Source organism: Perognathus longimembris, chromosome 17, assembly GCF_023159225.1.
Source record: "Perognathus longimembris pacificus isolate PPM17 chromosome 17, ASM2315922v1, whole genome shotgun sequence".
Classification (NCBI taxonomy): domain Eukaryota; kingdom Metazoa; phylum Chordata; class Mammalia; order Rodentia; family Heteromyidae; genus Perognathus; species Perognathus longimembris.
In genome coordinates, this window is record NC_063177.1 from 156,077 (window position 1) to 228,165 (window position 72,089).

A 72,089-nucleotide genomic window follows, 5' to 3' on the forward strand; every position below is an offset into this window, starting at 1 on the left:
ACCCATGGCTTCATGTATACAAGGCAAGCACTCTACCACTAGGCCATATTCCCAGCCCTTCTTCCTTTCTTTTCAAGGCTAGTCCTCTGTCTCTTTGAGCCACAGTGCCTCTTCCAGGTTTTTGTTTTTGTGTGTTGTTTTTTTTTTGTAGTTCATTGGAGATGAGACTCTTTAACAGACATTCTTGTCTTCACTGGCATTCAACCATGATCCTCAAAGGTCAGCCTTCTGAGTAGCTAGGATGACAGACAGGCATGAGCCACCAGCACCCTGCACATTGGGACACTTCTAAAATGTAGATCTTATGCTTAAATACCTCTTCTCCACTGCCTTATGAAGGAGCCCAAATTGACCCCAGCTTCTTTTTAATTTTCCCAATGCTTATGGCATTCAGCAGCAGGAATTCCTGGTTTCTAGAGAGTTGTTCTCTTCCTGCTTTCCTGTCTCTGTCTCTTCTTCCTGGAATCTTCCCCATTCGTGTCTGCCTGTCAAATAGCTACCCATTCTTAGTGACCTACTCAGATGTGAAGTTGAAATGATAAGTCTTTGCTTTCCTTGGCCAGCCCCACCCCGCCCTGGCGGTTTCCTGTTGTTTCTGCTTGGGGCACAGGAAGGCTCAGGCCAGGCAGGACAGGGGACGGATGGGGGACCAGGTGGGGCAGAGCAGACAGGCGGGGTGGAGGCAGTGGAGTCAAAACAAGGTAAAATGATACACGGGTATGCAATGTGCAAGCTGGGGGTGCTGGGTGCTGAGTGCTAGATACTAGGTAGCTGGGTGCTGGGTACTGGGTGCTGGGTGGCTAGGGGCTGGTTACTGGGTGTCTGGGTGCTAGGTACTGGGTGCTGGGTGGTTGGGTGCTGGGTAACTGGGTGCTTGGTATCTGGGTGTTGAGTAGTTGGATGCTGTGGTCTGAGTAGTTGGGTGCTGGGTACTGGTTAGATGGGTGCTGGGTGCTAGGTACTAGGTGCCTGGGGTCTGAGTAGCAGGGTGCTGGGAACTGGGTGCTCAGTAGCTGGGTACTGGGTGCTGGCTAGCTGGGTGGCTGGGTTCTTGGTAATGGATACTGTGCTGGGTAGCTGGGTACTGGGTGCTGGGTGTCTGGGTGCTGAGTAGCTGGGTGCTGGGGGCTGGTTGGCTGGGTGCTGGGTACTGGGTGATGGGTGCTGAGTGGTTGTGTCCTGGTGCTGGGTGCTGTGTGTCTGGGTACTAGGTGCTGGATTAGGTGCTTGGTAGCTGGGTAGCTGGGTGGCTGGGTGCTGAGTAGCTGGGTACTGGACGCTGATTGGCTAGGTACTAGGTACTGGGTGCTGGGTGGTTGGCGGCTGGGTCCTGGGTACTGGGTTGAGTAGCTGGGTGGCTCGGTGCTGACTAGCTGGATGCTGAGGTCCAAATAACTGGATACTGGGTGCTGTGTAGCTGAGTGCTGGGTTGCTTGGTACTTGGTGCTGGGTACCTGGGTGGTGAATAGCTGGGTGCTGGGTACTGGGTGCTGGGTGGCTAGGTACTGAGTCGCTGGGTGCTGGGTACTGGTTGGGTGCTTAGTAGTTGCATGATGGGTAATGGGTGCTAGGTGTTGAGTAGCTGCATGCTGAAGACTGGGTTCTGGGTGCTGAGTAGCTGGGTGCTGGGTGGCTGGGTGCTGGGTACTGGGTAGCTGGGTACTGGCTGGCTGGGATGCTGGGTACTGGGTGCTGGGTGGCTGGGTGCTGAGTAGCTGGGGACTGGATGCTGATTGGCTGGGTGTTGGTACTGGGTGCTGGGTGGTTAGGTGCTGGGTGGCTGGGTACTTGGTGGCTGGGTAGCTGGGTGAGTGGCTGGTTGCTGGGTGGCTGGGTGCTGGGTACTGGTTCGCTGGGTGCTGAGGGCACTGAGGGTTGAGCACCTGGGTGCTCAGTACTGGGTGCTGAGTAGGTGAGTGCTGGTTGGGTACTGGGGGTTGGGGTGCTCAGTACCTGGTTGCTGAAGGCTGAGAACCTGGGTGGCTGGGTAATGGGTGCTGGGTGGCTGGGTGCTGAGTAGCTGGGTGCTGGCTGCTGAGTAGATGGGTACTGGGTGCTGAGTAGCTGGGTGCCAGGTGGCTGGGTGCCGGGCCAGGATTCGAGCCCCAGTCCCCCTCCTCCCCGCCCTCCCCTAGGCCCCTTGCCTGTCCGTGTGTCCGTCTGTCCGTCTCTCTCTCTCAGTTGTCCCTGTGTCCACCCGTCTGTCTGTCTCCGTTTCCCTGCCCATCCGTCCGTCCATCTGTCTGTCCCCAGGCCTGGGACCCTGTGCGCCTGTCGCTTTGTGCGTCCATCCATCTGTCTACGTTCATTGGTCCTTGTCTGTCCGTCCAACCGTCTGTCTCCTTGTCTGTCTGTCCGTCCGTCTGCCAATCTGTCTGTCCGTCTGTCTCTCCCTGTACGTCTGTCTGTCCATCTGTCTGTCTGTCCATCTGTCTGTCCGTCTGTCTGTCTCCGTCTGTCAGTCTATCCGTCTGTCTGTCTGACTCTGTCTCCCTGTTCATCCATCTGTCCGTCTGTCCATCTGTCTCTGTGTCTGTCTCACTGCCTGTCCGTCTGTCTGTCTGTCTCCCTCTCTGTCTGTCTGTCTGTCTGTCCGTCTGTCTGTCCATCTGTCTCTCTCCCTGTCTCCCTATTTGTCCAGCTTTCCTCCCTGTTCGTCCGTCTGTGTGTCTGTCTTTCCGTCTGTCTGTCTGTTCGTCCATCTGTCTGTCCATCTATCCGTCTGTCAGTCTCCCTGTCCATCCGTCCATCTATGTCTGTTTGTCTGTCTGTCCATTTGTCCGTCTCCCTGTCTGTCTTTCCATCTGTCCGTCCATCCGTCTGTCTCCCTGTCTGTCTGTCTCCCTGTCTGTCCATCTCCCTGTCCATCTGTCTGTGTCTCTCTAGCTGCCTGACTGTCCAACACCCGGTCTAACCATCCGTCTGTCTCTCTGTCTGTCTGTCTGTGTCAGTGCCTGTTCCTGTCTGTCTGTCTCCCTCCCTGTCTCTGTGTCCACCTGTCTGTCCGTTTCTCCCTTCCCCTGTGGGCAGCCGGAGCGACAGACAGTGAGCCAGGCTCTGTGGCCCCAGAGAGCTACCAAGCACCCAGCACCCCTCACGGAGGCACGGGAGGAGGACGGAGCGCCTAGCACCCACACAGGAGGACTGAGCCCCCAGCACCTCGTGTGGAGGAATGGGAGGAGAACTGAGCGCCCAGCGCCTCCTGTGGATTCACGGGAGGAGGACTGAGCACCCAGGCCCTCGTGTGGGACACAGGACTAACTGCCCAGCACCCACATGAGAAGACTGAGCACCCAGCACTTTGTGTGGAGGCACGGGAGGACTGAGCACCCAGCACCTCGTATGCAGACACCGGGGGAGGACTGAGCACCCAGCACTAACACAGGAGGACTGAGCACCCAGCACCTTGTGTGGAGACGCCGGGGAGGACTGAGCACCCAGCATCTTGTGTGGAGATGCCGGGGGAGGACTGAGCACCCAGCACCAACACAGGATGACTGAGCACCCATCACCCACAAAGAATGACTGAGCACCCAGCACCTTGTGTGGAGGCATGGGAGGAGGACTGAGCACCCAGCACCCATGCAGGAGGACTGAGTACCCAGCACCCTGGGTACATGCATGCGTGGGGGGGGCTGGGGTGACCCTGGCGGGCGCCATGATCAGGGCCCAGGCTGCAGGCTCAGCTCCACCACGGGCCATGGCTCCGCCTCCTCCTCCTCTTCCTCCTCCTCCTCCTCCTCCTCCTCCTCCTCCTCCTCCTCCTCCTCCTTCTCCCCCTCCTCCTCCCAGCGGAGGACAGGGGGAGGCGCACGGCTGTCCAGCTGTCCGTGTGTCGGTCCGTCCATCTCTTTGTCTGTCCGTCTGTCTCCCCGTGTCTCTGTCCGTCCATCCATTTGTCCATCTGTCCGTCTGTCTCCAGGTCTGTCTGCCCGTCTGCTCATCTGTCCATCTGTCCGTCCATCCGTCCATCTGTCTGTCTCCCTGTTTCTCCGTCTGTCTGTCTGACCATCTGCTCAGTCTCTTTGTCCGTCTGTCTCCAGGTCCATCTGTCCGTGACTGTCTGTCTCCCTGTGTGTCTCACTGTCTGCTCATCTGTCTGTCCGTCTCCCTCTCTTGTCTGTCTGTCTCCATGATGTCCATCTATCCATCCGTCCATCTGTGTCTGTTTGTCATCTGTCTGTCTCCAGTTCTGTCTGTCTGTCTCCCTGTCCGCCTGTCTGTCTGAACTGCTCATCTGTTTCCCTGTCTGTCCGTCCATCCATCTGTCTGCTGTGTGTCTGTCTGTCCGTCTCCCTGTCTGTCTGTGTCCATGTCTGTCTGTCCATCTGTCTGCCTGTCTCTTGTCCATGCCTGTTTGTCTGTCTCCAGGTCTGTCCATCTGTCTCCCAGTCTGTCTGTCTGTCTGTTCATCTGTCCGTCCATCTCCCTGTCTCCCTGTCCGTTTGTCCGTCCGTCCATCTGTCTTCATGTCTGTCCGAGTCTCGGTTCCCATTGCCGTCTGTCTGTCACCCCCCAATCCCACAGCCCCCGTGTCCCTCTGTCCCTCCCGTCTGTTCGTCCATCCTCACCTGGTCGGTGCCACCAGTCACCTTGTCGCTGAAGCAGGGAACGCGGGCTCTCAGGAGCCTGCGGGGCAGACGGACGGACGGGTGGATGTGGGCTCGAATCCCAGCCTCCCGCATGGCCCACAATGCATTGCGTTCCCCCCCACCCTGGAGGCCCCGGGTTCGGATCCCCGCTCACGTCCTACAGCCCCAGCCTAGGCCCAGCGACCCCAGTGCTGCCGAAGCAGCAGGTGCAGCATGGCTGGCCCGGCGGGGACCCTTGAAACCTCCGACCGTGTGGGTGAGCACACACGCGGGGAGGAAGGGATGGGAGGGGGAGTGGTCACATGAAGTGGGGAGGGAGGGCCACGTGACCCTCAGCTCCCTGCCCCACCCCTCCCCACACGACTCCACCCGCAAAGGCTCCCCCCCATCTGAGGCCTCTGAGGACACTTGAAATCGCCACCTATCCACCCACAGGCCCAGAATGGTCTTGGGGACACTTGAAACCACCCCCGCCACCCAGATCCCCATTCCCCCAGGGACACTTGAAACTGACGTGGGGACACTCGAAACTGCCCTACATCCACCCACAGGCCCCAGGTCGTCGTGGGGACACTGGAAACCACCCTCCATCAAAGCACACGCCCAGGGTTGTCTTTGGGACACTTGAAACCACCCCCTAAAGAACTGCCCCCACCATGGGACACTTGAAACCGACCCTCACCCAGGCCCCCTCCCCTTGGGGACACTTGAAACCGCCCTCCATCCACCCACAGGCCCAGAGTTGCCTTGGGGACGCTTAAAACCGCCCCTACAGAACCACTCCACCCCGGGGACACTTGATACCGTCCTCCATCCACTCACAGGCCCAAGGTGGTCCTGGTTACACTTGAAACCACTCCCCCCAAGAGGCCCTCCCCATTGGGATACTAGAAACCACCCTCAGGACACTTGAAACCGCCCTGGGGACACTTGAAACCACCCCCCACAGACCCCTCCCCACCCTAGAGACACTTGAAACGAACTGCCCCAGACCCCTTCCCCCTGGGGACACTTGAAACCGCCCTCCATCCACCCACAGGCCCAAAATGGTCCTGGGGATACTTGAAACCACCCCCCCACCCAGAACCTCTACTCCTGGGGACACTTGAAACCTCCCTGGGGACAGTTGAAACCGCCCTCTGCTCCCCAAAATCCACCGTATTGCTCCAGGAGCCCTAGGTCAGGGTGCGGGCATACCCGGCCCGGATGCACAGGGCCCGGCGAGGTCCGGGTTCGAGGCCTGGCAGGGCGTAGGAGTTGCCTGAGCCTCCCGAGACCTCAATGTGGGCGGAGACTCGCAATGGGGCAGGGTAAACTGAGGCACGGGGCTGTTCCAGGCGGGATCTCGAGGTCCAGGCCCCTGGGCACAGCGGGAGTGGGGAGAGGAGCACTCACCTGGGAGTCCTGGGAGACCAGCTGGGCGCCATGCTAAAAGAACAGAGCAGAGGCCTCAGTCAGCACTGACTGCGGGGCAGGGTGCTGGACCGTGTACTTCTGGGTGCTGTGCTTAGTACTCCCAGGTGCTGTGTGGAGTACTCCCCAGTGCTGGGCTGAGTACTCCCATTTCACACTAATCCTGAAACCCACCTCTCCCAACCAATAATGGACTGAGTAGTCCAGGGTGCTACAACCAGTACTCCCTGGTGCTGGACTGAGTACTCCCATCCCTCCCCAGTGCTGGACTGAGTACTCCCAACCCACACCAATCCAGAACCCCACCCCCTCCCGACCCATGCTGGACTGAGTACTCCCCGCCAGTGCTGGACTGAGTACTCCCGGGTGCTGCACTGAGTACTCCTATCCCTCCCTGGTGCTGGACTGAGTACTCCCATCCCACACCAATCCGGAACCCCACCCCCTCCCGACCCATGCTGGACTAAATACTGCCCGCCAGGTCTGGACTGAGTACTCCCCGCCAGTGCTGGACCGAGTACTCCCGGGTGTTGCACTGAGTACTCCCATGCACAGGGCCAGCTGGTACAGGAAGTCGTGTTTGCTCCACTGCCTCCAGGTCCTGTGTGGCGCCCACCATACCTGGCAGCCCTGGGGGCCGCAGGCAATGCTCACGTTTTGCAGGGGGTCAAAGTGTTCTGATAACTGCCACAGATGAATGGAGGGACACCGGGTGGGGTGGGGGGGCTCGAAACCGCCCTCGGTGGTGCCAGGGATACTTGAAACTGCCCTTGTGGGTCTTGGGGGACACTCAAAACTGCCCTGGATGCTCGTGGGGACAGTGGAAACCGCCCTCCATCCACCAAGGTGCTTGTGAGGACACTTGAAACCGCCCTCAGTGGTCTCGGGGACACTTAAAACCACCATGGATGTTCCTGGGAAAACTTGAAGCTGCTTTTGGGGGTCATGGAGAACCCTCGACCACCCTGGGTGGTCTTGGGGATACTTCAACCTGCCCTCCATGCAGCAAAGTGCTCGTGGGGATACTTAAAACCACTCTCGGTGATTTCGAGGACACAAATCCGCCCTCAGTGGTCTTGGGGACACTTTGAAGTGCCCTCGGTGGTCTGTGGGATACTTGAAACCACCCTGGGTGGTCCGGGGGTACTGGAAACCACCCTCACCAATTTCACGGGCATAGAGCCAGGCGTCCAGGAAGTGGACGGGGCCAGCAGGGCTCGAGCCGGTGACCAGAGCGTAGGTCTGGGCCCAGAGGCCCGCAAGATCGGGGAGGATGCAGCCCACCTGGAGGCCGGAGTGGCGCATGTCGGCCAGCACTCATGGTACAGGCCAGTCCTAGGGAGTGGTGGGGCATTAGAAACTCACAATGGCTGAAGGGGGGTCGTTAGAAACCGACAGTGGGCTGGAGGGGGCGTTAGAAAATGACAATGGCCTGGAGAGGGTGGGTCAGAAACTGACAGTAGCAGAAGGGGGGCGTTAGAAAACGACAATGGCCAACAGAGGTGGCATTAGAAACTGACAATGCCAAAGAGGGGTGTTAGAAACTGACAATGGTGGGGTGAGCGGGGGACATTAGAAACCGACAATGGCCTGGAGGAAGGCATTAGAAACCGACAATGGTGCGGGGGGGGCATTGAAACCGGCAGGGGTGGCCCCACCTGGAGTCCCGGATCCTGAAGGAATACTGTGTCCCCCGCAGTGCCTGCGGCCCCAGTGGCCACGAGCAGTTCAGGGCCCGGGCCTCGAAGACATAACACACAAGGCCTGGGGAAACGACATGGCGGGGGGGGAGGGGGGAGGGCCTGGGGGGAGGGTTACCCCTGACCCTTCAACCCCACGACCCCCGACCCTTCAACCCCATGACCGCTGACCAGTTCATCCCCATGACTCCTAAACTTTCAACCCAATGACCCCTGAACCTTCAACCCATGACCTGTGACCCCTCACCCTTGATCCACACCCCACACCGGAAACTCAGAGCCTCACCTGGGTTGGTGAACCCCAGGCCTTGGGTCAGGGGCCTCCCGGCCACAGTGAGTGTAACCTCGAACTTGACTCCCTGGTACCACAGGAGACCCCAGAAGTCGCAGCTACATTGTCCGACGGGGACCTTGGAGAGCGGGGGGGTGGTGCCTCGACATAAACCGGAACACCTGGGAGCCCCATTCATCCATCTGTGCCTCAACTTACCTCCCGGAACCCCAGGGAATGTGGGCCAGCCCACCCCTGCCTCAGTTTACCCCACAGCCCCCACCATTGGCCTCCCAGGGTGGGGGGGCTGGTGTCTCCGTCGTGCCTCGATTTCCCCAACTGTCCGGCAGTGTGACCGACTCCTTGTCGGGGTTCACAACGATGCACCGGGCCTCTGTGGTGGTGCCCACACAGCACCAGCTTAGCCTGTGGTTCCTGGAGTCGAAGGTCAGGCCCAGGTCAGGTGCGGGGTCAGGGGTCACAGGTCCCAAGGTTGGGGATGGGGTCTCGGGGGTCAGGAGGGCGCAGGGAAGCTTCCAGAAGATGGCGTGGGAGTCTCTGGGTGGGTTGGGGGGGTCACGAGGAACAAAGGTGAGAAGTCAGGATCACCCATACAAGGGTACTGAGTTCGAATCCTCCCTTGGGCTGATGGAGGAACCAGAAAGGAGGTGAGTTTACCCAGATGAACTTCAGCCATGAGGACGAGGAGGAGGGGGAGGAGGAGAAGGAGGAAGAGGAGGGGGAGGAAGATGGAGGCTGCAGACCAGGGTAGGATTGGGGCAGGAGGCCTGGAACCGGAGAGCACTGTGGAGAGAACAATGGGGATGGGTGGGTGGGTGGGTGGATGATTGGGTGGATGGGTGGAAGAGTGGGTGGATTGATCAGTGGGGGGGTGGATGGGTGGGTGGATTGATGGGTGGGTGGGGGTGGGTGGGTGGATGGGTGGATGGGTGGGTGGATAGGTGGTTTGGTGGGTGGATGGTTGGATGGATGGGTGGGTGGGTGGGTGAATGAGTGGGTGGATTGAAGTTGGGTGGGTAGATGGGTGGGTAGATGGTTGGGTGGGTGGATGGTTGGGTGGGTGGGTGGATGGGTGGGTGGGTGGATAATTGGGTGGGTGGGTGGATGGGTGGGTGTTGGGTGGGTGGGGGATGGGTCCTTGATCTCATCCCTCTCTTCTTCCCCCTCCCTCCCCTCCCGGGTGGCCCCTGGGGCTTTCACACTCACTGCAGGCCATTGGCACATCGGGTCGGGTGTGGGGAGGCCGGGGTGCCCGTCTCGGTTCCGGGGGATTGGGCTGTCAGGTGTGGACCCCCGGGTGGGTGTCCTGGGGAGCTTGGGGCGGCTGGGCCCTGACGTTTCTGGGCTCCGGGCGGGGAGTGGATGCCGCTTCCCCTTTCTCGCTTCTCCTGGGGGTTTCCTGGCTCCTGGGCGTCTCATTCTCCTTTCTCGGTGATGGGGAAACCAAGGCGGCGCCCTGGTGAGGTCAGGCCTTGGGGCCTCGGGGGTGCGGGCGCCATGCACAGACAGACAGACAGACAGACCTGAGTCCTCCTAGGGTGGTGGTGCTGGGTGCTGAGTCCTCCTGGGTGGTGGTATTGTGTGCTGAGTCCTCCTTGGGTGGTAGTGCTGGGTGCTGAATCCTCCTTGGGTGGTGCTGGGTGCGTCTCCCAGACAGAGAGACACAGTCCAGTCAGAGGAATGGAGGGGCGGACAGAGGGACGGACATGCGGATTGGGAGACAGAAAAGGAGGGACGGGCGGACACACAGACGGAGAGAGTCGCAGACACACAGACAGACGGACAGACAGATGAGAGAGTGACAGACAGACAGGCAAACATAGAGACAGACAGGGAGACAGACAGACACACAAGAGATGGACAGACAGATGGACAGGGAGACAGACACATAGACAGACAGATGGATGGACGGATGCAGGGGGCCCTGCACCCCGGGCGCTCTCCTGACCAGCGGGAGAGGCAAGGAGGCCCACCCAGGGTGAACCCAGAATAGGTAACAAGCGGCAAGTCGCCCACTTGGAGCCCAACCCAACCTTTCTGCCACAGTTAGACGGTCAGTCGACTTGGGCAGAGTTCAAGACCGCTCTCTGTTTATTGGCGCGAACCCCATCTTAAGTATGGGCAATGGCAGCAGGAAGAGGAGGGGTGTAACGTACCTAGTCAGGGGCTACGATTGGCGGTCGGAGCTGTCCGTCAAGGGTGGAAGGCCATGGGACCTCCCTAAGGGGCGGCCTGAGTCTACCTCACAACCAGCAGGACCGCCTCCAGGTTACCGCCTAGAGCTGCCTTCCAGTTCCGGACGCCGAAGTCAGGCAGGGTTAGCCAGGATCCCTCTCCCGGGAGGTGGTGCAACAGTCACACACCTCCATAGCGTGCACAGCCGGGGCCAGGCGGTGCGCCCCACATCTCCCCCTTTTCTGTTTAATAAGCTGGTGGATGCCCTACTCCAGAAAGTGCCTGTCTTAGGTCGTCCCCCCTGAGGGATCTTACCTGTCATTGGCTGGCCATCCTAGCTCTTCGGGCCACCATGACTATGAGGCTTGCCAGCCCCAGCAAAGGAACAAGGGGGGAGGGGAGGGGTCTGTGCTCAAGAGGAGGCCCTGATATTTCTGCCTCACGCCTGTGCACTCTGGTAGGCTGCACATCCTGGAAGGGGCCATGACCAATTTCAGAGGGTTCCCAAATGGCTAAAAGCAGCATAATGCTGCCAGACCACCGTTGACTGGACAGCTCTGGCTCATTGCTTAAGAACTAGGGGAAGCATATTTGCCCTAGCATGGTCAGGTGTAAATACAGAGGCTATATAAGCACAGAGGCAAATGCAAACACAGGTCATGGGGGTCTCTCCCACGAGGGGGGAAGCGGAGCCACCCATCTGGCTCAGTCCAGGGAAGGTTGGAGATTAGTCCATCCCCTCGCTGCTTGAGTTGGGCAGGCAGCGCCATTCCCCATCTCTGATGGTGAGGTCGAAGCAGTTCCAGGCCCTGGTAGTTCTAGAGGTCCACGGCAGCCAAGGTGCTAGTGATCCATTCCAGTTCTTGGGCAGAGCTGTAGGCGATATTGCAACAGAGAAATATTGCACCACGAAAGACACTGAGGTAGAGTGCAAGAAACAAGCAGCAGGCAGGGCCGGGCACTGGAAGGAACACAGAGGCTGGCTCTCGCCGCTGTCGTCCACCACTGACACACGCAGACAGGCCTCCCGTGGTTCCAGGGAGGGGCAGGAAGAGATCCATCTCGGTCTTTTTCTTTATTCCTGGGGAGAACAAACATTCACGGCTGTAATAAGGGATTTGGTGGAAAAAAGTATGGGGGGAGTCCACTGTAACCCCAAAAATGAGGTCACCCATCTTGACGTGCCATAATGGCAGTCCAGCTTCCCCATGAAGCCCTCTAAGGCACTAGACACCTGGTTATGGTTTCTTCAAACCCACTTAAAAACTGACAGCTGATAGGGAACAATTAGCACATCAGGATCCTGCCCATAATGTCTCAAGGAAGTATACTTGCCCTTAATTACCAGGTCAGCTAGCTGGTCTAGCTGGGAGTAAACCCTGGGAGCCTCTCCTACCGATGCATGTGCCCATTGGAGAGCCCCGCCCACCTGAGTAATGGCAGCTGAGGAAAGCTCTGAGCCGGGGATGATCCAGAGACAAAGGGGGCATTCGGGCCTATAACGAGCCAACTGTGCCATATTTAAGGCCTTGTGAATTTTTTGATTTTTTTTTTTTTTGGCCAGTCCTGGGGCTTGGACTCAGGGCCTGAGCACTGTCCCTGGCTTCTTCCCGCTCAAGGCTAGCACTCCGCCACTTGAGCCACAGCGCCGCTTCTGGCCGTTTCCTGTATATGTGGTGCTGGGGAATCCAACCTAGGGCCTCGTGTATCCGAGGCAGGCATTCTTGCCACTAGGCTATATCCCCAGCCCCGAATTTTTTGAAATACCACTTGAAGTGATGGAGTTATTGTAACAATATCAGTGGGGGCTTTATCCTTTAAGGAGTCAAAGAGCAGAAGCAAATCTTCTGTAGGCAAGTAAAGCCAAGACCTTATCCAATTAACCTCACCCAAAAGCTTTTGCAACTCTGTCAAGGTATAGGATGACTGAAAGGATATTGAAGCTTCAGGGGGAAAACCGAGTCTAGTCTAAGGTATGCCCCCAAAATCTTAAAGGGAGGTAAGGTCTGAAACTTGTCTTTAGATATGTGCAATCCTCCCTTCTGTAGAAACATCTGAAGCTTCCTATAGGCGGCGTCCAAAAGTCGGGCTTCCGCTGCCCCAATTATATCATCCATATAAACATATAAGGTAATATCTGACTGGCTCTGAAGTGGTTGTAGGACCTGTGACACATAATGTTGGCAGAAGGCTGGGCTGTTTGCCATGCCCTGAGGTAGTACCACCCACTCATATATTTGGTCTGGCCCCTGGTAGTTAACCAAGGGGATGGAGAAGGCAAACTTCTCACAGTCCTGAGCATCAAGGGGAATGAAAAAGAAACAGTGATTGATGTCTATTACAATAAGTGTCAGATCCTGAGGAATGGAGGGGATCCACGGCAGGGCTGCCTGTGGGAAACATCTGTTCATTAATTTTTCTCAGGTCCTGTAACATTCTCCATTTGCCTGTAGCCTTTTGTATAACAAATACTGGGCTGTTCCATGGACTTAACGAAGGTCTGATATGTCCTAAGGTCAACTGCTCTAATAATATTTCTCTTAATTTTTCTAGTTTGTCTAGGGAGAGTGGCCACTGTTCCACCCACAGCGGGGGGCCCGGGAGCCATCGGATGGCAGGGATGGTGGGAACAGTGGCCGTTAGGATTGGGGGTAACATGGTTAGGTAGATGTCAGAAAAATTCCCTTAGTATGTGGGTGGTAGCCATACTTCAATAACCATCTTGGTCTACTTTCATTACTTAAGAAACTGCATTAAAACATTAAACAGCAAACTATGAAAAGCATAATACAATTCTGTAAGGAAAGTCTGTGGTCATAGTTTGAAGTGGAGTGGCTACCTAGTAAGAAGAAAAGCCTAGTTCAAACCCTAGAATTGCCAAAGAAACAAAAAGGGTTGGGTGTTGGTGGTTCATACCTTTAAACCTAGGTACTCAGAAAACTAAGATCTGAGAATCACAGTTCAAAGCTGGCTTATATAGAAAATTCCATGAGACTTTCTAATTAACCAGCTGCAAAATGCTAGACTGAATGTATAGTTCAAGTAATAGAATGCCAGCCATGCACAAAAAAAGCCAAGGGAGAGCTTGATGCCCTGAGTGTAAGCCCTGGAACTGGAACAAAATTTTTTTTAAAAATAGCAAAAAATTCTCTGCAAGGAAAATTTAAACTGTATCTTACTCAGATAGTCTGCAACAAGAGTTTTTCTTTGTGTTCATTAGTAAAAAAAAAAAAGAATTGTATCGTCTGTTGGGTTTCTGTTCTAATTTTATCTTTAATGGTTAAGAACATGATGAGCCAGGTGCTGGTGGCTCAGGTCTGTAATCCTAAGTACTCAACAGACTGAGCAGTTTGAAGCCAGCCTGGCAGGAAAGTCTGGGAGCCGTTATTTCCACTGAATTACAGGGGGATAAAATACCATACATGAAGCTGTGGCTCGAATGGTACAGTGCTAGCTTTGAGCACAAAAGCTAAGGGACAGTGCCTAGGACAAGAGTTCCAATCCCAGGACTGGCAAAAATAAAAGAATAAAATAATTGGAGATTTGGCAACCCTTGGGACATTTCGTTGATCTAGTAACTTTTCTATTTGATGGGTTTTCTTGTGAAGAACCTTTATAGACCTGGCATTTATTGTGCATTTCGTCACTTCTTGCAGTTAAGTCACCTTCCTTAGCGTTTCTGCATGCTAAAATAGATGTGAGGTCAGGCAGGCCCCTGACCTGTCACACACATGGTTTTCTGCTTTAAATAATTCATATGCCACAGTTTTTCAAACAACTGTACTTTGGCAGTAAAGAGAGCATTAGAAACTCTAACTTTATATTGTCAATTATCACCCATGAAAATGAGTTAAAATCAATTTTCATAATGATCTATTAAAAATGAATGACGTATTTAATGGAAAGCTCTGTGAAATTTACACTAGTTAAAGATTTGAGTTATAAAATTACAGGCCCATAAAAGTTTTGATACTTGAGAATGTGTCATTTTCTTTCATTAACAGTAGGATTCGTCCAGCCGTCCAGCTCTGTTATTCAAAGCAAAAACCATTTTGGCAGCAGAAAACCATCTGAAAATTATCAACCAGCAGTTATAGACACTCCTGGACCAGAATGGGACAGCCAGTGACTGAAATGTGCCTAGAGCAAGGGCTCATGGTATTGCCTGCTACCTGCTGAAACTCAGCTGCTTTATAAATCATGTATAGTCTAATCATTAGATTTCATGCTTTATTTTCATGCAAGCTAAGTAACAACAGTTCAAATATCTACACATTGTAGGAGCTGTAGTCATCTTTAGTAATAAACTTTAATATTGTTAATATCAAATCTTTATTTTTTGTTCTTACTTGGTACCGTCATGGGACTTGATCTCAAGGTTTGGGTACTGTTTCTCTCACTCAAGGCTAATGCTCTACCTCTTGAGCCACATCTCTACTTCGTGTGTGTGTGTGTGTGTGTGTGTGTGTGTGTGTGTGTAAGTAGGTAGGATTACAGTTGCCATGGGTGCCCAGCTGACACCTAATTTTAACTATCCCCACATGAGTTTTAACATACAAACCTGTAAAATAAAACTATGTAAATGTAGACTTCTGTTAGTTAAATAGGAGATTTCTGCAGAATTTAAGTACACTGAAGCTCATTTTAACATAAACTGGTTTAAGCAAGAAACACTGAAAAACAAAGTAATAAGGCTTTATTGATATCATCAGATTTACTAATAAGCTAATGTAATTTTTTTTTCAGTTCTAGGGATTGAACCCATGGCCTTGTAAATGCTCAGTAATTTCTGTACCATTGAGCTCAAACCCCAGCCCTAATTGATCGTGTTATTACAAAGCACATATTTCAGGTAAATGGCAGTCTCATTATGGAAGTAGTATGTGTAGTGTGCTAGTCTTGTAACACTTCCAAACTGAATTCATTAGGAATTTTGTCCCTTATACCATTGTGACTGAGAAGACCATTCTCCGCAGTGTCAGCCATTTCAGCATCCTCAGCTGCTTGTAACAAGCAAATATCATCGCTGCCACTGCCCCAGTCAGCACCCAAAGATGCACCTGGTGATGGCTTGTAGGGTGGCGCTTCATGAGGCCTCACACCATCTGCTATCATCTCTTCTTCCTTTATTTCAGTGAGGAAGGGGGAGGGAGCCAGCAGGATAGGAAGGTAAAGGGTAGTCAGTGAGTTTACCATACACACCAAAACAGTTTACACGGAACTGAATATTCTGGATGAATACTGTCTGCAAAGCAGGCAGCATGAAATTCCACATTTGAATCTGTTATTGGCAGGAAAATAATTCGTTTTTTTGGTGGGGGGTAAAATCAACTCTCTTTTCCATTTCACTCATTCATTCACTTTTACAGTGCTGGAAATGAAACCCCAGAGGCCTGTGGATGCTAGGTACAAGAACTTCCTTGGGTAATCTCTCTCCAGCCTAGACCCCGCTTAAGGATGTACAGTATGGGTATTACACAGTGAAGGGGACCCAGAAAGGTGCCAAAGAGGTGTGGTCCCAGGAAGGCATCACTACATGGGCTACAGCAAACATAGACTGAGGTTTTGAAAAGGAGACTGTCCAGCTAAGACATCTGCTAGCTTGACCATAGGTTTAATTCTCTAACTTACAAAGTAGTTATAATAACATGTGCACCACCCTATCCAGCTCTCCACTGAGACAGTCTTGCAAACTTTTCCACCCAGACTGGCCTCAAACAACAATCTTCCCAATCTTCACTTCCTAAGTAGGTATGATTACAGGTATGATTGACAAGTACTGAGCAGTTCTGTTACTTCTAAGCATTTTTCAACCTAAACGTTTAGTAAGAATCTGGCTACCAGTTACAGGAGACATTTTAAAAATCAGACTGAATAGACACCAGATTGAGTTTTCTATAATATAACCTTAAACTTGGTCATCTTGTAGCTGTTATCTTATTGTAAGTATAACATGTTAAAAAAAAAACTCAAAAAACTGATGGGAGGGTATAAAATTAAGTCTGAAAATAGGATAACATAGAACATTACTAAACTCTTACACAATGTCAGTGAAATCATACAAAACTAGACACAGATAGGTCATAATAGAAATATAGGTGGTAAACCCACAGAGTGTTCATAAATAAAGAAATGCAAAGTAAAACAAGTGAAATGTCACTTGACTTTTTGTTTAGTAGAGATGAAAAGATCATTTCCCATCATTTCTACAGAAAGCAATTCAGTTAATAGGTACTGCTAAAGTATTTGTCATACTTTAGGGGAAAATATCAAGCAAATAGCATATGCATTATGACTTTAACAGTACATAAACATACATATAAAGTATGGATGATATATGCTAAAAATTTGATATTTTGGCCAAATTATGAGAGAGCAAGATTTGTTCAATTTTCCTCATGTTTTTTCTGTTGCTATTCTTTGTCTTGCAAAGAATGTTAATAAGTTGAGTAAACAAAACACTTTAAGGGCTGAGAATATGCACTAGTGGTAAAGTACTCTCCTCATATAAATGAAGCCCTGGGTTCCATTCCTCAGCACCACATATATAGAAAAAGCCAGAAGTGGCGCTGTGGCTCAAGTGAAGCTAGGGACAGTACTTAAGCCCTGAGTCCAAGCCCCAGGACTGGCAAATATATATATATTTCCAATATGACATGCTTACACTCTTTAAAAGAAAAGTTAACTGTTGAGTAATACCTGCCAGAACTTACGTTACATGTTCCCTTTGACACAGTTCTACTTTTAAACATGCATCCTTCAGAAGTAGTTGTTCAGAAAGATAAAGATGGGTGTTTTACTTTACTTTGTAAAGCAAAAAGGGAGAAACGTCCTAAATTTGGGGACCAGTTCCATTGATGATGCAATTTCTCATGCCATAGTGAAAAAGAACAAACTGCACATTGTCAGACATGAGCTGAACAGGAGCATCACTCCCGTAAGTTAAAACAGTCACTGCTCTGTTTAGATGCTACCTGGTCAAGTGTGATAGTGCAAGCCTGAAGTCTCAGCATTGGGGAGGCTGATGCCAGCCTGAACTTCATAGCCAGATGTTATTTACACTAGACACAGCTGGATCTTGCTCATGGCTCATGTATGCTACTGTGCCAGAAATGAATTTGGAGACAGAAAGACAAAAGTGTTATTAATGTTCATGCCTGATAAAATCCAGTTCTCTCTTTTCTATAAGGAATGTGTCCAGGACTTAAAGATGGAGGAAAACTCAAGAGTAAAAAGATCACAGTAGATACACAGCAACCAAAATAAGCTGGTTGCTAAAAAATGTCACAACGTGGATAAATGGCTAGGAATATGGCCTAGTGCTCTCCTTATATATGTGAAGCCCTGGGTTTGATTCCTCAACACCACATATATAGAAAAAGCCAGAAGTGGTGCTTTGGCTCAAGTGGTAGAATGCTGGCCTTGGGCAAAAAGAAGCTGAGGACAGTGCTGAGGCCCTGAGTTCAAGCCCCAGGACTGGCAACAAAAACAAAACAAATAAAACAACATGGATAAAATGAAGAGGATCCCCACAGGAGATACAGCAGTTCTCACCACATCCACCAAACCCAATCTGAAAAGAGGGGAGGAAAAAGTTGGCAGCATTGTAAGGACAGCAAATTCACCCACAAACACAGTCTTCCGTCTGAATCAAGGCTTTAAAAAAGTATGCTTGAGAATTTATAGATGAAGGGTACTCCAGAAAAGTTCAGTAATGATGCAGAAAACAGGACTAATACTAAAGCAACTAGCAGATTGGATCGACTTGCATACATGAAGCAGCATTCTGTGATCAGAAGCCACTAAAATTGACTCCATGCAGGCTATGTGAATCTTACCAAATTTAAAAGTATCTGCATCTAGGCAAACACATTCTCTGACCACAGGACACATTTTGAAAATAAATGTAAAGAAACCCATCATTTAGAAATTAATACCATTTCTAAATAACCAATGCCTCATTTAAAAGTAATGGATATTTGGACCTGAATAAAAATGAAAATAACTACATACTAAGTTCTGTGAAATACAGCTAAAGTGACCTTTTGGGTTTTGTTTGGTTTTGACAGTCCTGGATTTTGAATTTAGGGCTTTGTGCTAGTTGGGTAAATCCTCTACCACTTCACACATCCCTCCAGTCCTTTCATTTTGTTTTTTCTGATAGGATCTTGTATTTCACTGGCCTAGGCTTATAGCAACAATCCTCTTTGCGGGGTCTTCGGAGCTGCTGGGATTGAGTACAGGTGTGAGGAGCTTTGTGAAACTGGCCTGGAACCTCATTTGTCCTGTCTCTATCACCCAAGTACTTGCTATTATGGGTGTGAGCCACCATGCTAAACCCTTAAATAAGTTCTTGAGAGGGAAGTTTGTAGTTTTAAAAGCTTATATTGCAAGCCTGGTACAGTGGTTCATGGCTGTAATCCTAGGTACTCCAGAAGCTCAGATTTCTATTTTATCCTTATTCTACCATATCCTCCTACTATTTAAAATTCTTTTTCTTTCTTTATTTGTACTTTAAGGGGAATTCTAAAACAAGACCTGGCATATAAAGCAAGCATCCAACAGACAATGGTTCACAGCAATACTATGCAAGCATCACCATGCCCTCCTACATGATGTTAACTGAGGAGTTTCTTTCTTACCCAAATCTGCTCAATTTTAATTCTCTGCAGAGAAAAGGAGGGGCAGTCCTTTCCTCCCTATTGCTATCTTTATGAAGGGTAAACAGCTTCTATGTTCTAGGAGCAATGTAAGAACAATATCAAATCACATATTATAAAACAGCCAAGTAAAATACACATAAATTTAATTCAACTTGTTAGAAAAACAAAGGAGGGCTGGAATATGGCCTAGTGGCAAGAGAACTTGCCTTGTATACATGAAGCCCTGGGTTCAGTTCCCCAGTACCACATATATGGAAAACGGCCAGAAGTGGCGCTGTGGCTCAAGTGGCAAAGTGCTAGCCTTGAGCAAAAGGAAGCCAGGGACAGTGCTCAGACCCTGAGTCCAAGGCCCATGATTGGCAAAAAAATAAATAAATAAATAAATAAATAAATAAATAAATAAAAAGAAAAACAAAGGAAATTTTGTATTCTCAACTTTATTTAAAAGTTATAAATATTGCATCAGTTTCTGACCTGTAATCCTAGCTACTTAGGAGACTGAGATCTGAGGATCACAGTTTAAAGCCAGTCTAGGCAGGAAAGCCAGTGAGACTCTTTATTTCCAATTAACCAGCAAAAATACAGAAATGAAGCTGTGGTAAAAGTGGTAGAGTACTAGCCTTGAGCAAAAGAAATTCAAGGACAGCACCCAGGCCCTGAGTTCAAGCCCCAGTATAACACACACAAATTTACAAATATTTAAAATATAATATTAGCTAAATACATACAACTCATCAATAAACATGATAGTACTCCATTGTACCTACATGATATTATTTCTCCTGTGGGCTCTCCCAATGTTTTCACACCAGTAATACTTGCAAATATCATAAACCAGTAATTCTTCAGGGAAAAAGTAGTTCCAACACCGAATTCCTAAAATGCAAAGATGTTTCTAAATGGACTATTACTCTACTGGTAACAGTGAATATAGAATAGATTAGTAGCTTTACCCCCTTTAACATCACTTCTATTCACCAAAGAGAGAACAAACCGATCAACTTCAGGGTAAGGTGAACACTGAAAACCTTCAAGTGTTTCCACAACACAGAGAATTGTTTATAAATGAAAACACGTAAAAGCTAAGAAGTTAAGTTTTTATTAAATTGTTATTTAGTATAGTTGGGAGTTTTTTAAGCCATTCAGCTTTTTCATTTCTTTTTTTTTTCTTGAAACTTGCTTTGCCATCAATTTTAGGTTCTTGATAACTTACAAGCAAGCAGGTAAAATTCAGTCCTCAATCAGATGTTTAAAAATCAGATGAAAAGCCTTTGAGCAACTGTTCTTCACCCTGTCAGAGAAAACAGCTGGTTCTGTCTGAAGCCTGGCTCTTGTCTCAAGCTGCTCTGGCTTTCAACCTCAGCCTTGGGATTCTCTCGTTGAAAATAAATTCCCTTCCCAGAACATCAACAGAAGATCAGGTCACTATTAGTCTTGAGGAGTCAGGATAAAAACAAAAAAGACCTCTCTGTGATCTTGTCTGAACACAGACAAAACAGAACATTTCCAAACCACAGAAAATAGCCAGTCACCACTTCCCATCCTGGCTAACATGACTGTTACTGCTTTACTAATTATGGTGTTAGTGTCCCTCTAGTCTACCTTCCTCCCACATAAGATTCACTAAGATCATCAACTACAGAGTTTCAGAACAAACCCATACTTCCTGTATATTCCTCTTTAACCTAATTCAGGCTCAAAGCCTCTAAGTCATTTCTAATACACTCTTTATAAGATACTCAGTGCTCTCCATCACACCAAACCTAATCCACTCAGTTTACCCATTATTGCTGTGTCCCTTGTTGTCATTAGCTAGAGGGCATTCACATTTTCATTTGATTTTGTAAGAATCTACTGTATAATCTACAATAATCCATTTATAACATTATTTAACTTTTTTAGACAGTAAAATTTGCTTTTCTTATAAGTCTGTCTCTCTTATAAAAAGCCACACAAACAAACATATACATACTGGTGAAATTCTGAGAATGTGGAAATCTTAATATTCCAAAGCATTTTCTAGAAATAATCTTAAGCAACCAGAAAAAAATTATGTAAGAATATGTCAGCCAAGATGAATGGAGAAAAGAATGGTGAGTGAATATAGTCATATATTCAATGTAAATGTAAGAAAATGGAACCAGGTAACTTGAGAGGATGGGTGGAGTTGGTAGATGAGATAGTGGAAGGGAAGACATAAACTGACATGTTAAATTGAATCCCTTTGTATGACCTCTTAAAGATAATAATATTAAAAAAGAAAATGCTAGCCACATTTTAGTAAGTCTGTGATCCCTATGTGTTGTTGGCTGTGCTACAGATCTATCTGCTGGTCTCATACAGGCTGGGCAAGTACTCTGCCACTGATTTATAACCCCAGCCCCATATAATTTTAAATTCTAGTTTTGTCTTAATACCATATGGATGTCATCCACATTTTATAGGCTTTACTGATCTAAATTAATAATTCTGGCTCCAGAATATTTTCACAGTACAGAACTAATTTTGTGTTGTATATATGTTTGCATTCAATTTTTCATTATTACAGTGACATACCAAAATATATGAATAAAAATGTTTACTGGAAAATTATGTAAGAAATCTTAGTTTTTACGTACAGTAATGAGTAAATTACAACGAAGCCTTCCAGGATCTGAAAACATTAAACAAATGAGCTCTCTGTACATTAGAATTCAGGAAAAGGTCAGTGGACTACATAGGAAGTTACTGGAGTGGTTACGTCTCTGACTAGAATGAAAGGTGAAAGAATGTGCAGTTTTAGATACAATTTTATATAAACAATGTGAATTACTTTTGTCTTTTTTAATTGTTATCAAAAAGGTGATGTACAGGGCTGGGGATATATCCTAGTGGCAAGAGTGCCTGCCTCAGATACACAAGGCCCTAGGTTCGATTCCCCAGCACCACATATACAGAAAACGGCCAGAAGCGGCGCTGTGGCTCAAGTGGCAGAGTGCTAGCCTTGAGCGGGAAGAAGCCAGGGACAGTGCTCAGGCCCTGAGTCCAAGGCCCAGGACTGGCAAAAAAAAAAAAAAAAAGGTGATGTACAGAGGGGTTACAGTTATATGGCAGGTAATGAGTACATTCTTTTTGGACAGTGCCACCTGTGCTTCCTCACTCTGTACAACTTTTAAAGATCATTTTCAACATAGTGTCTAGAGAGTAACTGCTGCATCTACTTTTTTAAGTTTTAAAAATCATAAAATGAAAATTAATGAATGAATAATTTAATAAACATCATTTTTTTCTTACAGTTCCCATTTTGGGTAGAAACCTAGAAGCAGTTTTAAATGATCATCATATCGGGGTATTTGAAGTTTAGAGTTTAAATGCAAAACAGATCCTTAAAGTTTACTAGGAATTTTTTTTCTTAAATTTACCTGAAGTGCTGGTACTATTAAAATATCCACTTCTCTTTTCTTTGTTCTGGGATGTATCACATGTAAGAATTCTCAAAGTATCTGAGAATCTGAAGAAAGTATGTAAAAGACACAAAGTAACATTAGAATTTAAATGGTGAATAGAGAAGAAACTGAATTCCTTGTAGTTCCATTATTATACTTAGTCAACCACAAAAGGATTTACCCTACTGTATTTAAAAAAACACAGAAAAAAGAGTATGACATTTCAAATAGAGAAAATAAACTTTTTACAATAAGGTTGATGATTGTTTCCAATACTTTCCTCACCTACAAAAGGAATTGAAGGACTGTAGAATGGCTGAAACAATGGGAAATATAATTCTAGTTCTCAAAGCATAGAGCCTTTGAAATGTCTATTGTAATAACTGTACAAATATGGTTCATAGGGAGACATGAAGAAGAGGAAGAAAAGAACCAGGGAAAAGTGATTACAGTTAACTGAATATCTGGCATTTACTTGGATACAAAAAACACAAGTGAAGATATTTTTACTCAGTAGAAGACTCCTCCACTGCTGGAAAATTAATCTTGAAACTTCATCAGGAGCCACAGACCCCTCATACAACTACCGACTACTGCCTGGACTGCAGGCGCTGCAGCACCAGCATCTAACATTTCTGGACAGATACCATGTTCTGGCCACTTCTGTAAATGCTTGATGTGAACATTTTAACTTAATACCCTGAACAGCTCTGTAGGATAAGTGTCATTATTTTCCCATTAGAAAAAAGGAAACTAAATAGATGTGGTGATGCACACCTGTAATTCCACCATGCAGGAGGATTCGAAGTTCAAGAACAACCTGACCTACACTGTAAGACTCTTTCTCAAAAAAATATTTATACATATATATCAAAACAATAACAAAAAGAGATGAAAACAAAGCTTTAACCTTGCATTTGAGTTATTTTATTAAAGGAACACAAAAACTAGAGATACATAAAAAAGGTCTACTCGCCTACGACATTCGCACATCAATGTATTATAATGTTTATCTTTAAGATTGATTTTTATGGTATTCTTTTCCTTGAATATTTCAGGAAGACAAAGGGAAAAATTATAATAGCAAGTTAAAGACAACTTAGTCTGTTTTGAGCTGACAAAACTGCAATCCAAGAAAAAAGAGATAAATGAAGACTTTCATACTTTTTAAATCTGACTAAAACATAGGAATTGAGATGTGCAACAACAGATCTGATAATTAAGTATGTCTATAATACAAAAGTATAAGGCATTGAAAGTTTTATTTATTGTTAAATGCTGGAAAATGATTAGCTTGGCAAATATTCATGATATAAGAATTAACATATAACAACCATATGAACTAAACCATGAAAAAAAAGTTTTGGTTTGGAGGGGCAGTGCTAGGGATTGAATACAGTATTATTTTCTTTTTTTTTATAGAAGTGGTAATGATTTTAGAAACCCTGGAAAGTATATAAGTTAAAAATAGCACCTGGGCTGGGAATGTGGCTTAGTGGTAGAGTGCTTGCCTAGTATGCATGAAGCCCAGGTTTCAAATCCTCAGCACCACATAAACAGAAAAAGGTCTTTAATCCTTTTGGAATTGATTTTGGTGCAGGGTGATATATAAGAATCTAGTTTTAGTTTGTTGCATGTGTTGAACCAGCTTTGCCAGCACAATTTTTTTTTTTTTTTTTTTTTTTTTTTTTTTTTTTGCCATTCCGGGGCCTTGGACTCAGGGCCTCAGTGCTGTCCCTGGCTTCTTTTTGCTCAAGGATAGCACTCTGCCACTTGAGCCACAGCACCACTTCTGGCCATTTTATATATATATGTGTGTGTGTGTGTGTGTGTGTGTGTGTGTCTGTCTGTCTGTCTGTGTCTGTGTGTGTGTCTGTGTCTGTGTCTGTGTGTCTCTGTGTGTGTGTGTGGTGCTGGGGAATCGAAACCAAGGCTTCATGTATATGAGGTAAGCACTTTTGCCACTAGGCCATATTCCCAGCCCATGTGAGCACCATTTGTTAAAGAGGCTATCTTTCTTCCAAACTATTGTTTTAGCTCCTTTATCAAAGATTAAGTAGGCATAGTTCTGTGGGTTCATTTCTGAGTCTTCAATTCTGTTCCATTGGTCTTCAGGTCTATTCGGGTGCCAATACCAAGCTGTTTTAATTACTATAGCTTTATAACACAGCTTGAAGTTGGGTATTGTAATTCCTCCAGCACTGCTCTTTCTGCTTTGGATTGTTTTTGCTATTCTAAGTCTTTCATTGTTCCAAATGAATTTCTGGATTGCTTCCTCTATTTCATTAAACAATGGTGTTGGGATATTAATGGGTATTGCATTGAATTTGTAGATAGCCTTTGGCAATATTGCAATTTTGATTATATTATTCCTTCCAATCCAGGAACATGGGAGGTTTTTTCATTTCCTTAGTTCAGACTTAATTTCGTTTTTCAAGCTTTTAAAATTCTCATCAAAGAGGTATTTCACTTCTTTGGTTAAGATTATTCCTACGTATTTTATGTTTTGGGGGGCTATTGCAAAAGGAGTTGCTTTCCTGATTTCCGCCTCGGTCTTCGGGTCATAAAGACCTCAAAATCAAAACAGACACCCTGAAAACACTAAAGGAAGGAGTAGGAGAAACACTTGGGTTCCTTGGCACAGGACAGAACTTCCTTACAAAGACCCAGAAAGGCTACAAATCAAAGAAAGGTTGGACAAATGGGACTGCATCAAACTGCAGAGTTTCTGCATGGCAAAGGACATAGCTCGCAAGATAAACAGAAAGCGCACAGACTGGGAGATGATCTTTACTGGCCATTCAATGGACAAAGGCCTCATACCTAAAATATATGCAGAACTAAAAAACTTAACTTCCTCCAAAACAAAACCGCAAAGAACCAATATCCCCCTCATCAAGTGGGCTAAAGACTTACAAAGAGACTTCTCTGATGAGGAAATGAGAATGGCCAAGAGACATGTGAAAAAGTGCTCTACATCACTGGCCATAAAAGAAATGCAAATCAAAACAACATTGAGATTCCATCTCACCCCAGTAAGAATATCCCATATCAAGAAAACTGACAATAACAATTGTTGGAGGGGATGTGGCCAAAAGGGAACCCTACTTCATTGTTGGTGGGAATGTAAACTGGTTCAGCCACTCTGGAAAGCAGTATGGAGATTCCTCACAAGGCTAAATATAGAACTCCCCTATGACCCAGCAGCCCCACTTTTGGGTATCTATCCAAAAGACCAGAAACAAAATCACCGTAAAGCCACCAGCACAACAATGTTCCTCACAGTGCAATTTGTCATAGCTAGAATCTGGAACCAACCCAGATGCCCCTCAGTAGACAAATGGATCAGGAAAATGTGGTACATATACACAATGGAATTTTATGCCTCTATCAGAAACAATGACATTGCCCCATTTGTAAGGAAATGGAAGGACTTGGAAAAAATTATACTAAGTGAAGTGAGCCAGACTCAAAGAAACATGGACTCTATGGTCTTCCTTATTGGGAATAATTAGTACAGGTTTAGGCAAGTCACAGCAGAGGATCATAAGAGCCCAATAGCTATACCCTTATGAACACATAAGATGATGCTAAGTGAAATGAACTCTGTGTTATGGAAACGATTGTTATATCACAGATGTAACTACTTTCAACATCCCATGTACCTTCTATTATTGATGATGTTCTTGTATCACCTTCCTGTGGTTGTACCTACACTATCTCTGTAATCTTATCTGATTATATTGGAAACCATGTATACTGGTATTCGAAGCAGGAAATTCAAAGGGAATACCAAAATTGAGAGACACAGGGTAAAAAAAGACAAACAACTACAAAAGCAATACTTGCAAAACTCTTTGGTGCAAGTGAACTGAACACCTCATGGGAGGAAAGGGAAAGGGGGAGGACGGGGGGACGAGGGATGAGGTAACAAACAGTACAAGAAATGTATTCAATGCCTAACGTATGAAACTGTAACCTCTTTGTACATCATTTTGATAATAAAAATTCGAAAAGAAATGAATAAAAATTCATAGAATAAACAGAAAAAGACAGAAGTGACGCTGTAATTCAAGTGGTAGAGTGTTAGCCTTCAGTAAAATGAGCTGAGACAATGCCCAGGCCCCAATTCAAACCCCAGCACTGGCCAACAGCATAAATAAAATAATTCTTAGTATCATTTTTCAGTTAATGAAAAGATGACTTATGTATTTCACATTTTAGTTATACACAACACCATTTACTCTAACAAATATTCATGAATGTGTTATGATTTAATTCTGGTATACATAACGGACATTGCTGACCATGGAAGAGAGGAAATACTGCTTTTCTTCAGAATGTTTTTTGGCTGTTTAGGAAAAAATCTGTTGTCTTCAGCAACCTCAAAACCACACCCTTGCCTATTTTTGATGATTTACACAGTTGAAAGTTTCCGTTTCTTGTTTGTATACTCTCCTACACCAAAAATTGATTTAACAAATGAATACTTGCTTACTGTGGCTGCTTTTTTATATAGTTTCCATGAGAAACAATTAAAATAAATGGAGATAACATGGAAGAACGCCATATCTAGAAATAGAAAATTGGATGATTTTAGGAAAACTCCAATAGAAAACAAATAGGAAATCCAAACAAGGCTGAGGTTGGAAGCCAGATCAGCTCTGACAAGACCTAGGCTTAGCTGGCAGAACCAAGTGGCTCCTGGCTGTGAGAGCTGTTTTTCTCTGTGAGGGTAAAGAAACAGAGTTGTTGTACTCTGAGGAGGAGGTCACTGCCTGGGAAGGGCACAGAGGAGACTTGTCTGCAGTAGAATAGTAACAGTGACAATTCTGTAGTAATTCATTCACAAATTACATCTTTTTCTATACTGTTGTACTTCAATAATTGTTCTTTAATGGGTTGGAGGCATGGCTGAGGTCACAGAGCACCAGCCAATGAGCAAAGGCAAGCATCAGATACCAAGTTTGAGTCTCAGAAAAAAACAATTTTTCCTTAATTTTTTTTACATGTACAACTGAATCTCTGAGCTTTGTAAAGAAGCCTTTGAAGAAATGATTACTACTCTGGAGCCACTGTCGCACACCAATGGAAGACTGAGCACAGAGGGTCAAGGTTCAAAGCCAACCAGAAAGAACTATTAGACTCTCTAGCCATAGCTGGGAACAGTGTTATGCACAGAGGTGGGAGGCTGAAGTTGGGAGGATCTTGGTGCTAGGCCAGCCCAGGCAGAAAAGCATGAGAAACACCATCTCCACAGAAAAGCTGAACTGGTTTGCATACCAGTGACCCCAGTAAAAAGGAGTAGCACACAGTAGGTTGACCGAAGCTCAGGCACACACAGGAGAAGTGTACCCTTAGTATCACAGATAGATAGATAGATAGATAGATAGATAGATAGATAGATAGATACTCTCCCATCCTCTTTTGGGAAGTTGATAAACCTGGGTACCATGTTGAAAGAGTTCTTTGATGACAATAAGGAAAATTTCCTTGCTGTACAGGAATCTCACTTTCAAGGCCAGAACTGTCATGAAATAGTGATCTGTTTGAGGTTTTCATACTAGAGTGGAATACATTTATTGCCGAATACTGCTGTTCATGAATCAACTTCCTATTACATATTTTCCCTAGCTCACTGTGGGCTCATCTGACCTGCAGCCAATATTCTGCTAATCAGGCAAACTTACCATGTGGAAGGATACTCTCCTACTCCTAAATCACACATTGTTCAGACCCAAAGAAGCATGCTGCTCTTATCCAGCAGTACTTCTTAATTGTGGCTCTTGATTGTTCGGAGGTCAGAATACAGCACAGCTAACTGGAAAGAAGTCATCAGTAAGAAAGCTGACACAATGACCATCTACCAATAACCAGCTGACCACTGTCACATAACTTCAATTGACAGAATGTGCATCCTTAAGCTGCCACAAGAGTACCATTTTTATAGTGTTTGAAATTGATGTAATTAATTAAAGGGTGCCAGTCCAATTGTACCCTGTCACAACAATGTTGGCAGAAAAATCTTCTGGCCATTTAGGGCACAGCCAGCCACAAGCATTTATTTTTGTAGCTTAAGCCATCCTGGGACTTCAATTCTAGCCCTATAGTCTCTGAATGGAAACCCAGTCCATTCCTAGTACCTGAGTGTATTTACTAAGGCACTGACTGGCCTCCAATGGCTGGATGCTAGTGGATACACCTGTAACCCTGACTCCATATGAGGCTATGGCTGAGGTTCAAAACCAGCTTGGGAAGATAAATCGGAAAGACTTTTGACTCCAGTTAACCAGCAAAAAGATGGAAGTAGAGGTGTGACTTGAGTGGTAGAGTGCAAGTTTTAGTCTAGTGCAAGAATTAGTCTAGTGAGATAGTAGGGCCCTGAGTGAAAGCCCCAGTACACACACACACACACACACACACACACACACACACACACACACACACACAAACACATATGGCAGTCTAAGAGACAGCAGTCAATGTTATTTACCTAGATCCACAAAAAGATGCTTTTCTCCCATGTGATTCTTCACAAATAAAAATGAAAGTCAGGATCACTTTTATTAGCTGGCCCCAATTTCTCAAGATTCTCTGAATTCAGTGTCCAGCCCTCTTCTTTATCCTTATCTGTAGACACTTTGTAAAAGGAAATTCCTTGTTTTAATGGTGCTTCAGAAAATTGGAAACATTCATGGTCCACTGTCTCTGAAATCCTATCCTGTTTGGCAAGTAAGTGAAGAGCAGGCTACAAAATTTTTCATCACAAAACTAAGGGAAACAGGCACAATGATTATAATTTAACTCTTTTTGATAAACTGTAACTTAAAATCTAGGCAAAATCCTTTCTCAGCCCTTTTACCCAATCAGGCTTGTTAGTTTTTGATTACTGTTTTTTTTTTTTTGTTGTTGTTGTTGTTGTTAAATTTTTATCGTCAAACTGAGGTACAGAGAGGTTAAATTTTCATACATTAGGCATTGGTTACATTTCTTGTACTGTTTGTTACCTCCTCCCTCATTCCCCGCTCGCCCCTCCCCCTTTCCCTTTCCCCCCCATGAGTTGTTGGGTTCATTCATACCAAGCAGTTTTGCAAGTATTGCTATTGTAGTCGTTTGTCTTCTTTTACCCTGTGTCTCTCGATTTTGGTATTCCCTTTCTATTTTCTAGTTCTAATACCAGTATACACGGTTTCCAATGTACTCAGATAAGATACAGAGATAGTGCAGGTACAACCATAGGAAGAGGATACAAGAGGATCATTAAAAATTGAAGCTACAGTTTCACATCGCATGTTGAAAGTAATTACAACAGTGATATAACACTCATTTCCATAACATGGAGTTCATTTCACTTAGCATCAATTTACGTGTTCATAAGGGTATAACTATTGGGCTCTTGTGATCCTCTGCTGTGACTAGCCTAAACCTGTGCTAATTATTCCCTATGATGGAGACCATAGAGTCCATGTTTCTTTGAGTCTGGCTCACTTCACTTAGTAACATTTTTTTCCAAGTCTTTCCATTTCCTTATGAATGGGGCAATATCATTCTTTCTGATAGAGGCATAAAATTCCATTGTGTATATGTACCACATTTTCCTGATCCATTCCTCTACTGAGGGGTATCTGAGTTGGTTCCAAATTCTAGCTATGACAAATTGTACTGCGATGAACATTGTTGTGCTGGTGGCTTTAGTGTGTTCTTGTTTGTGGTCTTTTGGGTAGATGCCCAAAAGTGGGGCTGCTGGGTCATAGGGGAGTTCTATATTTAGCCTTGTGAGGAATCTCCATACTGCTTTCCAGAGTGGCTGAACCAGTTTACATTCCCACCAACAATGAAGTAGGGTTCCCTTTTGGCCACATCCCCTCCAGCATTTGTTATTGTTACTTTTCTTGATATGGGACATTCTTACTGGGGTGAGATGGAATCTCAATGTTGTTTTGATTTGCATTTCTTTTATGGACACTGATGTAGAGCAATTTTTTATATTTCTCATGGCCATTCTAATTTCCTCATCAGAGAAGTCTCTTTTTAAGTCCTTAGCCCACTTGTTGAGAGGGCTATTGGTTCTTTGCGGATTTGTTTTGGAGGAATGTAATTCTTTTAGTTCTACATATATTTTAGATATGAGGCCTTTGTCCATTGTTTGGCCGGTAAAGATCTTTTCCCAATCTGTGGGCTTTCTGTTTATCTTGTGAGCTATGTCCTTTGCCTTGCAGAAGCTCTGCAGTTTGATGCAGTCTCATTTGTCCTTCCTTTCTTTGATTTGTCGCATTTCTGGGTCTTTGTTAAGGAAGTTCTGTCCTGTGTCATGGAGCCAAGTGTTTCTCCTACTCCTTCCTTTAGAGTTTTCAGCGTATCTGTTTCAATTTGGAGGCCTTTGATCTTTTGGAATTGATTTTGGTGCAAGGTTATATATAAAGATCTAGTTTTATTTGCTGCATGTGATGAACCAGTTTTGCCAGCACCATTTGTTAAAGAGGCTATCTTTCTTCCACACTATTTTTATAGCTCCTTGGTCAAAGATTAAGTAGGCATAGTTTTGTGGATTTATTTCTGTGTCTTCAATTCTGTTCCACTGGTCTTCAGGCCTGTTCTGGTGCCAATACCAAGCTGCTTTTATTACTATAGCTTTATTTTTTTGTGTGTTTTTTTTCCTCCAAATTTTATTTTATTTTATTTTATTTTTATTTATTTATTTTATTTTTATCAAATTTACCTACAGAGAGGATACAGTTTCATAATTTAGGCATTGGATACATTTCTTATACTGTTTATTACCTTGTCCCTCATACCTCCCTCCCTCCCCCTCCTTTCCCTTCCCCCCCATGGGGTGTTCAGTTCACTTACACCAAACAGTTTTGCAAGTATCGCTTTTGTAGTTGTTTATCATTTTTTACCCTGTGTCTCTCAATTTTGGTATTCCCTTTCAATTTCCTACTTCTAATACCAGTATACACGGTTTCCAATATGCTCAGATAAGATTACAGAGGTAGTGTAGGTACAACCACAGGAAGGTGATACGAGAACATCATCAATAATAGAAGCTACAGATACACATGGGACATTGAAAGTAGTTACAACTGTGATATAACAATCGTTTCCATAACATGGAGTTCATTTCACTAAGCATCATCTTTTGTGTTCATGAGGGTAGAGCTATTGGGCTCTTGTGATCCTCTGATATGACTTGCCTAAACCTGTACTAATTAGTCCCAATAAGGGAGACCATAGAGTCCATGTTTCTTTGGGTCTGGCTCATCTCACTCAGTATAATTTTTTCCAAGTCTTTCCATTTCCTTACAAATGGGGCAATGTCATTGTTTCTGATAGAGGCATAAAATTCCATTGTGTATATGTACCACATTTTCCTGATCCATTTGTCTACTGAGGGGCATCTGGGTTGGATCCAGGTTCTAGCTATGACAAATTGTGCTGCGATGGACATTGTTGTGCTGGTGGCTTTACGGTGATTTTGTTTGTGGTCTTTTGGATAGATACCCAAAAGTGGGGCTGCTGGGTCATAGGGGAATTCTATATTTAGCCTTGTGAGGAATCTCCATACTGCTTGCCAGAGTGGCTGAACCAGTTTACATTCCCACCAACAATGAAGTAGGGTTCCCTTTTGGCCACATCCCCTCCAACAATTGTTATTGTTAGTTTTCTTGATATGGGACATTCTTACTGGGGTGAGATGGAATCTCAATGTTGTTTTGATTTGCATTTCTTTTATGGCCAGTGATGTAGTGCACTTTTTCATATGTCTCTTGGCCATTCTCATTTCCTCATCAGAGAAGTCTCTTTGTAAGTCTTTAGCCCACTTGATGAGGGGGCTATTGGTTCTTTGCGGATTTGTTTTGGAGGGAGGTAATTTTTTTAGTTCTGCATACATTTTAGGTATGAGGCCTTTGTCCGCTGAATGGCTGGTAAAGATCTCCCAGTCTGTAGGCTTTCTGTTTATCTTGCGAGCTATGTCCTTTGCTGTGCAGAAGCTCTGCAGTTTGATGCAGTCCCATTTGTCCAACCTTTCTTTGATTTGTAGCCTTTCTGGGTCTTTTTTAAGGAAGTTCCGTCCTGCGCCAAGGAGCCCAAGTGTTTCTCCTACTCCTTCCTTTAGTGTTTTCAGGGTGTCTGTTTTGATTTCGAGGTCTTTAATCCATTTGGAATTGATTTTGGTGCAGGGTGATATATAAGGATCTAGTTTTAGTTTGTTGCATGTGTTGAGCCAGTTTTGCCAGCACCATTTGTTAAAGAGGCTATCTTTCTTCCAAACTATTGTTTTAGCTCCTTTATCAAAGTTTAATTAGGCGTAGTTCTCTATGTTCATTTCTGGGTCTTCAATTCTGTTCCATTGGTCTTCAGGCCTGTTCTGGTGCCAATACTAAGCTGTTTTTATTACTATAACTTTATAACACAGCTTGAAGTTGGGTATTGTAATTCCTCCAGCACTGTTCTTTCTGCTTAGGATTGTTTTTGCTATTCTGAGTCTTTTATTGTTCCATATGAATTTCTGGATTGCTTTGTCTATTTCATTACAAATTGGTGTTGGGATATTAATGGGTATTGCATTGAATTTGTAGATAGCCTTTGGCAATATTGCCATCTGGATTATATTAATTCTTCCAATCCAGGAATATGGGAGGTTTTTCCATTTCCTTAGTTCTGCCTTAATTTCATTTTTCATTTTTTTTAACCTTCCTTTTTTAAACTTTTAATCTGCTGCCCTGCCAGGAAGGGGTTTATCTACCCATCTTGAAGTACTTTTTTTTTTTTTTTTGGTCAGTCCTGGGGCTTGGACTCAGGGCCTGAGCACTGTCCCTGGCTTCTTTTTGCTCAAGGCTAGCACTCTGCCACTTGAGCCACAGCACCACTTCTGGCCATTTTCTGTATATGTGTTGCTGGGGAATCGAACCCAGGGCCTCATGTATATGAGGCAGGCACTCTTGCCACTAGGCCATATCTCCATCCCCCATTTTTCATGTTTTTAAAGTTCTCATCATAGAGGTCTTTCACTTCTTTGGTTAAGGTTATTCCTAGGTATTTTATGTTTGTTGAGGTTATTGCAAATGGAGTTACTTTCTTGATATCAGCCTCGGCGTTTAGGTCATGAACATATAGAAATGCCATTGATTTTTGAGGGTTTATTTTATATCCTGCAACTTTGCCAAAGTTTTGGATCAGCAGTAGTAGCTGGGGAGTAGAGTCAATGGGGTTCTTTAGGTATAAGATCATGTCATCTGCAAAGAGAGAAAGTTTAACTTCATCTTTTCCTATTTGGATCCCCTTTCTGTTTTCTTCTTGCCTAATTGCTCTGGCTAGGAATTCTAATACCATGTTGAAGAGAAGATAGAGCACACATCCCTGTCTTGCTCCTGATTTAAAAGGAATGGCTTTAGTTTTTCACCATTTAGTATTATGCTTGTTGTTGGTTTGTCATAGGCTCCCTTTATTATATTCAGGAGTGTTCCCTGAATCCCAGTTTTTCCAGGGCTTTTAGCATAAATGGGTGCTGGATTTTATTGAATGCGTTTTCTGCATCCAGAGATATAACCATGTGGTTCTTTGCCTTGCTCCGGTTGATTTGGTGTTTTATATTAACTGACTTGCATATATTGAACCAACTTTGCATCCCTGGGATGAATCCAGTTTGATCGTGGTGTATGATTTTTTTTTTATGAACTGTTGAATTTGATTGGCCAGAATTTTGTTGAGAATTTTTGCATCTATGTTCATCGGGGAAATCAGTCTATAGTTCTCCTGCCGTGATGAGTCATTGCCTGGTTTTGGGATGAGGGTTATACTGGCTTCATAGAATGTGTCTGGTAGTGAACTTTCTCTTTCAATTTCATTGAAGAGTTTGAGAAATATTGGTGTGAGTTCTGTTTTGAAGGCCTTGTAGAAATCTACTGTGAATCCGTCTGGACCTGGGCTTTTCTTGGATAGGTGATCACTTATTGCCATTTCTATTTCAATGCTGGTTATGAGTCTGTTCAGGAGGTTTAAATCTTCATGGTTGAGTTTGGGGATATCAATTTTTTTCTAGGAAATCATACATTTCTTCCAGGTTGTAGAATTTGTTGGCATAAAGGTTTGTGTCCTACAGACCAGTCCCTGTCACCCAGCGAGAAGGTTTGATTTGTCCTCAGTGGTAATTCTGTATCTCTTATAGCAGGCTGACACCATACCTTCATGATCACAGAATACAATGTCATTTGCTGCCAATTTTAATAAGGACAGTGCTTCTACTTTCTTTCTTTTAAACCAGGACTCCCTGTAGAATATCCTTAAAGGGAATAGACTGTGACTCATTATCACAGCTTAGAGACACACAGCTTCTTTCTTTGTCTCCTTTACTCCCATCCTCTGCATTTCTATGTAGGCACATATCTATACCCTTGTTTCTAGTGCAACAAAGAGGCTGCCACCTTAAATTTTTCTATTAAATCATATAGGTTTTTATTGAACAATGGAGTAGAGGTGGTCTTGATGCTTTTCTTCTTCAGAGAATTAACTTGATTCAAGACTCTGGAAAAAAATGATGAGTTAAGATATTAATGAGATTGATTTATGCAAAGTGAGTCATGACAATGAGTATATTGTGCATTATGCAAATCAGAGGTGATCTGCTTTAGAACCAGTCACTTAAAATCCTAATTGCAAAGGTTATGAATCCAAGTTCCCAGCAGTGGCAATGCCCCACATTAAACATCCAACTTCAGAGCCGTCAAATAGTAACTGCAGTCTGAATAGAAAAAAACAGCAAAAAGAAATTAAAGAGATCAAACACCTAAATTGTTAGGAACTTCCATAGATTTCTTGACTTAACAAATGTGACAAGTGGTAGAAGATAGCTGAGCACAGTTGACATGTGCCTTTCTGCTTCATGAAACTATCTACATGCCTAACAAAGAGATAATCTTTTCCGTTATAATACACTGGGGACTGAGAAAGCCATTAATACAGAGCTGTTAGCTTATGTGTAATGAATAGATTTGGACGAAAGCATCCCCTGTTAGGCTAAGCTACTGCATTATTTTTGGTGAAACAGCAGTGAAATTTGCTGCAATAATGGTAATGATAATAATTCCCCATATTTATTTGGTGATTTACAGTTTGTAGATCTGACATTTAGAAGAGCAATAGCTATTGTGTCTTCATTGTTATGTGTGCTTTTGTCCACTTCCCAAATCTGATATGTACTCCGCAGCATAATGTAATTCTGACCACACCCTCATGAGGTAGCCAACATTTTTAAAATAAAAACCCCCACTGATTTTGAAAGAAACTTACTGGAGGTAGAAGTAGTTCAGAGTTGAGAGCAGTGTGACTAAATATGATCACACACACACACATATACATGGATGGGGGAGGTGCGGGTGGGCGCGCGTTCCTGGGACTTGAACTCTGGGCCTGAAGTCAGGGCTTGCTTGGGTGTTTGAGCTTTTTTTGCTCAAGGCTAGTGCTCCACTACTTGAGCCATGGCCCAACTTCTGGCTTTTTGGTGATTAATTGTAGCTAAGAGTCTCAAGACTTTCCCTCCAATGCTGGTTTCATACCTCAATACTCAGTCTCCTCAGTAGTTAGAATTACAGGTGTGAGCCACTGGCATCTGGGACCAAATATGTTTTGTTTGCTACTCACAATAAATATATTCTAACATTAAATGAAGATAGTTTATCCCTGCCCTGCTCTAAAAGTGTTATTAATTGTTATATTTGGTAAAATAATATGTTTATGTAAAGGAACAAATAGGAAAGTTTATTTGGTACAATTTTTTCCTTTTCATTTCTTATGTTACCTTTCTCTCTTTCATACCCTCAGATACACTCCCATTCAGAACCTGCAAACCTTTAGTCAGATCAGGCCATTGTTCACTAGTCTGGAAATCCTCCTGGCTACCTAGGAGGACCATCACAAATGGTCCCATTCTTTATGTGGGGGGGGGGGCGTTGAGGCATGGGGGAGAGAGAATGATTAAATCCAGAATTCTAATTAAAAGATTAAGTACAAGAATGGGGGAGAGAGCTTAAGTAGCAGAGTGCCTACCTAGCAAGAATGAGGCTCTTAGTTGAAATCCCAGTATGATCAGTCAATGAACTAATCAGTCTATCAATTAAAGGTCACCTTCAAAGGGAGAAATCAGTTTTTCTTGTTGGCAACAGTGGTAGCTCCAATGCCCTATCCCTGATTCTTTTCCAAGTCATGCAGGGGTATTCATATTAAGTTACTCACTCATTGATCCCATGAGTAATTCTGAAGTATCTACTGTAGAGCAGGCCTTGGGCTAGAATCTGGAAATCCATTGAAAAGTAGAAAAATTTTCTTTATCTTCATGGGACTTATACCTCAGCTGGGAAATAGATAGTACCCACTACAAAATAGTTTGAAGGAGGTTTCTGGACAGGTTAAAGCCTAAATCAAAGAATAGCAAGAACGAAGTGGCTTTTTTGTTGGAGGTATACAAAGCTTTTTGGATGGAGGACCTGCGCCTCTCAGTTCCTCGTGCTTCTATCTTTGTTGGAGCAAATGAATTAGTATATCATCAAGCATGTCTCAATATGTGTTTCATTCTCTGGACATCACTATTTTCTGTCTTTACACAATTTCCCCATTCAACCTTAATTATGGGTGAGTCTGTTTTACCTATTGGTGAGTTTGGGAGGAGAAACCTGGCACAGGTAATCCCATGTCATCCAATTCCTCTCCTTCATAGGAACATGGATGTTCCTACCTACTTTTCTGTGATGCTAAGTTGTTCCAGGCTGGCTCTGAATCTGAATTTCAACACTTCCTTAGTCTTGGTAGATGACTCCATTTAATCGTGGGATACAGTATTAAAAGCACAAGGTCACCATAGTGAAGGTGACTACATAACCCCAATAGGCCATAACTTTTCTGTTTGTTTAGTGTTTGTTTTTTTTTTGACAAGTGCCTCTGAGAGTCATTTGGGTGGGGGGAGAATGGTGTAAATTATCAACTTCACATGCATTCCAATGGTAGCCAGAAAAAGTACTGGTTATAATAATTACCTTTTAACACCCGTGCTTCAGAAAGAATGAGAATTACAGAATTATTCTTACACCTCAATTGTCAATGTGATTACTGCTAATTATTTTATTTCCTGCAGCAAAATCATTAGACTAAAAATAGGATTGGAATGAAAAGTGAGGAAATTTTTCCATGTTCAATTATTGGTATCTAATTTGTCTTTGACCTTTACTACCTACATAATTATTAGTGGCAAATTTAACTTGTGGTCTCTTGTGAGTGAGTTTTCTTTTTTATAATAACGTGTAGCCACTGAGGTTCATTTAGCTTGTTTTCCTGATGGAATGTACATACAAAAAAATCTTACAAGATACAAACACACAAATGCCATTGAATTGTCACTCAACATTGACTCCTCCCTGTATGAATTGTGACAAGGAAATTGGTATGATGGATTTGCATTTACATTGTTGGTTTCTTCAGATGTCAGTAGTGGGAGCTTTGACAGCAGTCCTCATCTTGGTTCTTTCTTCTTAGCAGTGTAGCAACCATAATGCAGATGATCATGAGGACACCTCTCAATATGGGAGCTGTCTCTTACTGATGTCATGGGTGCTATTAAGACTGTAGCTTCCTTTTACCTCTCTGAGTTTCTCCTTGCCAGAGTCATTCCAAATGTGTAGACATGCATAGAAATGTTACAGAGATACTATCAACTGGGGAGACTGTTCCATGTTCTTAGGGACTTAAGAAGGCCAAAAGGAATAAAAGAAATATTTAATCAACATTTCTTTCTTTTTTCTTTTTCTTCATTTTGAATGATATGATAGATACCATACATATATCATCCAATCTATTCAACTTTGAGCTACATGCAGGTTTGTCTTGTTAACTCTAATCTTCAGACAGTCAAACCAGTCACAGACACATGTAATTTTGATAATAGGAACTGGTATTTTCTAATATGCTAATTTGTGTTCACTCAGTCACTTGATCCTTTATTAGGTCTTTTCTGGGTCCTGAGAATGCAAAAGTGAATAAGCAAAAGAAGTACAACAGAGGTATAAGCTATAGAGTCGATGTAGAAACTACATCTAGGGACACAGAAGGGCAAAGTGTTTAATTAGTATTGGAGCCATTAGAGCATCAAGATAAAGGTGAGGGCTGGTGGTCATCAGAAATCGAGACCAACCTGTCAGGTGACAGCAGCTCATGCCTACAATCCTAGCTATGCAGTAAGTTGAAATTCAGAGAATGGTGGTTCAAGGTCTTTAAATTAAACATGAAAAAACAGGACAAGAAACAGGTGAAAGTGGTGGAGTACCAGCTTAGCACTGAGATCATACCTTACCAGCAAAAAAAAAAAAAAAAAGAAAAGAAAAGAAAATTGAGGCAAACTCTCTGTTTCTCTCTCTTGTTGTTGCTTCCTGCTTCATTCTTCATTCTCTCTGTGGTATGACCTTCAACATCTCTGCAGGCATATTGTAGTAAGTGGTTTATTCTCCAATTCTTATAGATCATCAGTTTTGGTGTTTAGAGTTACTGTATCTCGATTATGAATTTCTGGAAGAGAGATCTATATGACTTTCCCACCTAAGGCAAGGTGTATTCCCTTGTTTCAGTCATTTGCTCCACTTGTCACTGCAGGGACAGGTGCTGAGAAGCTAAAATGAGTAGGCTCTAAAGTATCAAGTGAAGTTGTTGGGGAAAAGATGTCAGTTTCGCGCGCGTGCGCATGTGTGTGTATGTGTGTGTGTGTGTGTAAAGTATGCAGACAAATTTTATTTGTAAATTTTAATTGAAGTGAATTTAAGGCTTGCTTTTAGACTGAAGAAGTCAAGAAAAAGAAAGCTATAGTTTAAATTGTGGTGCATAATCTACCTTGTCATAGTTCAAACTATTAGCACAACCTTTATTAATATGAGAGGATTGGAGGTTGTCTCAAGTAGTAGAGTGATAGCCATTGCATTTCACTTCTAGAACAAGCACAAGGCCCTGAGTTCAAACCTTAGTACTGCTACAGAGAAACAGAGACAGAGACAGATAGAGACAGAGAGACAGACGCAGCAAGACACACAGAAAAACAGATACAGAGACAGAGAAGAAGGGAGAGAGACATAGAGACACAGAGACATAGAGAAAGAGGAGAGAGAGAATGCTGCTAGCTGAATTATTTAGACAATTGGGGTACTCTCTCTGATGGGACTACTACGAGAACAGTCCTTGTTCTTTGACGAAAAGAATTTCACCCAACAGTAAAATCCCTAGGAAAAAATTAGATTTTGGATTTATGAATATTAGTATTTCATTAATTGTTATCATTTTTGCAAGCTAGCTGTAAAGAAACACATATTAAGTTCCTAAGATTGTCTTCATTTGGCAAGAGCGCAAATGTGAATGAAAGTCGAGAAAATATCTTTATCTTTCATTGTTTCATTGGCACTTGTGGTTAACAATTTTCCTCAAAATCTGTCCCCACCTTATTTAAAACTGTCAGGTTTTCTCTGAGCACCAGCAATAAGAAACACTATATGAACACTATATATTATAGTCCTCATTCCCTGAGGTTTAATGGGATGCTAACTGAGTTCAAATATTAAGATTCCAAAAAGTTTCCTCAAAAGTCATCATTTCCTTCTTTGTTTTCTTCTGGATAGAATTTGATTGTGATGTCTAAGCAGCCATACCAGACCATAAAAATAGAAAATATAGGTTGAAGATGCAGAAGGGTACAATAAAAAGTGCTGGAGTCCTCACTGTATCTGAGCTTTCATATTTGCTCCAGCGTTCTATGTTTCTGTACTCATCATCTATTGCTACAGTAATTTTGAGTTAGACATGGCTATAAAACCTAGTGTCATGCAAAAACTGTTGATTTCTCTCAATTTCTCAGTTATACTATTGGGCTCCCTCATGTTTCTGGGGGCTAACAGGGAATTATCTCATCTATCCAAGATTCAAATGGTGACAATAATCAAAACTTAGCTCTGTTCTATATCTGTTATCCTTGAACAGATAAACTTGGAACAGCTTTCTCATGATAATGACAAAGGCACGAAGGAATACACGCAAACATGGGGCACACTTTAATGAATAGGTTTGGAGCTAGAGCACAGCTTTTAGGCCTTTTTCTATTGGCCAAAGCAAGTCAAAAGAGTATCCAAGATTCGTGGAAATAAACTGTGCATATTGTGTGAGAAGCTGCAATTGATTTAGTGTGATGTAGGAAGAAGTGAATGGGATTTCATTTTGCAGTATTTCACATTTTCAGATTTCTTTTATGTAAAAGAACACCTTAATAACACATGTTGTAGTTTAGTTTAGCTTTTGTTATATGTAACTAACTCTAATCCCAATGGATTTATTGAGGTCCCATTGGAATATGAGCTCAAAACCTTGGAAGATGCCATACTTTTTCTCACTCAGCCTCCATTCTAGCATGGTTTAGTATAACTTCTAGAACTACTAAGATCCTAAAGTTAAAAATCTTTATTTTCACACTCCCTTGCAGAGAGGATATTGCAAGCTACCTATCTTTCACCAAAGAGACACAATTATGTTGGAGGTAGCAGAAAGTAAGAAAAAGATGGCTTTGCACAATAAGGGTGATAGTAGAGACAACAGTTTGATGCTACAGTGCAGTTTCTGACTGAGTCTCACAGGTAGCAACTGGAGAGTAGTAAAGAAACACCTCTGAGATCCAGTAGTGTCATTTGGGTTTAATCCTGGCTAATCTATTCTATTACATGCTGAAACCCAAAAGTTGAACACTTCAAGATTCTGTCACTGAAAAGTGCTTTCTAAATGACCCTACTCTTCATAAACAAGTGAATGTGTATTCTATTATCTGCAATTATTTTTCAGAAACAACACAATAGCCCATTGGTTATATTATCATCAACATTTCTAGAGTATTATTTTTATGGCGTTTTAGTAAAGTAGTTCCAAAATGTAATTTTGCCTGAGGATATAGTTAAAAAAAAAACTTTAGATAGGTATGTAAAAAAAAGAAAACATCTTTGCCAGGGATGGGTGGCATAGGCAACTTTTGCCTATGATCCTAGCTATGCAAGAGGCTGAGCTCTGAGGATCAAGGTTCAAAGCCAGCCTGTAAAGACAAATGTCTTTACCTCCCTTATCTCCCAATGAACAAAAAAAAAAGAAGTTGGAAGTGGAGCCGTGCCTCAATTGGTAGGGTGCCAGAGGCTAGAAAGCAGAGTAAGTAAGAGATTGTGAAATCAAGACCCCTACCTCCTCCCCAAAACTAAAAACAAAACTTCATATTCAGAAAAAGTACCTTATCTTTGCTTTTATTTACTCTAAAATAGGCTTTTTTGACAGTAAAAATGGAATATGATTAAAGTACCAAGAATTGAGATGATTATGTTTCAAATGTGCTTTATAATAGTTCTTTTCCATAAAATATAAAGATTAAAGTTTGTTTTAGCTGTTTTATTTTTTCATTTATTTATACATACACACATACATACAAATCCATTCTTACATCTTTAAGCAGGATTTTATCTCAGTCAACAAAGACCAACATGAAAATACTAAAAAAAAAATGTGATTGCTTTGTGTGATTTGTGTGACTTGTATGAGATGGTTAAATTTTTTACATTAGTGAAATAAGCTGGTTTTCAAATATTTCTGTTTATTTTGGAGTAAGTAGATATAAATCCACAGATAATAGGTAATTGTCACAGTAAGCTTATTGCTAGATTTCTGAACCTCAATACTGATGACATTTTGTGGTGGAGCATGCTTTGTAACATCCTGTGCATTGTACAATATTTAACCGCATTGTTGGTCCCTACACACTAGATGCTGATAGTACAGCTTCCCAAGCTGTAATAATCAGACAAAAAATCTCTAGACCCCAGAAAAATCCTCTGTGAGGCAAAAATTAACCCCTTTGAATCACAGACAGGCCCCGGTGCCTATCTCACCATGCATGGACCAGCTAAGCTGCTTGATCTTTGACTGAGAAACACAAAGCAGTTCTTGAACAGTTCTTGAACATAAGCATTAATATCCAAATTTCTGACATTTAGTCCCCAATTTTTAAACAGTAGAGGAAAATAAATTTCAAATTCCCAAGGACTTTTCCTAAGCCAGATAACTTGGTTACAGTACAAAAAGCCTAACGCGTTAAGATACCAATATTTTTCAACTGCAAATTAAAGAAATCTTTTGTTTAAACTATAATTCCTCTTTAAAGCAATGCAATAATCCTTTAAAACATTTGGTAGCACCCAAATTTGATGACCGTTTTGGAGCTTAAACTGAACTCACCCATTTTTACATCATATTGACAGTGACCAACCAGGATTTAAGACAAAACTTTTCAACAAATGACTTTAGCATTCTCTGCCTCATTTACCAGGGCTTGTTGTGTTAGCAAGGCATTTTAGTACACCAAATACTTTTGGGTTGAAGAAAGCTGGGCAGAAGTCCCCTGTAGCTTAATTGAGCCCACCCAGTACTTTAGTCTTTAGCTCAATTTTGACTAGAGCAATTTAAATTCTCTCTTTACCTTTTGAATACCTAGCCGGGGAAAAAAGGTGGTTATCTGAAGTTGATGTCTTAGCCAACCAGGTGGCCTGACGTTTTTTTCCAGAAACACTTTAAAATTTCAATTTACTCTAAGACTGAGATTAGCCAATGGTTCCAACATGGCCTTCTGCTGCTTGTACCCTTCCAACTGCCTCTCCTTAGGGACTTCCTGATCCATTGACATCAATAAAAACTTCTTTATCCACTTCAGTTGGACTAAGGAGCTTTCTGTATCTACTATTCTTACATTATTTTAAAATAATGTATTTTCATTTAGCTTCTCAAATTTTGGAGGTTAGAAGCTGGCATAAGGGTACTTTGAGTTATATTGAAAAAAATCAGGTTCAAGGGAGGCTAAGTTGGCTAGGAGTGGAAAGTAGTGTTAGAATCAGTGCCTGTTAATCACAAAGCCATGGATCTTCAAAATTGAGGAGAGAGAGAACAGTTGTAGGAGAGAAAGAATGGGAGGGGAAGGAAAGTGGTGATGGTATACAGAGGAGCATTACTCAGGTACAGGGTTCGATTACTCAGTTAGGGCTAGAAGAGCAACAGGGACAGGATGGAGAGAGAAAGAAGCCCAGGAGCTGAACCCTAGCACTACATCTAAAAGTAAACATAGTCTTACCCTAACCAAAGTCCTAACCCAACACTCACCCTAACTTTCTCTCTAACATTAGTCCTAAGCTTAACCTGGGACATAACCCTAGGCCTAACTCTAAACCCATCCCTAGCCATTACCCTAGCCCTTACCATAACACTAGGCTTACCCTAAACCGAGTCCTAACCCTAACCCAAGACCAAACCTTAAACCTTACCCTACCACAAAGGTAAACCCTAAACTTAGGCCTAAACTTAACTGTAGCCCTAAGCCTAATCCTAGAAATAGACCTGATGCTAGCAATAACCCTAACTCAATAACAAGACAGAATACTAGACCTAGAATTAGCCCCAAGCATAGCCCTAACTTTAACCATAAGCGTAGGCGGCACCCTAGGCCAAACTCTACACCTAAGCAGAAACATAGCACTAGCCCTAACACTACGCATAACCTAAACCTAACACTAGCCTAAACTCAACCCAACCGTAACAATAGCCCTAAACCAAACTCAACCTAGCCCTATCCCAAAAATGGCCAGAAGCTTAACCCCAGTCCTAAACCTAAACCAAGCCCTAGCCATAAATTACCTCTAAAACTAATGCTAACCCCAACCATACACCTATCCTAAGCCATTACCCTTACCCTAGACCTTAAACTACCCTAACACTAGCCTTGGCCTAAGGGTAACCCAAATCATTGTCCTACTCCTAATCATAACCCTAACCCTACCATTAAACTTAACCCTAGAGTAAACCGAAGCATGGACCTAGACCTAAACCTAGCACTAACCCTAACCCCAGCACTAAAACCTGAACACAGCCCTAGCTCTAACACTAAACTTAGTGCTAAACCTAACCCTAACACAAGACCTACCCTAACCCTACCCATAAACCTAATGATGACACTAACCTGAACCCTAGGCATAAGACTAACCCTAGAGAAAATCTTAAGCATAGACCTAACCGAACCCTTAAACCTACACTCACACTAACCCTATCCATGAACATAGCCCTAATCTTTACTGCAGATTTAACCTAACCCTATCCCTAGCCCTAACCCTAGTCAAAACCCTAAAAGGAATTGCATCACCAGCCCTTACAATAATACTGGACGTGAAAAAAAGTAACCCTAGTCCAATTCCTAACCCAAGCTATAACAATACCAATAACCCTCAATCTAACCCTAGCCCTAAACATAAAGCTAAACCTATCTCTAGCCCTAACCCTAAACTTAAAAAGCCTAGCCCTGAGCCTAACCCTAGTCCTAATCCTAAAGCTAAAACTAGCACTAGCCCTAACACTAGACCTAACCCTACCGTCACCCTAACCCAATCCATAAGGCTAGCCCTAAGCTAAATCCCAGGACTAAAACTAACCCTAGACTTAGCACTAAACCTAGCCGTAACCCTAAACCTATGGCCATCCCTAAACCTAGCGCTAAACCTTGCGCTAGCGCTAAGCCTAAGCCTAACCCCAAACCTAGCCCTAAACTTAACACTGGCCCAAAGCCTAAACCTAGACCTAGCCCTTACTCTAATCCTAGACCTACCCAACCCTTAAGTTGAACCCTAACAGAAAAACACCCCAACCATAACCCTAGCCCTAAGCCAAACCCGAACCCTAAGCATGACACTAGCCTAAATCTAGCCAAAGCCATAAACCTAACCCTAAACCTAGACTTAGCCATAACCCTAACAATGGTCTTAACACTAGACCTAAGATTAACACTAACCTTAACCCTAACCTAAGACATACTACTGGCCCTAACCATAACCATAGCCCAAATGCTATCTCTAATCCAAGCCATAACCATAATCCTAGCCTTAGCCCTAAACCTAACCTAATCTAACCATAACTCTAGCACTAGAGCTACCACTAACCCTACCCCTAGACCTAACCCTTACATTAACCAAGACCCCTACCCCTAGCCCCATGCCTATAACTAAGGATAGCCCAGAGTCTAAACATAAACCATGCCATAACCCCATCACTAACCCTAAAACAAAGCCAAGACATAATTCTAAATCAAACTGTAGCCCTAGCACTAACCATAGCCTTCAAACTATCCCAAACCATGACCCTACACCAAATGCTAGTACTAAAAGTAACCCTCATCCCAGCCCAAACCATAACACTACCCCAACCATCACCTGAGCCAAAATCTTAAACAAGACCTAGCACTAAGCAGAGCCCTAGCCGTAATCCAAACCCTAGCCTTAGCCAAAACACTAGTCTTAACCTAAGCCTACCTCTAAAAGTAACCCTAACACTTCCCCGCACTCTAACGCTAAAGCTAAGTCAAAACCTAGCCATAACACTAATCCTAATGCTAATATCAATCCTAGCCCTAGGTTTAACCCAAGTCCTAACCCTAACAGTAAAACTAACCCTAGGCCTAAACCTCCCATGGATCTAACACTAGCTAAAACACAAGCACTAACACTAAATCCAAACCTAAACTTAACCCTAACACTAAGCCTATTCCTAGCGCTAATCCTAGTCACAAAAATAACCATAACCCTAAACAAAAACCAAGCCCTAAACCTTATCATAGTCCTACCCCTGCCCCTAAGAATATCCCTATCCCAATAGAAGCCATAACACTAAAGCTAAGCCTAAAACTAGACCTAACCCTAGCCATAGTCAAAACGCTAAACCCTAGGTCTAAACTTGCCCAAAACCAACCCCTAACCCTAACTCTGGCACTAAACCAAACCCTAATGCTAAAGATAGTCCGAGCCCTATACATAAACCTAATCTAAAGCTATCCTTAAACCTAATCCTAAAATTAACGCGAAACATAACCTAGCCATAAACATAACCCTAAACTTAGCCCTAAAGGTAACCATGTCCATAAACATAACACTAACCCTGAACTTAGGCTAACCTTAACCTTAAAACTAAACCTAACTTGAGCTCTAAACCTAACCCTAGCCTTAACCTTAACAGTTAGCCGAGTCTTAAACCAAGCACTAAATATAACCCTAACCAGAGACGACACAAAACACTAACCTTAACTGAACCCTATCCCAAGCCATAACCCTATCCCTAAACCTTGCCCTAAACCTAACCTTATCTCTCGCCCTAATGCTAAACCTAACCCTAGCCCTAACCCTAGCACTGACATATCCTAACCCTAGCTCTAAGCCTAATATGGAGCTAACCCTATTGGAACAACTAACCCTAGCAGTAGCCCTCACCATAACCGTAGGACTAACCCAAATCCTAGCCCTATCCCTAAAAATAACTGTATCGCTTGCCAAAACCATAAACATAACCCTAAACCTAGCCCTGACCCTAGTCCAAAGCTATCCCTAAGCCTAGCACTAAATCTAACTGTAAATATATACTAATGCTACCCATATTTTTACAATTACACCTTACCCTAAACCTTAATCTACCCCACACAATAAAGCTACCTGTGAAAATAACCCTACACCTAAGCCTAAACCTAACCCTAGCCCTAAACATAGCCCTAACCCTATCCCTAGCTTAAACCCTAATCCCAACCATATCCCTAACCTAAACCTAGCCTTAAAACTAACACTAAGCATAAGCTTAGGCCTAATGCTAAACTTAAACCTAGCTGTAACACTAACTCTAGCACTAAACTTACCCGTAAACCAAACATTAGCCCAGACTACATCCCTGACCCTATTCCTAACTCTAGCACTAGTCCTAACCCAAACACTAGCCCTAATTCTAGAGCTAACACTTAACCTAACACTAACCCTAAATCAAATCCAAACCCTAAACATAGCCCTCACCATAGCACTAAAACTAACACAAACCCTAGTCCTAACCCTAACCCTAGCCCAAACCTTAATCCTAACCTTGGAACTAACCGAAACCATAGCCCTCACCCTAAGCCTAGCAATGACCCTAGAAGTAACCATAACCCTAGCACTAACCCTAGCTCTAATATTAACATAACCTTAGCAGTAACACTACCACTAACCCTAGACCTAAAACTAATCCGAGCCCTAGCCCTAAAACTAATCTACTCCTAATCCGAGCCCTAGCCCTAGGGCTAGGTATAACTCTAGGCCTAACCTAAACATAGTGCTAAAGCTGACCCAAGACCTTCCTTCAAGTCGAACCCTAGCCATAAATCGAAACCTAACACATGTCCCAGCCCCAGACCAAAAACTAACTCTAAACCTATGAAAAACTTAACCCTAGAGCTAAACCTAACCCTAGCCCTAAACCTAGCCCTTGACCTAAACCTAGCCCTAACCCTACTCTCAAACTAACCTAAGGCCTAGCCCTAAGCTTAAACCTAGCCCTAACTAACACCCAGGACCTAGCCTTAATCTATATCAAAAACCAATCCGTAGCTCTTACTCTACCCTTCACATAACCTAAGCCCTAACCCAATACCTATCACTAAACCAAACCAGAACCATACCAACAACCCAAACCCTAACAAAAAACTAAAACCTACTCCTTAGCCTAAGCGTAACCTGAAGGGTGACACTAGCCTAACCCTCGCACTAGACCTAACCCGAACTCTGGCCTGAGCCCGAACCCTAATGCTAGCCCTAACCCTAGACCTTAGGTAAATCCTAGGCTTAACTCTAACTTGAGAACTAGTATTAGCACTAGCGCTAACCCTATCTTTAATCCTCAGCCTAACATAAACCTAGATCTAACCCTAACCCTTACCCTACCCAGGCTGTGGACCTAAGCTTGGACATAAACCTAGCCCTTGCTCTAGCCCTAAGGCAAACCATAAACCGAACGCTAACCAAAACCCTACCCCAATCCGTAGCACTAGCCTGAACATTAACCCTAGTCCTATCCTAACCAAAACCCTAACCCCAAACAAAACCTGAACTGAACCCTAAAAATAATTCTAATCCAAACCATAAACCCTAAACAGATCCAAACCCCGAACCCAAAAGAACAGCAAACCATAGAAAAAAACCAAACTCAAGCGCTAAATCTAACTCTAGGCATAACCCTACCCTACCCTAGCCATGCACATAACGCTACAACTAAGCTGAAACATAGATCTAGCACTAAGGGTAACCCAAACCCTAACACGAACACTAGCCCTAACCCTAGACCTAAGTCTAACTCTACCTCTAGCCATATCCTTATATCTATCACAATCCCTACCCCTAAACCAAACACTAACCATAGCCCTAACCCTAGTCCGAACCTTAACCTACCCCTAACCATAACTGTACCATAACCCTAAACCTAGCCCTAGCTGTAACAATACCCCTAACACTACCCCTAACCCTGACTCGAACACTAACCCTATCCCTGGTACTAACCCTAGAGCTAGACAAACCCATAAAACTAGACCTAACCTTAGACTGAACCCTAACCCTAATCCGAGCCCCAACACACAGTGTAGCCCTAGCGCTAAACCTAAACTTAGCCCTAAACCTAACGATAAATCTAGCCCTAGCTCTACCCAGGCCTAACCCTATCCCTAAACATAGTCCTAGCCCTAACCCTATTCCTAAGCATAACCATACCCTAAATCTAAACCTAGCCCTAGCCCTAGCCCAAACGCTAACATAATTCTAACCCTAGCCCTAAGACAGGGTGTTGGACCCGGGTAACTGCAATCATAGTCAGGACATGGGGCATGCAGAGGGGAGTGGACCAATGCACACTTTATTTCAGGAGGGCCAGGGTTTATATAGGGTTAGAAATCAATTCACAAATTCAAGGGTAAAAAATTAATACCGCATGATATCCATTTCAAGTACAAAAGTTAAGGATGTTGCTACTGTGGTGGAGGAAAATAATACAAAAGTTTTTCTATTACAAATGGTGGTTACTACAAAGATTGTTGATATCAAAACAAGGAATAAAAACCTACTCAAAGCAGAACTCTAATTGTCACCTAGCTATTACTTCCTCTTTAACAATGACTTTTCTATTTACTGTGAAAAGACTTCCCTATCTACCTGAAAAGCTTTTGCTGAAGGCAAATGGTCAAGCAAGTCTCCCCAGGGAGGAACTGTACAAGGGGGGGAAGGGGGGGAGAATCTCATTAAAAACGTGGCTTCCTTTGACCAGCAACACAGCAGACCCTTAACAGATATTTTCCCTCAAGGTCGCTTACTTTGCTAATAAGGTAACAGAATTTGTGTACTGAGGCTGTTTTCCACTGGTCAGAGAAGTAATGCTCCGCAACAGGGCTAAAACCAAACCCTACCCTTAGCCCTAAACCTAAACCAAGTCCTTAAACTAAGCATAATTCTAGAATACAACAACTCTAAACCTAAATGGAACCCTAGGCCTACACCTAAGCCTAAACCAACACTAACACTGGCCCTAACCCTAGCACGAACCAAAACCTACACCTAAACATAGCCCTAAGCATAACCCAAACCCAGGCCTAGCACTACGACTAGCACTAACTCTAAACCTATCACTAAATCTAGGTCTAAATCCAGCCCTAACTCTAACCCTAGTGGTAAAACAAATCATAGCCTTAATCCCAAACCTAAACCTAACCCTAGCTTGAACCCTAACCCTAACTCTAGCACAAACCCTAGGCCTAACCCAAGCCCTAGCCCTAACCGTAACCCTAACCTGAACCCTAACACTTCCCTAGCCCTAACTGTAACCGTAACCCTAGTCCTAGCCTTAACCCTAGACCTAACCCAACCCTAGCCCTAACCGTAGCCCAAACCCTGGTCCTAGACCTAAGACTAAACCTAACCCTAACACTAGACCTAACCATAATCCTAAACACAGAGCCAAGGAGCCATGGAGCCAAGGAGCCAAGGACTGGTTCATACATGGTAAGATAGGCCGCCTTGGGCAGTTCATGCATGGTGGAGAGTAAGCTGGCACAAAGGCAGTTCATGAAGCCCTAAGGAGTCAGATGGTCATATGCCCATTCTTTAGGACAGGCAAATGGAGGCCTATCTTTGTCTTTTCCTTGCTGATGGACATTGGAATCCTGATGGTAAAATAGGCAATGTGAGGATTTGTTTGATATTTCTAAAACTTTTAAAAAAAACATTTAAAACCTTTTTATAAAACTTTTTTTAAAAAGATGTTGAGAGATGGAGATGCTGTCATGTTTGAACAACTTTGCCACCCTGTCCTTATACCAAATGGGGACATGGGTGGGTGGATGGATTACATTGGTATAATTACCTTCATGGTATTAGTTCTGCAAGTCCATGAATGTATCTGATATCTTGTTCAATTTTCTTCTTCAAGGTTTTCATTGTAGATAATTTTCATATTTATAATTATGTTTATTCCTGGGTAATTTTTAGGCTATTGTGAATGGAATTATTCTCCTGATTTCTTTCTCAGCCTATTCATTGTTGGTACACAGAAGGCAACTGGTTTTTGTATGTTGAACTTGTATTCTACTGTCTTCCAAAAGTATTTACCAGATCTACAAGGTTTAAGATAGAATTTTTAGGGCTCTCTTAAGTATAGGTTAGATTGTCTGCAAATAGAAATTATTTCACTTCTTTCTTTCCCTATTTGGAACACTTTTTTCTTTTTCTTGCCTTATTGTTCTGGCTAGGAATTCCAGTAGTATATTGAACATGAATACAAAGGGTGAATAACCTTGTCTCATTCCTGGACATTGCCTCTATGAAAATTTGAATGTCTCTATCCCCATCACATAAAACATAGCTTGATTCTTACCTAGTTAGGGTAAAGCTATTGATCAATATTTACTTCAGTTCAATGTGATTATTCATATTAATTGCTGCTCTATTCTTCTGAATGGAGAAAATATTGTTTTTCCAGCAACATCTCTCTGCCCCTCAATATCAATTCCCATAATATCTTCAGTGGACTAAATATGAAAATGGAGACAATTGATTTTCCTAGTTCTCATCTCACAGCTCATCAGCAGAGACTTATATCCTACATACATTGGACAGAGCCCTGTATAAATTCAAATCCTCAGAAAACCTATAGTTAGAGATAAGGAGAAAGAGATGTGGAAATAATGGTAATAAAGAGAAAATAAGAGGACAATGGCGCAACAAAAAGAATAAAAATAACGAGTTCTTTGAGCAGACAGACAATGAGGAGGATACTTGGTCCAATCCATTTGCGTAGATTAGGTAGTATGTATTGGTGACAGTTAAAGATCTCCGAGAAGACGTCTGTGGAAGATACTAAGAATTTCAAAATTCATTCTAATCTCTTTCTGGAGTCTTTAAAACAGGGTCTTGCTATGTTACCCAGGCAGTTGCTGAGATTATGGGACTGTACCACTGTCCCAGGCTGAAATCTTTTCTTATACACAGGGTCTAGTAAACTAAACCTGTATTTTTCTGGACTCCCAATGATTTAGTCTGCATCATCAAATGTGCTTTTTGAACTTCAATTCAGAACTGAGCAAAGGCATGGATGTAGATACAGAATCTTTCTCCTATAGATGGAATATTGGTTTCACTTAGTAGAAGTGACTTCTTCCTGACAGACAAAGGCAAATAAAACAGTTCCCTTGATGGGTCAGCTTCAGCCTAGAGTGTGTTTCTTCATCCCATTGATTAGTTCTGTGCATGACTGAATATCTGGTTATTACTACATTTCAGCTCGCATGGGGTCTGTTTTCTACAACAGAACAGTCAGTGATCTAAGCTGCTGACCTCTAAATATGCCACTATTGTTCTGATCATGAGTGAGAAATAATATTGTCCTCCAACTAGGCGATCTGTGACAATGTTCAGAGACAATGTGGATTTACATGATTGTGATGGAAGGTGAGAATGATATAAATGTTGCTTCCATCTACCAGCTAAAACCCAGAAACGTTGCTAAACACCCTACAGTGCACAGCAAAGTAGCCCACAATGAAGAACTTTCCAGCCCAAAATGTCAATAGTGCAAGATTCAGAAACCCTTTCTCAGCAGAGCACCCAATTAGAATTTTATGCAATATTAAAATTTTAAAAAAAGAAGCAGCATGGGTGGCATGTACTGTTTCTCACGAGGCTGGCAAGCGAGCACAGCCTGCAGGTTGTAGAAGGTGTGTCAAGCAGGCAATTGCACTCCTGTGCACAAAAGTCAGAAGACCCAGGGCCAACAGTCTGAATTCCGAAAAGAATCACTGGGTGATTAGGTAGAGAGGAGTGTGTGTTGCTGAAGTACAGAAGTGTGTGTGTGTGTGTGTGTGTGTGTGTGTGTGATGCTGTGGCTCACAGTGGTAGAGACCTGCCTGGCAGTCTTCCTTCTGGGTAGATGACAGCTGCTTCCTAGATGATTCGTAGCCCTAGGGAAAGTGGGGTGGGTTGATGAAAATATTGCATCCTCCTCTCCATTTGCAGATTTTGGCTTTCACAGTGAGTTTCAAGGTGGCCTTTCCTCAGGTTTATGATAAAACAGGAGAAAGAGTTGCCTAGCAGTGTTCAAAGGGACACCCCAGAGGTTTCCTCCTGGGGCCTACTCCTTATTTTAAAAATACACACATAAATTCCTGAAACTAGAGAAATGCTCAGCGCCACTGTTGGCTTTAGAAGCTTCCGAAATGCATAGAATAAAACGCCCTCCCACCCTCCATTTTATTTTTCAAATCATCCCCAGCCTTCTATAAAGACATGGCTTACTAGAGGCAGTAGACACTCGAGGAACCCAGTGCCCACCATTAAGCTCTCCATATGGAGACCTCCTGAGCCACCCCACCTCTAATTTCCCCTCATGAGTCTAAGTTCCAGTAACCAACACTTTTCTACATTGTTTCCAAGGGAAGGGCAAGTAAAGGCCGTCATTTTCTCTTCTGTTCCTTTACCCCCCTCACAGTCTGACTGCATTGTGTTCCCTGTCCAGTGCTCTACCCATGTCCCCGCCCCCTCCATCCTGGGGTGGGGGCATCTGACAGCTACTCGCCAGGTCTTCCATCCTCAGTGATTTCTTATCAGGCACATCAGGCCAAGAGCTATGACCAGGAGGGTGGCATGTGGGAAGATAAGTTGGAATGTCTTTCCAGTGTTTTAAGTATTTCTGGCCATGATTGGGATATATGTCCTGACTTAGACCAAGGCTTGGGAGACAGGGGGGGAGAAGCTCTTCTAACTATTTTCCATAGTGAAGGATATTACCAGATTATTGCTCAGGCTAACTTTGGGTAGCTCACATCTTGGCCTTTACTCAATTCTGTCCATTCCTTCAAAAGCCCTCCCATCATGTCCTTCATATTTGAAGAGTTTTGAGTTGCACCATCTTTTCCATAACAATCTCAACTGCCTGACTTTACCCAACAAACAAGCAGAATGTGGAGAGTGACTTCCTTTGCAATGGTTGTTGTCTGTGATGTTTTACACTGAGAGGGAGTGGATTCTTCTAGCCCCTGTGCATTTACTGTTAAATTTGAGTCTCATCTTTTCTACTCTGTTGAATGACATCATTCCAGAAGACCTGTGGATACCATGCACCTAGGCCCATGTTGTCTAGTTACAGTGATAGTATTTCCTAAACAAGAGTGATGTTGCTAGAACATAGCATGTGTTACAGTTTCTATATCCACATTGCTGCTCCCAGCTGCTGATGCTAATACAGATGAATTGCTACCTAGGGTTAGCAATGTACACAAGAAAGCCAAATAAAAATCTGGGTGTGAGTTTCATGGAGATGCCTATTGCTGCCATTAATGGTGTTTACTAATACTCACCTACCTGTCCCATTCTAGATACAGAAAAAGACTGTCTTCCTTGGTGACTTGTGGTTGGTGGGTCATATAACCAATTCAGCCAGAAACAATGGGTGAAAATGGCTGGAAAGAGTGTATTTCTGGCAAGGCTGAGCACTTAGTTTTGCTGGAAGATAAGGGGAAGTATTGTGAGAAGGAGGGTGACCTTGATCAAGAAGCATTACACTCACAAACTGCCAGGTTGCATGGAAATACCTTTGTACAATTACTGAAAGATGATAATATAAGAATGCTTTCTTCCTGCCAGTATCACCTCCCAAGTTCAAAGCAGTGGCTACTCCACCAGTCCAGGCCCCCTGGAAGATGAAGACAGGAATAAGGCAGTCAACCCATTGAGGGCTTGAAACATGAGAAATAAACCTGTGGACGTTTTGCATTGCTGCAGCAGAAAACCATTCATCCTGATGACATTTAGATGACATAGCAGAATCTCATTGAACTCACTGATCTTCACTGGAAGAAGTCTTAACTAGAGAGACAACAGTATATGCCCGTGTTATTGTCCAGTATATTTCCTCTTCACTTATCCCTGGCATGCAGTTCTGTACATACAGATGGCAGAATGATCAGTATCTGTCGTATAGTAATAAATATCTCGTGGATAGGGACTTCACACTAGAAAGACCAAGGCACAGTTAGAGGCCTGTTAATTCTGTCTCTATCCCCATGCTCCAATCTCAAGGTGGGAAATGGAGGTGAAGGTCAAGTGGATCACATGGACAATGGTGTAATCATTCATGCGGATAAGAGACAACAGTGATGTAAACAGTACTGGATTAGCTAGCCTCCAGATAGCCAAACAGACCCCTGCTTTGCATGGGGCACGGAACCCCCATCTGTCTTCCCGTGTGCCTCACCCTGTGCATCTCTCCAATCTGGCTCTTTGTCTGTACTCTTCACAATGACCTTTATAATAAATGCCCAAGCACAAGTAAGGTGTTTCCTTGAGGTTCTTGAGCCGCTGTCCAAGGAGTTGGATCATGTGAGGTAAATCAAATTCCAAATAACACTGAGCCCCTCAAAGGGGAAGGGTAGAGAGCATAGATTGACCCTTACCAGAGCACATTCAGGTATCCATTAAGGTGGCTTAGAAAAAAAATCTGGAAAAATGTGAAGAAATTCTTAAAGATTGGCAAGGTCTCAAGCTTGCAATCACTGCCCCCTCCTTACTAAGGCACAAGCGGACTTTGTACTAAAGTTCTTGGTCAAGGCCTTTCATTAGCTGGGCTTGAGAAAGATGAATGAGAAGAGAAATATCAGGCCTGACGGCAATGTAACTGGAGGCCAGGCACAAAGTTTCCACCCCCATCTTCTCTGCATTCCTCTAGCAGGCAATTCTTCCCTTCTCTCCATTCCCCCTACCCGCCCTCTTTGCTTACCTGTATTCTGACCCTGGCAGCCATGAATAACAAGCAAACACAAAGAATTTCTTATTAATGTCATGATGGCTGAATTTCTGTGAAAACAACAACAACAAGATGTTAGATCCACAAGAGCCAGGCACAACATAAAATCCAAATGCCTTGGGAGAGATGGAAAACAGTGTAGGTGTAGGACCAACAAAACTCAAGACCCAACTCAGCCTGTGCCTCAATGGCTCACTTCCCACAGGCAACCCTTTCTGAGGATAAGTAATGCTTCTCAGTTTGTACTTCTCCTCAGAGCTGGTGCTCAGAAGTTAACAGATAGGATAACCTACTCTAAAGAGAAATGATCAATCAGATGTCTGAGAGATATAACTCAGAATCCCTCCAGAAACAGGAGAATACAGTGCTACCTATCAGTCTTGGAAAAGACCAAACCTTGAAATATAGTAGAAAACTATGGTTATCACTTGCATACCATGATAAAAATAGGAAAAAAATCAGCTATTTTAAGTCAGGGACTGTATTACAAGAAGGCAATAGGAAGGCTGAGGACTTTCAGAAAAATGAAAGCTACCGATTTTCAAACCTCCAAGAACACATGCAGAATGTCAAGCACAGGGTCCTAGAGAATCTACACAATCTGAGGCTCCAGAGGCTTTGTGTCCCCTAGTAATTCAATTTGTTCTAGAAGTTATATGGATCAAGATCAACTGAAGTCAAGCAATGTATGTACCACCAAAATCCTGGATGAAATGGCACAGAAGAACCCTGAAGGGATTCAAATAAGTCTGATCTCACACACATCCCTGCTCCTGCCCTGCTCTGCTGTGCAGTGGTATATGAATCACTAACAGATTATTCAAATACGGAAGGGGATTCCAATACAGATACTACTTCATATAAACAGTATCAATTCCACATTCAAGACACGGATATGAGAATAAAGTAGCTCCTGTTCTGTGAAGTTAGAAAGTTTAGGGTGAGCTAGAAAACAATCTTTTGGGGCTGGGGATATGGCCTAGTGGCAAGAGAGCTTGCCTCATATAAATGAGGCCCTGGGTTCAATTCCCCAGCACCATATATACAGAAAATGGCCAGAAGTGGCACTGTGGCTCAAGTGGCAGAGTGCTAGCCTTGAGCAAAAAGAAGCCAGGGACAGTGCTCAGGCCCTGAGTCCAAGCCCCAGGACTGGCAAAAAAAAAAAAAAAAAAAAGAAAGAAAGAGAGAAAAAAATGCACTCAAAAGAAAACAAAAAAAAAAGAAAAGAAAACAATCCTTTGGTGTATACAGGAGCACACCATTAGATAAATTCTTATTTTTTTTTGGCTTTTATATCTCCTTTATTCACAGAGCCAACCTGTATGAGTTAACAAACCCCCACATTGCCAATTGTTGTAGAAATAATATTCTTTCTTACATGTACCAAAATCTCATATTGAGCAGTGAGTTCTGGGTTGCAAAAGAGGATATACTGTTGGCACCTATTGGTAAAATTCTTGATTTTCATCAGAATAGAGAGGACATATCATAAATGAGGCAAAAAAATCTTTGTGAGGTATAGAATTCAGAGTTTTGTGCCTGCTGTGTGGGCACACTGCCGCTGAGCTACATCCCCATCTCTGCACTGTATTAATACACTTGTTTAGATTACATACTGAACCACTATAAGAAATACGGGCTGGGGATATAGCCTAGTGGCAAGAGTGCCTGCCTTGGTATACCCGAGGCCCTAGGTTCGATTCCCCAGCACCACATAAACAGAAAATGGCCAGAAGCGGCGATGTGGCTCAAGTGGCAGAGTGCTAGCCTTGAGCGGGAAGAAGCCAGGGACAGTGCTTAGGCCCTGAGTCCAAGGCCCAGGACTGGCCCAAAAAAAAAAAAAAAAAGAAATAACCAATAGGCAAGTTATAGATTTTTACACAGGCAACCAGTGAACAAGACACTAATGATACAGTATGGAACTGTTTTTTTCAAATTTTTATTAACAAGCTGATGTACAGAGAGGTTACAGTTTCATATGTTAGGCATTGGATACATTTCTTGTACTGTTTGTTACCTCATCCCTCATTACACCCCCACACCCTACCCCTTCCCTCCCCCCCCCATGAGTTGTTCAGTTCATTTTCACCAAACAATTTTGCAAATATTGCTTTTGTAGTTGTTTGTCTTTTTTTTTTTTTTTTTTTTTTTTGGCCAGTCCTGGGCCTTGGACTCAGGGCCCAAGCACCGTCCCTGGCTTCTTCCTGCTCAAGGCTAGCACTCTGCCACTTGAGCCACAGCGCCGCTTCTGGCCGTTTTCTGTATATGTGGTGCTGGGGAATCGAACCTAGGGCCTCGTGTATCCGAGGCAGGCACTCTTGCCACTAGGCTATATCCCCAGCCCTTGTTTGTCTTTTTAACCCTGTATACCACAGTTTACCAGTATACACGGTTTCCAATATACTCAGATAAAATACAGAGATAGTGTAGGTACAACCACAGGAAAAGGGTACAAGAATATCATCAATAATAGAAGCTACAGTTACACATAGCAACTTGACAGTATTTACAACAGTGATATAACAATCATTTCCATAAAATAGAGTTTATTTCAAGCAGCATCATCTTATGTGTTCATAAGAGTATAGGTATTGGTACCCTTATAATCCCATAAGATGATGCTAAGTGAAATGAACTACATTTTATGAAAATGATTGTTATATAAGAGTTGAAACTACTTTCAACATCCCATGTGTATCTGTAGTTTCTACTATTGATGATGTTCGTGTATCACCTTCTTGTGATTGTATCTACACTATCTCTGTAATCTCATCTGAGTGTATGGGAAACAGTGTGTACTGGTATTAGAATTAGGAAATTCAAAGGGAATACCAAAATTGAGAGACAAAGGGTAAAATACGAGAAACAACAACAAAAGCAATACTTGCAAAACTGTTTGGTGTAAGTGAACTGAACACCTCAGGGGGGGACAGGGGGAGGGGGGAGGGGGGTATGAGGGACAAGGTAACAAACAGTACAAGAAATGTAACCAATGCCTAACGTGTGAAACTGTAACCTCTCTGTACATCAGTTTTATAATAAAAACTTTTAAAAAATAAATAAAAAATACCTTTGATGGCAAAAAAAAAGAGTATAGCTATTGGGCTCTTGTGGTTCTCTGCTTGCCTAAACCTGTGCTAATTATTCCCTATAAGGAAGACCATAGAGTCCATGTTTCTTTGGGTCTGGCTCACTTCACTTAGTATAATTTTTTCTAAGTCCTTCCATTTCCTTACAAATGGGTCAATGTCATTCTTTCTGATAGAGGCATAAAATTCCTTTGTGTATATGTACCACATTTCCAGGTATGGAACTTAAGGTTATCTCTTGTGTGATAAAATCAATCACACTTAATGGTGAGTCATAGAAAGCATATTAATTTAAAAGCCACAGATTGCTTGACTCTATTGGTCTAAGTCTCTATACAAAAGGCTAATGTGGTAAGGGGTCCCTCACAATGTTGGCCATGTGAAGGAAAAACACATCGGACAGTGCAGTGATCCAGGGCAGCAAACTGTGGTATGTCCCATGGAGACAGGAGAAGAACAGCCTAACTACCCTCTTTCGGGTCTCTGATCTCTTGCTAGCATCCCACATAGATCAGAACAAACCAGAGCCCAGGTTAACTGCAGGGTGACAAACAAGGTGGAAGAAAGGAAGAGCATCTGCAGATGTGAACAGAAGAACCTGCAGGAAGGATGGGCTGTGAGAGGTTTCAGACAGCACTAGTGGGAGTGTCTATTGCACACATGTCTGGTAACATGGCTGGGTATTTTCTAGTCAGCCACAGGTCTACTTGCCCAGAAAATACCTGGATGTTCACCACGAACAACTATCTACTAGTGCCACATTATTGACACAGTCAAGCATGTAACGAAAACACCTGGAAGCACACGAATGTAGGCAACTGCTCCTTGTTTTCTCCTTTACTTGCATGCCTGTCTCTTCCAGACTCCTCCTCCTTCAACTGGTCCTCCTGGGTTTGGTCAATGAAAGGCCTGGTGGTAGGGTGGTTAGGAAGTAAGATGGGAGAGGCCAAGGACTCCTTCTTCCTGTCAGTGTTTTGAATAGACTGGCTCCCTGGGTTTCCACATATGTACTTCCTCGGTTTCCACTTCTGCACTTCCTAACACTGTACCAGAGGCAACAGGGGACCTTTCTCAGTTTATGTCTACACCCTACTGGACTCCCAGAATCCCCCTCCTTGGAATAGCTGGTCACCCAGAATCCATTTCCCTTTGTAGCTGAAGTACTTTGTTCTCTTGATTTGGATTCTGACTGATCAAAGGATATCATGTGTAAACAAAATGGCCAAATGAAAGCAAACACATCCTATTTTATGCAAGTAACGGATTCTTGATATGAAAGAAAAGATCAAGGCTATGTCAACATCACTAGTTAACAGATGCTAGGAGTCCAAAAATATTGGGAAAAGCCAAATATAGCAAAGTGTTAAGGGCATATGGTATAAGGACAGAGTATTATTTTTCTTTAGAAGTGCAAGAGCTGATCAGTAGGTGGGCCATGGGGACCAATCAATAACTCATTACATTAACATGTATAAGACAAAGTCTCACATTATCTCTTACCATTAAAAGAATTTGCATTTAATTATAGATAAATTTTGTCAGGCTAAGAATGAAAGGAACCTTTTAGAACTTGATACAGTGATTCTTCCAGAGGCTTAAAAAATCAATCATATTTAAAAGTGAGTTATGTTAAGCATGTAAATTACTTAGGCAGTCACTACTGCAATTGTTGCTATTTTTCCATTGTAATATTGCCATTGTAAATCAAGTAAAGGGAAGTAAATGCTAATGTGAAGGAAAACTATTCATGGTCATCATTAGATGTAGGTTCAATGTGTTAACTGGATACATACTCAAAAAATTCCTTTTTTGTGGTTTAAACTCAGGGCTTAAACTGGGGTTTAAAATCAAGGCTTTGTGCTTGCCAGGTGGGAACTCTGAGCTCTGGTTCCAATTCTTTTTGCTTGGTTTATTTAAGATTATGGTGGGGGTGGTGGGAGTGGGAGTTCTTTTTGCATATATTGGTTTGGATTACCATCCCATTTTTTGTGTACTGCTCTAGGTCGACGGCCAGTGATTATTACCACACCACACTCATTTTTATCCATTGGGTTGGTGAGTCTTATAAGCCTAGGCTGGCTTGAAGCTATGTGGCTTTGATCTCAGCTTTCCAGATAGCTGAGATGACAAGAGTATGTCACTGTAGGCAACTATTGGTTGAGATAGGGTCTTTATTCCGAGGTTGGCCTCAAACTGAGATCTTCCTGGTTTGTCTCCTGAAGAGATTACAAAATGAACCATGGCTCCTAGCTTCCACTATTGTTTACCATGTGGTGCCAGTGTTTGAGGAAGAGGGAAATTTCCTAAGTGAGTATATCCATGCTTAGAATGAAATCCAAAGAGGTGTTTGACTGAAGACAGTACTCTGAATAAGACTCCCTAGACAAAAGACCTAGGTGATGAGTGGCATGGCTAGATCCCCTGCTTAAGACAGAACTGCCCATGAACACCCATCTCCATCATCCTGGAGGAAGAGGTCCATGCTCAGAGGTGCCTAGCTTAGATGCTCAAGCCTCTTGCCATGCAGGAGCTCAGACACACTGGTGCATTAGGAAGCAAGGCAGTAACAAATGGTCTGTTTTCCTAGCCATCTAGGTACCTAGGTCCTTTCTGCTGCCCCTTTTTCTTTCCATTTTATTTTAGCTTACAGATGGCAAGCTTAAATGAGAGAGAAAATCCCATCATGAACACACTCATCTACTCATCTGACAGTAAGAAACAAGGTTAGTGGAAGTCTTTCTGTCACTCATTCTCAGCCTAAGAACCAGCACTGACTAAAGCTATAATTACCCTTGAATGTGTTGTAAAGTTTTTCAATAACATGTGTTCTTGGACGTATTTAAGGTTATGAGTTTACCTCTGGGTATTTGATTTGTTCTTGGACTAAGTAATTATGAATCTTGGCCCTCTTGGCCCTCTCCTACTCTCCTGCTCTCCTACTCTCCTACTCTCCTGTAACTTTCAGGATCCATCAGATCACTAAGAATTTCCCCCAATAATGGCAACTTCATAGAGCTGAGTTGATACCCAAGATAGCTCTGACAACATGAAATACTGTGGTGGCACTCCACAGGGCAGCAGACAATCTAGCCCTGTTCTGAGAAACAAGAATAAATTGAGAAACAGAAGAAGGATACACCCTTATTCTGAATATTTTCACAAGTGCCCCAATTTTCCTAGAGGTAAACTACCAAAAAGAAAGAATGTGATATTTTCCCTGAGAATATTCTGAATACAGAAGACTGTTATTTTCTCATCCTGAGGAGGTCCGAGTCTGCATGCTTAGAGCTGCCCAATGAGCCTCGTACTGATGCACAGAAGGCTGATGGAAGCATCAGCCATCAGTTAAGTGTGCATCTGATACACAGCTTCAACATTCTTTTCTCCCCTGTGACACTTCTGAATTGAGGTCCCAGGAAAGACTCTGCTACAGGGAGTAGCTTGTCAAGAAAAAGATAAATGGCTCTTCATCTCTAAAGAATAAGGCATGAGGGGAAAGAATGACATCCATTCACATTCTTTTCCACAGTGCCATATGAAACACTTTGCTAGAGTGTGCTGCCTGAGGGACAAGGCTTCCTCTGATCCACTAGAGACATGTTGGCTTCTATGTACTATGGGGAAACATCAGTTTCTCTCATATCTCATTAATCTTTCACCTTTCAAAGTAGATACATGTCATATATGTACAAATGTATCCCTTGGCAGGGATAATTTACTCTGACCACTCTACACACATTCAAGTGGGAAAAGGGGGAGCATTGTAAGGTATTCCTTACCAAAGAAGGTATTTGCAATGCATGGCCATCAAGACGCATGTGAGGATGTGACATAGTTCACATGCAACACGTAGCTTCCTATGGGCTGACAGCAATAAGGCAATATTGTCTTCAGTCAGTACAGAAGTGTTAGAGTAGGATGCTGGGTAGACAAGCACTACCTAAAATGCATTAGGGTTAGAGCGGGACCTTGGTTCACTTGATGAGCAGACTAACCTTAGGTCTAGTGCTCCCTAAAGCAAGCATTTAGGCTAGAGACATAAGCCAGATAAGATGCGAATCATCCTATGTGCCCTGTAGCAGAACAACACTTTAGCAACAACAGGAACAAGTATGGTGCTTCTGTCAAAGCATGCCTATGAGTCTCATAGAAACAAATGCCCAGCATGAATAATTCAGAGGAGATCCAAGAGCTGCCAACTGGACAGCCTACCTCACACACAGGCTAAGCTTCTGAAAGAGTTCCCACCGCCTTCTAGGAAAGGCAGCTCTCTGTCCACCTGTTTAGATGGAAAGCTGATGAAAAGTCCTGGAAGAACCGGTTCATGTTGGAGGTGGGATTGTTCAAGGCCAACAGATAATATAACAATTCCCCTCTGCCCAAAGTAGTTTCCTTAAATACCCAAAGAGCAGCACACTCTTGAAACAAGTAACTGCAGTGCTATGTTAAGAAGGCGCCTTTTTCTCAGAATTTGAGGGTTTTATTGCACTTCAGCTTCTGTCTCATGCCGGCCATTAAATTGTAAGTTGCCAAAATCTGATAGCTTTTGTGTCTGAGGTTAGGACAGCCATCTGAAAAGATGCCAGGAGCCTGGGAATGGGTGGGGTCCTTTGTTTGTATGTATTTGCTGCAGGCCTCATTACCTAACATCAACTGACTTTAAGTATCATCGTACATTCTGACTAAGCAGGTAACTACTGAAACAACTTGGCAAATTTTCCTTGCCAAGGAGAAGATATGTATGCATCATGCTTATACTGTCTCCATTGAAGCACTTGATGTATTTAATATTGACAGCTCTATTTCCAAGGATTTGTGCAAGGTAACTGGGACCTTGTATAGAAAACTTCTATCTAAAAATTACTTTGAAAATCTCCAGCGATAAACCAGAAATGGGCCAATGTTTGCAAAATTTGAACAAGTTGCCTCTACTCCAGAAAATGCCTTGCCTAGGTGTTTGGGACCAAGGATCCTCTAATTTCAATGGCCGTATCTATCCAGAGGAGCAAGAACAGCACTGGGTAAGACAAATACCGTCTCACCCCACCCTGTTGGTGATACTTGTATCAGAGCCAAGAAATCTCAGGAAGCAGCCATGTTCAACTGCTGTGTCTGTCACCCTGAATACCTTTTTCATCTTGAACTATTTCTCAATTGTGCCAAACCATAACTAGGTACACTCAGAACAAGAGTCCACGAGACAGAAAAAGTACTCAAGGAAAATGCAAATACTTTAAGAAACCTCAACTTGTTCTCAATGAAAAGGATCATCAATTAAGAGAGAAATTAATATGTAGAGTGTTAACATCCCATCAAATGTAGGGGGAAATCATAAACATACAGGAGACTCAAGCCACTGGTTTTGGGGTACTCCTCATGGCTCTCACAGGCAGCTCAAATACCCATGGTCTGGACCAGAGCCCAGCTCCCTGAATGGTTCAAGTTAAGCAAATCATAAACACTAGCAGTTGGGGGTCTAGGATTCAGCTCAACCTATACCTCTTTATATAAGTATTGACAAATCTGTGATATACCATTCTTATTATTTAGATTTATTATTTGACCCAGACTCAATTCTAGACATCAAAGTGAAAATAGTCTTCTCCAAGACTGACTTCCATCTGCACAAAGGCACATCCATCCAGAATCGTACAAGTGTTTATAGCCAGAACACACTATGGAAACATTTTCCACACCAACCAAATCTTTATTCCAAGAACAACGGCAAGGTTGACTCGAGATAGAACAAACTCAAGAGGAAAATGCAGGAAAGAGGACAATACAGCATAAAAGGATACCCCAATCAGGATGCATTCGAGTATGTTTCACCTGGCACCTGCAATGTGACTGCTACCACATCTCTTGTTCTTGACCCCTAGAGCATCATCAGATAAGGAGTTCTTATCAAGAACAAATGTCCTCAGAGTGCCACAGAGTTCCAGCCAGCAAGAGTCAGTGTGTTTCCATACACATACAGATGGCATACCTGTGCTGTGCCCAGGAGCCAACCACGTGTAGAGCTAAAGCTCGCGGGCGGGGAAAGTATCTTGTCAGTGCAGAGATGGATCAGGCAGGATAATCTACTTACCACACTGTATCCCTGGTCCTTATCCTCAGTATTCCATCATAGCAAAGGCAGGGAATGGAAAAGAACACCTGTAACCTGAGAATCACATATGTATGTGGAACCCACAAGGCAAGGACAGTGGTGGCCCAAGCCTTCATAAATAGCATCTACATGATTGCCATCCACAGAAATTCCCCTGTCTATAAATGGAGCTGTGCCTGTCAGAACAGCTGGACATTAAGAGTATCACTTGGGATTCTAACTAAAACTCTGGCCTGACAATGAGCCCTCCATGGAAAGGGACCAAGAGCATCATGTGGAAGGAGATCAGTGTCTGCCCTCTATGAACACAGCGGGGGCAAAGATGAAGGGGAAACCACACACAGGACAATAATGACAATGGCACATACGTCCACTACAAATCGGAAGGTCTAGAGCATCAGGGACACAGGTTAAAACACCCAGGCAGGATATACTACTAGTCATCTAGTGCATGGCTCAGGCTTAACAATATTAAATGGGATGCAATGTAATGGGGGCCTGTGTTGCTAAAGCAGAAATTACAAAATATTGGGGAAAAGCAACACGTTTTCCAACCAAAGAAGGTATAAATGGCTTAGATCTATTAGAGCAGCAGGCTGTTCCTAGAGATTCACATACAGGACGATAGCTGAATGAGCAGATGTTAACTGTCTTCAATGTTAATCTACATCATACAGTGAGGAATATGGCAATGAAAAGCAATTTGGACCATAGAAATACATACTCTAGCCCCCATTATGACCAAAAAGGAAATCAGAGCTGCAAATTTCTTCTACAAGATTTATCTTGCAACAACTTAGGGCATGGTAAGAGATTTGGGGCATGCTGATTTCAGAGCTTTAGACACTCTCACATGGATTTACCAGTGAGAAAAGGCATGAGCTTTGTAACACCATGTGGATATGATGAATGTGCCTATATTGTCTTGCAAAATGTTCATGTGAGAGACAGAGATGATGACAAGACTAACAAGATAAAGTCAATAATTTATTCCCATAGAGGGAAACTCCTATTGAAGGAAGGTGAGACAGGAAGGTTTTTGTGCTGCAGCATGCAAAGTATAGCCTTCATCTGTGTAAAGAAACCTAACACTGTGAGCTTTAACTAAAGACCATTCTCACCACAGTCTCAGCCTCTTTTTTACAAAACCGCATCTCAGCACTGCTGTGGGTCTGAGACCCTGGGGCAGGCAGAGAAACTAAGAAATAAGCTGAGTTGGGGGCAAATAGCCAAACTCTTTACATTTACATGGACATTCAGAGATGCTCATGGTTTGCCCAGCTTCCAGCAGGAATGAGCCACAGGCATGTCTGAAACTGGCCTGCTCAACAGTAGTCCTGTAGTGCAAATTTTACATCTCCAAGTACATCCTTAGTAACTTCCAAATAACATATCCAAAGGCTGTATGGGGAAAATGGCTCAGGAAAATGTCTCCATTCTAATTCAAAGAACTGAAAAACATGTTAGGTGACACAGAAAAGAGTGAACTAGGGCCCAAGAGGACGGAATTGGCTAAAGAGCCAGCTGTAAACTGTGAAGAATGTCTCCCACTAACTATGGACACTGTATTCACCAAGGCAATTAAATTGAGAAAGTGCCATGGAGAAGGAGTGCTGGACAGGTCAGCCTGAGACAGGAGATCTCAAGCCAAGATTTAGAGAAGGCTGACAGGGCAACATGTACTGTCATCTAGGCAAAGTAGGACTAATATGCCCAAGTCTGGGTCTTGTCTAAGTGAAAGCAGGATCACACCTCTTCTCTGCCTCACCAGAAGATAGCCTCAATTGTATTCGGCCGTTTAACATGATGCTCATATTATATAAAGGCCAGTTTGAGATAATTGTTTCAATCCTAGTCTCAGGGTGCTTGGGAATAAATCTCCAGAATTTCCCTCATATTAAAAATCAAGATTTATGATTTCTTCCTTGGGAATTCTGAAGAAGGTAGGGTGAAAGCAGCAAGAGTACTGTAACATCCATACCAGGGCTCTGGTGTACACTGCATGAATCATTAACAGCATTCTTTATTTGGAATGTCTAAATATACATGCCATGAAAGATGCATTATCAAAATAGACTAAAGTGGGCTGGGAATATGGCCTAGTGGCAAGAGTGCTTGACTCATATACATGAAGCCCTGGTTTCAATTCCCCAGCACCACATATATAGAAAACGTCCAGAAGAGGCGCTGTGGCTCAAATGGCAGAGTGCTAGCCTGGAGCAAAGAGAAGCCAGGGACAGAGCTCAGGCCCTGAGTCCAAGGCCCAGGACTGCCACACACAAAAAACAAAAAATAACAAATTCTAAAATAGACTAAAGTTATTGATTATTTCTCTATTAAATCAATGTAAAATTAGAACCCTCCTGGGAAAGCATTCCACAGATCTATTTAACCTCTTTATGGGACACTGTCTCCAGTTAAGTGAACAGAGTTACATCCCTATTATTACCAGCATCACTAAGATGTGAAATGCCTCAGTATTACCCTTCATTAATACCAACAATCAGCCTCCAAATTAGAGGGCAATCTCACTTTTCTCCACCCCAGACTGGCTAAGGTGTTTTGAGGTCAAATTTCGTACAGACCTCTGTGCTTTTGAGGAGCCAAACATTCTGTCTGTGCTCTAATCCAACAGCTACTTTGTGATCAGTGGCTATGAACCATCCCCAAATCCCCCTCATGTCAAGAATTTCAGACTCACATACCCATAAAACTGCAAGCATGATTCTCAAAGTGTCACAGACTTTGAAAAAAAGACCAGCAGGTTCTTCCTCCCCACACATAATTCCAGTGGTTCACACTTTTGCCCTGTAGAACTTCCTAGGAAAAGCACCTCTACACCTTATAAAGAGTCAACTGTATGGATTTTCAGAAACCAGTGAATCTTCCTGCCCAGAAGGAATGTATTTAGATTGATGGATCCATATTCTAGACATGATGGGACAGCAAAGTTCATTTGGTGCCAAAGGGATCAGAAGAGAAAGATCTATCTCCAGGAACAGCTATTCCATAGCCCTTCTCCACCGAAGGGTAAAGCTCAAGAACGCCATTAACATCATCCACTTGTGTGAGAAGCTGGCTGAACAGAATTCAATCAGTTCCCTGGAAGAACTACCTACTCCTTATAAGGTAAATAGAGACTAATAGGATTCTCACCTTCTGTACACCCCGGTGGGGGGGGGCAGGGAGAAAATTAGAATCAGATTAAGAACCACATGGATGTTGGGGAACATAATTAACACCAAGGACCACAAAGAGATTGTAAAATGAGATGCACATAGAGAACTGCTACCAATGCAGGAGAATGGCTTTGGAATTCCTTCTCTTGATCTAGCAGCAATATCTAAAATCTGCCTTGATCAATGGAGAGACATCTCTTCCCAGGTAAGCTTCCAAGAGTTAAAGAGAAGATCATAAAAGTAAGACAGGGTTGCTAAATCCTTCCCTTCCCTTTCTAAATAAAGGGAAACCATAGAAAATGTCATCTTTCAAGAAAGCATGGACACATGGGAGAGAGGCTGGCATGCTTGATGCTATCTTCTAGGCAGCTTGGTTCTTGGGACAGCTCTGCCTTCCCCAAATGACACTTGCCCGAACCGTCAAGGTTATTATTGTATACCTTCCTCCCAAATGTCCCAAGTATGCTCAGACACAAAAACACATATCAGCTTAATGAAAACAGAGTATCAGTGGGGTGGATGAACCTTACTTTTGTGTTTCAAAGAGAAACACTTGACGTATATCCCTTAGCTACCATTTAGTAGGAATGACTCACATGGCCTAAAAGTGACTGTCTCCAGACACTGCCCTTCAGAGGCTACTCTCTTCCTGAGACTTTTCACCAATTCCATTGCTGTCCTCCACATCCTTATCCACACCACTTCTGTGCTCCAGTGGGTGAAACTGATCTGTAGGTTGTCTGTTGCTCTCTTGTTCCAGAAGTGTTACCATGCCAGAGAATTTCTCGGGCCCAGGGCCTGGTTGCCTCCAAAGTGGGGGACACTGCATCTCTCCAGGAAATTTTCATTCACCCACCAAATTTATTTCCCCCTGCACTTCTAATGGGGTGCTGCAACTCACACCTGAAGCAGGAAACCACTCTGGAATGCCTTCTGCACTCATTGGCTGTCTTGTTCCTTAAGGGCTGCATCAACAGAAAACACATAATTCATTCTTGCACTGAAGTCTGGTAGCAGTAGCAACTTTACAATGGCTCCCAGTGGCCCAAACATGGAATTCTGATTATATCATTCTCAGATTTGGACAGTTTTTGCCTCACGTTGGTTAATGGTGAGAAGTCATCCATATTCATTCTTTCTTTGCTCTGAAGTATAACCCTGCTCTTTGCCAATCATGCCCAGCTGTCCACATACTTGTGGCACATGAACACCCCATTTTTGAGAGCTCTGAGACCCCTGCGGAGCCTGATGTGTCTGATCCCATTTGACTCTGTGCCTCTTCATGCTGAGCCTTCAGCACCTTTACCTTCTTCCTCTCCACCTTCCTCTTCACCTTCCCTCCATCACCTTCTCTCCCTTCCTTCATCTCATGCCCAATCTCCCAGTGGTGGTACTACTGAGCCCCCACCAAACTCTTTGTGCACTTTGTGGGAGGTGGCAGAGCCCAAAGGGGTGATGGTAACAGAGCATGCTCCATTTTCAATGCTTGATATGGCTCAGATGGAGAAGCAGCTGAAGTCATATTCCCAAGACCCCAACAGTTATATCAAACAGCTTAAAGATCTTGCTCAGATCTATGACCTTAGTTGGCATGACCTATTTAATAATATCCTCTACCCTTACGCTGCAGAAAAAAGGAAGGGTATGGACTGTCACCCAGGTACATGTCTACAATACCCAGCAAATTGAGGTATATCCTTTAGCTACTCCTGGTAAGGTCTTCCCCCAGAAGGGCTCCAGGAAGATGCCCCCACCTGGTTAAGTACACACCCAGTTACCTGGGAATCCAGCATAACTGTAGGCAGTCACCACCCCCTTCCCTGAGGCCACAGCCAAATCCATATGGCCAAACTCCCCACCCCTACTCCAGAAAAGGCATCACCTGGGGGTGACTCCCACTCTTGACCACCTGGCAGGGCTTGAACTTGGCCCCAGGCCATCAGCTCAGCAAAATACAGTTTTCTTTTCCGCTTGAATACTGTATGGAATCTCAATCATTGGCTGCCCATTTTTTTTAATAACTCTTACACCCCTAGGTAGGAATGACTCACACATGGCCTACAAATGACAATCTACAGGCCCTGCCTATAAGAGGCTACTCTCTCCCTATTACTTACTGTTGACCATTTTCTCCTGGCTTGGTCTTCCCTGGAATTATTTCCTAGGATGAAAACAAGGACCTAAGCATAGGCCTCTAATCTGTTTTAAGGAAAGCTCAGGTTTAAGTTTGTATTTCAAATACCCTTCCATTGATCAGGTAAAAAATACTATTTCAATAGAAGCTTTTATAATGAAATAGTTGTTTTAAGGAATGGAATTGAATTCAAGACATGGTACACGGAAGTTCCAAAAGTTATACTTTGGCTCAAAAGACAACTTAGAAAACAGTGGATAGAAAACTACTGGATATACAAATCACCTATGACAGACACCTACTTCAGTCTGGCAACATGCCCATCACTAGAAGTCAGAACAAGAGAAATTTTCTAGGGCTACTGAGAGATACAGGCAGGGTCCTACACCACAGGCTAAGCTGAGCAACAAGCTAGGAAGAGGCAACAAGATAAAACACTTCAAGCACTCACCTATGAGGCCAGCAGCACCCACTCTAGACTTGGCACACTTCCCCAGCACTGGAGCTGGTGAATCTCAGGAACACAGATACATAGGGTCACTCTGCAGAGCCTCAGTAAACAAGAGAAAGGTCCCTATTTGCACAGAATTCAGAAATTATACAAGACTGAATATGTGCCAGACACAAGCTAAACTCTTTGGCAGGATGCAACTACAAAGAGAAAAGAATTTCCACACAGTAAAAGCCATATGTTTCTTCCTCAGACCCCATGTCAGTCTCCTTCTTCACCCTCAAGTATCCCAAGCTTCAAGCCATGACTCTGAAGAGGTTACACTTCAGTGACACTCTTCTCAGCTCATTGCTATCCTCTATATTAAGGTCAAAAGACTGGGGTCAAGTGGTTCCAGGTCCAATGTGAACATTGAACTAAACTAAGCCATATTCATATCTTCGAAGTAGAAATTTTCAAGAAATCAAGTTCACCAGTAATATCATAACACAGGGGATAAGATCATTAATGTCAATTACATTAGAATCTACAACATTCAAAACAGAATTTATAGATCCAGGTCATAGGCAAAACTTGTGCTATCCATCTCTGGGTTATCATTGGAAGAAAAAAAATCACACAAGACAATTCCCATATGGTGCATTCCCTCTCTCCCTGTGCTTCACCACATCCTACTTTGGGTTTCCTATGATTGGTCTCATGTTTTAGTTTATATTTCAAATAGGAGAAGTCTTACTCATTTCATTGGCATCATTCATTAACACGAACATGATAACTTACAAGGATGATGATTATTACTATTACTATTATTATTCCAGTGAGCACCTGGCTGAAGGGGACACCCAAGCCCTTCTCTCCCTCACTGACAGGAGCCTTGAGGTTTGGTCCTCTTATTAGAGCAATTCTGTGTGACCCATTTTCTGGTGGTATCTTCCACTCATAATAAGCATAGTAAACTTGCATAGCCACATCACAGCACTGCTACGGTTCTGAGACCCTAGGGTTGTAGAGAATGACACATAACTTAGTTGAGTTGAAGGGAAATATCCAGAGTGATGTGCTGCTTATGGAAGAAGACACATGGAAAGTAGACAAGACCAGAAAGCTGAAGGATAATCTAGAAAAAGAGCTCAAAGTGGCACTTGCATGAGTTCTGTGACACTATTTCAGGCTGGTCTCCTCTATTCTAAAATTAATTGAACCCTTTAAGGTTCATAGAAACCTTATTTAGAAAAAGCCATTAGTGGGGCTGGGAATATGGCCTAGTGGTCAAGTGCTTGCCTCGAAAAATCCATTAGTATTTCCCCTCAATTTCATGGTACTCTTTTTCCGGAGGAGCCAAACACAAGAGAACCAGATGGAAAGTGTTCCACATTGGCTGCTGGCTAGTGGGGCTTGGCCAATTCAAACCACTTGGTGGGGGGGGGGTGGTTGTGGGGGACACAGGTGTTTTTTTCCTGATGCTGAGCAAAACTCTGGATTCCCATGAGCAACTGAAGCTGCAGTGGGCTATTGGGCCACATTCTGTCATCAAACACACCCTGGTGGAACTTGACCTGAAGATGCTTCTCACTAGTAATCCTGGAAAAGGAGGCCATTGTGGCTCTCATCAGCACACATAACACCATTGGGAGCAAATACCACTTGTTGGTGAAGAGCAGAA

The 72,089-nt window shown here is 43.3% G+C and overlaps 1 non-coding gene and 1 pseudogene across 1 annotated transcript; both read right to left on the reverse strand.

The window, feature by feature from the left end:
- Nucleotides 1-15,065: 15,065 nt before the first annotated feature.
- Nucleotides 15,066-42,982, reverse strand: LOC125365743 (annotated as a pseudogene).
- Nucleotides 42,983-56,827: 13,845 nt separating this feature from the next.
- Nucleotides 56,828-56,961, reverse strand: LOC125366605. Its single transcript, XR_007213900.1, has one exon. It is a non-coding gene; the product is annotated as a small nucleolar RNA SNORA40 (small nucleolar RNA).
- Nucleotides 56,962-72,089: the final 15,128 nt, after the last annotated feature.